Source organism: Carica papaya, chromosome 2 (genome assembly GCF_054855325.1).
Source record: "Carica papaya isolate Zhongbai chromosome 2, ASM5485532v1, whole genome shotgun sequence".
Classification (NCBI taxonomy): Eukaryota; Viridiplantae; Streptophyta; class Magnoliopsida; order Brassicales; family Caricaceae; genus Carica; species Carica papaya.
Genome location: NC_142310.1, coordinates 36,065,628 through 36,137,716, shown reverse-complemented (window position 1 = coordinate 36,137,716; position 72,089 = coordinate 36,065,628). Strand labels below are relative to the sequence as shown.

The 72,089-nt window shown below is 32.5% G+C and overlaps 5 protein-coding genes across 10 annotated transcripts in view; all 5 read left to right on the top strand.

Annotated features, from left to right (window-relative positions):
• The window catches only part of CNGC15 (cyclic nucleotide-gated channel 15), a 4,556-nt gene extending 4,121 nt beyond the window's left edge, over positions 1–435 (top strand). For all 3 annotated transcript variants that reach the window (XM_022040500.2, XM_088214481.1, XM_088214483.1), the window contains one exon: positions 1–435. This exon is cut by the window's left edge and continues 385 nt beyond it. In XM_022040500.2, coding sequence (XP_021896192.1) covers positions 1–323 — 323 coding nt within the window. In that variant the 3' untranslated portion in view covers positions 324–435.
• Positions 436–34,292: 33,857 nt separating this feature from the next.
• Positions 34,293–39,112, top strand: LOG1 (Putative lysine decarboxylase family protein). Its single transcript, XM_088214480.1, has 7 exons — positions 34,293–34,628; positions 35,392–35,489; positions 35,641–35,671; positions 36,594–36,693; positions 38,036–38,106; positions 38,292–38,435; positions 38,844–39,112. The coding sequence occupies exons 1-7, from the start codon at positions 34,509–34,511 to the stop codon at positions 38,895–38,897; spliced, it is 618 nt and encodes a 205-aa protein (XP_088070606.1). The 5' UTR covers positions 34,293–34,508; the 3' UTR covers positions 38,898–39,112.
• Positions 39,113–44,182: 5,070 nt separating this feature from the next.
• LOC148269017 (glycosyltransferase family protein 2) lies at positions 44,183–49,875 on the top strand. 3 transcript variants are annotated; one of them, XM_088214478.1, is made up of 4 exons: positions 44,183–44,403; positions 45,327–46,473; positions 47,857–48,527; positions 48,683–49,875. In XM_088214478.1, the coding sequence occupies exons 2-4, from the start codon at positions 45,362–45,364 to the stop codon at positions 49,702–49,704; spliced, it is 2,805 nt and encodes a 934-aa protein (XP_088070604.1). In that variant the 5' UTR covers positions 44,183–44,403; positions 45,327–45,361; the 3' UTR covers positions 49,705–49,875. The 3 variants fall into 3 exon arrangements, with proteins under 3 accessions (XP_088070604.1, XP_088070605.1, XP_088070603.1); XM_088214479.1 differs by lacking the exon at positions 44,183–44,403 and adding an exon at positions 44,710–44,855; XM_088214477.1 differs by lacking the exon at positions 44,183–44,403 and adding an exon at positions 44,937–45,212.
• A 1,218-nt stretch (positions 49,876–51,093) lies between these two features.
• On the top strand, positions 51,094–64,119 carry LOC110826117 (uncharacterized). Its single transcript, XM_088214476.1, has 15 exons — positions 51,094–51,179; positions 52,769–52,921; positions 53,106–53,217; positions 53,300–53,407; positions 53,975–54,079; positions 55,453–55,536; positions 55,622–55,737; positions 55,910–56,011; positions 56,093–56,206; positions 56,298–56,354; positions 59,040–59,106; positions 60,970–61,026; positions 61,773–61,847; positions 62,980–63,015; positions 63,690–64,119. The coding sequence occupies exons 2-15, from the start codon at positions 52,890–52,892 to the stop codon at positions 63,786–63,788; spliced, it is 1,164 nt and encodes a 387-aa protein (XP_088070602.1). The 5' UTR covers positions 51,094–51,179; positions 52,769–52,889; the 3' UTR covers positions 63,789–64,119.
• Positions 64,120–66,009: 1,890 nt separating this feature from the next.
• On the top strand, positions 66,010–68,656 carry LOC110826115 (Nucleotide/sugar transporter family protein). 2 transcript variants are annotated; one of them, XM_022056712.2, is made up of 8 exons: positions 66,010–66,228; positions 66,573–66,711; positions 66,848–67,032; positions 67,344–67,411; positions 67,510–67,642; positions 67,769–67,930; positions 68,056–68,325; positions 68,444–68,656. In XM_022056712.2, the coding sequence occupies exons 2-8, from the start codon at positions 66,591–66,593 to the stop codon at positions 68,531–68,533; spliced, it is 1,029 nt and encodes a 342-aa protein (XP_021912404.1). In that variant the 5' UTR covers positions 66,010–66,228; positions 66,573–66,590; the 3' UTR covers positions 68,534–68,656. The 2 variants fall into 2 exon arrangements, with proteins under 2 accessions (XP_021912404.1, XP_021912405.1); XM_022056713.2 differs by having other exon boundaries at positions 66,021–66,155.
• Positions 68,657–72,089: the final 3,433 nt, after the last annotated feature.

Here is a 72,089-nt window from a genome sequence, read left to right as displayed (position 1 = left end):
ACAAGTTTAGATTCTATTCTCATCAATGGCGGACATGGGCTGCTTGTTTTATTCAAGCAGCTTGGAGGAGGTACAAGAAGAGGAAGGAGTTGGCTGAGCTGAGAGCTAAAGAGAAGCCCATGGATGATAATTATGATGATGGTGATCATGATGATCATCATCGTAATGGCGACGATGATGATCATGAGAAAGAGTCAAAGTCAAACTTAGCTGTGTATGCAGCGAGAGTTGCAGCCAGCAGAAGAAGAAGTATTGATTCTGGTGTTGCTGTTAGCTCAGTACAGAAGCCTGAAGAGCTTGATTTTTCTGTATATGAGGAATGACTTCCTAAATTTAATTACCCTATAAATAATCCACGTCTTGTCTCATATTTTTTATCTTAGTGTTTCAGAGATCTATATATACATATATATATATATATATATATTCAGTGTCTGGGTGATTAGTAAAAGTTGACCTGATAAATATAGAATTTTGGGATATTTGTATTTTACTAATTAATTATTATTCATTTATTATTTATTTATGTTGTTAATAATTTATATAATCATCTAATTAAATTAAATATTAATTTGTTAATAAATGTTAGGCAAATTATATATTTATTCTAAAAATAATATTAAAAAAAAAACTTAAATAAATTCAAAGCCCAATCCACTCTCTGTTTTGGGCCAGAACTTAATTTTCTCAAAAGCCCATTTTCTGATAATATAATAAAATTGATTTTATTTTTCGCTAATTGATAAAATAATTAAAATTAATTTAATGGATTTTTTAATTGTTAATCTCAAATTACAGGCCCATTTACTAATAACAAAATAATCAAAGAAGTTTTATTTTTATTTGGGCCGGGATTTATTTGGTCATTTGGTGTCAGAGAAATATTATATGTCTGTATTTTAAACCAATTTTTTTTTCCAAATTATTAATTTTAAATTATTATTATTACTATTGTTTGTAACAGTCCGAAATTAGAAAGAAAATAAATTATAAATTAAATGCAAAAGCGAAATAATAGCATTAGCATTAGCATTTACATTTCTTACACAATAATTCAGAATACCCAATAGGATTACGGGAATGACTATTCTAAAAAAACAACGAAAAATCAAAAAAATAAATAGAAAGTAAACAACCGCACATCCTATTCGTAACTATTTTCTGGATCAGGATCTGAATTTTGATTTTCTTGATATGAAATGGTTAATGAAAAAGTGAACTACATTAACCCAGTAAGAATATTACGCTATTTACCAATATAGAGATGAAAGTTGGTAAAAATCATAAAAATAACTAATGGAGCTCTTAATTTAAGTAAATTCATTTATCATAAATAAAATTATTTATTGTACACTTACCGTAGTGAAATTTCCAAAACTTACCTATAGAGTCAATAACACGACAATATTATAATTTCATATTCAATTAAGTAAGAATAACAACTTTCGCTTTTTATATGCCTACTGGTATCCGTTAAGATCTATAGGGATGTTTCCACTACGCGTGAACCTTTATTCAATATTTTTAACTAACTGGCTGTCCACATATCTCGTCCAGTATGAGTGCAAAAAATATCATCCCTCAATACCCCGTTCGGTATAAAGGTAAAATGGGTCGTCCTCATACCCCGTCTGGTATGAGCACCAAAATATCAATTCTCGATACCCCGTCCAGTATGAGACAACGTTCAAGGCAAGGTTCCTTATGCACTCGGTCCATCCACCATCTCTTAGGAAATCTAGAAAAACTATCATTCATTCAATCACTTAATCAAATAACTCTCCATTTACATTTAATTTTCAGTTTCACAATTTAACTGTAAATCACACAAAACAAGTAATACATACATCAAGGAAGCACAACTGAATCATCATATTAACTCCAGTGTAATATTATACATTTGAAACAGTAAAATCAATCAAACAGGATCAACAGTGAATAATAACTGGTTCTGGCTCCATTAATAACCTGTGATTAATTATCGAGATTTTCTAAATTGTACAAAATATTACATTATTTATAATTAAACTTCAATTTCATAACAGGAAATAAGGTCAGAGATTCTTACTCTAAATGGTGTCTGAAATGCTAAACTCTCAGCCGCGCCTACTGGCGATCTCCGGGTTCCTTGAATTTTTATTTGGAGATTAAAATACACTTCAAGTACCTAGAAATACCCCCAAAAATCCAAAATCAATGTCAAAATCCTTTTTCGACCAATTTTAAAATTCTAACACGGTGGAACCGCCGTGCTCTGGCGACAGCACCAACGTCCACGACGGTAGTTTACCTCGGACTGGCTGTTTTCGATCAGTTTTGGCCGATTTTAGCCGGTTTTATATTCATCTCTGCGAGAAAACACGTTAAGGGATCTCGGTTGGCCGAAAAAAGTCAAAAAATGGAAGCTTATCGGCAGCGGAATTTTCGAGTGCGGCGGCTCCACCGGCTCACCTTCGCGGTTGAGCGTTTTTCTTCGATCAACCTGTGGGAAACAGAATGGTGAATACAACAGTGAAAAAATCGCACGAAATGGGAATCGGAAAGAGCCTCATCGGAGGCGGTTTTTTATTTTTTATGTGGCAGCACCGCCGGACTTTACCCCCGATTTTCGGCTCATCACTGGTCCTTTTGTTCTGATTTGGCCATGGAGTGTTCAAAATCGAATTTCGAGTGAATAAAATTTTTTTTACATCTTTTGGTGGTCAGAGTGACTCTGGCACGGCGGTCAGCTCTCTCTCCTAGCAACTGGTTCTTCTCCGGCGGGGGGCTGGCATATGGGGTTAGGATTCAGTGTGAAGTGAGGTATTTATATCCGTTTTTTGTTAATTTGGACCGTCCATCGCGTTTGATCTCGACTGTCCGATTGCGTTTAAATAGAAAATAATGTAGACCGTTCATCGCGATTTGATCTCGACTGTCCGATCACGTTTAAATTGAAAATGAATTTGGAATGTCTATCGCGATTTGATCTGGACCGTACGATCGCGCCTGAACAGGGAACGGATATGAACCATCCACGTGCGTGGGAACAATTCCGGACTGTCCGATCGCGGGTATGCAGATTGCCAGCGTGGCCTCTGTAAGGACTAGAAAGTAGAAAGAATAGAAAGAAAAAAAAATAAATAATAATAATAATAAAAACGACGTCGTTTTAGAGAGGGGAAAAACGACGTCGTTTTGAAAGAAAGAAAAACGACGTCGTTTTGGGATGTAGGAAAACGACGTCGTTTTGGGGTAGGCTGGCAGAGTATAAAAGGAGGTCGGGAAAGGGAGAAGGAAAAAAAGGAGAAAAGAAAAAAAAAAGAAAAGGAAAAAGAGAAAAAGAAAAAAAAGAGGGAAGGAGGACAACGGAGACGAAGAAGAAGAGGAAAGTTCCAGAAGGAGAGAGGAGAGAGTCGGGGCGGAGGGGAGCGAGAAGGGAGAGGGAAGGAGGCCGTGGACGGACGACGCGACCGGCAGGAAGAAGGAAGATGGAAACGGGAGGTACGGTGAAAATTTGAGTTGTTTGGTGTGGTGTGTGTGTGTAGAGAATTTTGTTGCAGGTTGCGGCGTCGGCAATGGCGCGACGGAGTGGAGTAGTGAAGGTAGGCCGTAAGCATGGGGTTGTCCCGCGCGCTCACGGAGGTGATCGGGGAAGGAAGGGAAAGTATGGCGGTGTTGGAGGCGTGTGGGAAGCCGTGGGGAAGGATGGGGGTGGTACGGGTAGAACAGAGTGAGGAGGATGTGAGAGAACAATCTAGGGGGCGCGGGTGGGATAAAAACTCGAGAGGACAGAAGAGGTGTGTGTGTGGTGTGTGCGTGGGTGGGGATGTGGAGGGAGCCGCTAATAGGCGGTGATGTGTTTCCCCGAAATGCACGGTGGTGAGGGCGTGTATGTGGCGTGAAACGGTGCAAGCTGAGAGGTTAATCGCCCTAGGTAGGCAAAAGTGTATAGAAACCGGGAGGAGGCAGGAGGATGGGGGAGGTAGCGGGTAGGGGGCAGTGGGAGAGGGAAGGGAGCTGGAAGGTACGGCAGAGGGGACTAGGAAACAGGATTTGAGGGGGATTGGATGGGAGAAGAGGAGTAATGTGGTCAGTAGGAGTTAGCAAGTTAGAATGCTTGGGACTAGCATGGTATAAGGGGAGATGGGAGCATGCGGTTTGGGAGGGGAGATTTGGAGGCCGTTGGTAGGGGCGGGTTGAGTTGCCAATGTTGGTGGAGCAGGGAGGGGATATGTATGTGAGTGTGGCCTAGCAAGGCCGAGAGGGGTAGAAGGGTGCATGAGTCACGGATGGTGGTGACGGGAGGTGGAAATGTTTGTGTGTGTGCGTGGCCCAACGAGGTCGAGAGATGGAGGAGTGAGTATGAGCCGCCGATGTTGGTGACGCGAGACGATGGTATTTGTGTGTGTGTGTGGCCTCTTTAGGTCGAGAGGTGGAGGAGTGAGTATGAGTCGCCGATGTTGGTGACGCGAGACGATGGTATTTGTGTGTGTGTGTGGCCTCTTTAGGTCGAGAGGTGGAGGAGTGAGTGTGAGTCGCCGATGTTGGTGACGCGGAATAATGGTGTGTGGGTGTGTGCGTGGCCTATTAGGTCGAGAGGTGGAGATATGGGTATGAGTCGCCGATATTGGTGACGTGGAATGAAGGTGGTTGGGTGTGTGTGTGTGTGGCCTCGTGAGGTCGGGAGATGGGGGAAGAGTGTATGAGTCGCCGATGTTGGTGACGGGAGTTAATGGATGATTGTTGGGTGGGTGGGGTTGTTTGGCCGTGCTATTTCCTTGGAATAGGACCTTGATAATTAGTGTTGGGGGAGGGTTATGAGTTGTTTGGGGTTGGGTAGGATAAATGCATATAGACATTTCTGGAAATTCTTGTCACTGCATATTACACTTACAACTTGCTTTTTATCGTATTGAGTTATGTGAACTCACTTCTCATCATTCACAGGTGGAGTAAGGACGGAATTGGGATCCGAGCGGCTGGTAACGGAGCCCCGTCGGTAGTGCCATAGGGCACAAGTTTTGTTTGTGATTTAAAGTAGTTTGAAAGGATAGTTTAGTCTGGATATTGAATATCTAGGAATGTTTGATATTGTATTACTATGTGTTGTAGAGGTGGAGATGTATGTACAATTGATTTAGAACATGGAAGGTGGATAAATTTCTCTTGTGCATGGTTGGAATAATATAGATTTCGGTATTGTGTTGTATGGGTGCTTTATCGTACACCGTTAAGAAAAAAAAAACGGGGTGTTACAGCCTCCCTCGTGGCACCGAATTAGCGTACCTTGCTATGCAGCGCACTTCGGTTCGTCGGAATTGCTGACTAGGCAGTCCTACATAACACATTTTTTCTAAATTATGTTTTGACTCTCAATTTTCGATTTTTCTTTCAAAAATACCCATAAAACCCAAATTTTTATCACATTTTTTCAAAATTATTTTTAATTTCATCTTTCACTTATTTTTTCTAATTTTTTATATTAAATAAAATTCGTAAATTAAAAAATTATATTTTATACATTAATTTTAAAATTTTAAAATTAATTACAGATATTACATTATTATACTTTTAGAGCCCATATTTTTTGACTGCATGCAACTCGTGGTCTTGGGTTAATTCTTTTAGCTTTCGGCTTTTCCTCTTTTGTCTCTTTCGTGTCATTTTCGTTCGACGCAGCAATTTCTTTTCCAAGTAATTAGGGCGTCTAATTTATATTACTTTCCATTTTTTAATTTAATTCTTAATTTTAATGATCATAGTAACACATTTAATATATAATTAAATCAATTCTATTTATACTTTAATTTTATAATATTATATTTATATTTTATATAAGACCTCCATGTACTACTAATTTAATAATTTTTTTTTAGATTTAAATTATTATTTTTAAAATATCAAATTGGTAAAATATAGCTTAAATTTTTATTGGAGTTCGTCAATCATCTATTTTTTTTGGTATGTAATACAAATATTTTTATATTGAAACAATACCCTTTACATATATAGTTATGGAAATAATTTAAATATTTTAAAGGAAAATAATAATAATAATAATAATAATAAATAAAGGGTTGGAAAATGGATTCTTGGTGTTATCAACAAATATCATTATTGATTGGTTAAGGCTGTTGGGTGCATAATTATGTTGCATTTCATCATTGTCAATTGGTCACTTGTTGAAAAAAGAAACTTCTTGTTTCCTGAAAATAATAATAAATATAATAATATACAATATATAATAAATATAATAATTTCTTGAAATTTTAGCTTATGGGTATTGGTCAATGATAAATTATAAGTATAAAATATATTATATTTCATGTAACATTACTATTAAAGGATAAGATGGTTATAATTAGTTGCTTGATTGCACCATGCACCATCGGGTTTAAGTGCATCATCATTCCCCATCAATGCAATTAATTAAACAATTATCCAACATATTCAACATATATATGGTAAAATATATATACCAATGTATTTATTTGAAAATACTCTCATCATTAAAATCTAAACAAAATTAAGTAAGGTGTAATAGCTTAGTAGAGTCAAAGGGGAGAGAGCCAAATAATTGAGTGGTGGGGATTAAAGGGTAGGAATGGATTGGTAGGATTTGATGGGAGGAGGATATATAAAAGGGAGTTGGAAGAAGAAAAATAAAAGAAAAATAGAACGAGGGGAGAAGAGAGAGAGTCGGTCGATAGGAAGGAAGAAAAGGGAAAAGGGAAAAGTGAAATCAGTGATAGTGAGTCGAAGAAACGTACCGGTGGAGAGGCTTTTACTTAGCTAAGAGGAAATGGAAGTTGTAGGTAAGATAAATTCCTATACTAAGATATTATTATGGTGATATAGGGATTGAATTTCGGTATAGATTACTAATATGGAGGAATTTCAAACGGGAGGAGGAAGGGAGATGAGAAATGGATAGGGAGCTAAGTGTAAGAGAGGTAGAGGGAGAGGATCGACCGAAATGTAGTTAGGACAAGGTATGATGAGGTTTGGGAGAAGTTTTGCTGGTGATGTGCCAATAATTGGGACTGGAGAGGAGGAGGGTTACTGCAATGGTAGAGTAAGAAGTGGTGTCGGCTTAAGCGTTTATTCATTGCTGAGTATGTGGTGTGTATATTATGAGTAATGTGTGTGTGTGTGTGTGGCAATGTACAGTCAGATGAGATGTGTGTGCGTGCGTGGTTGTAGACTGTTGTTGGGGATGTGTGTGGCCGGGAACGGTCAGTGTGTGCATGAGTGGCAGGATACTCCCGATGTGTGTGGCCGAGAACAGTTGTTGGGCGTATGCATGGTAGTGTAGTCGACGTGATGATGGAGGGCCTGATATGTGTGTGAGTGGCTGTATATTGCTGTTATGGGTGCCTGTGTGGCCAAGGAAAGGTTGGTGTGGGTGTGTGGCTGAATGAAGCCGATGTGATGGGAATAGAGTGTGTGTGTGGCCAGCAGGCCGGGATGCATATGTGGCTAGATTGAGGCTGATGAGTGGCCTGTGTGGCTGAACTAAGATATAGTGTTTGGTGTTTAAGGGTAAACTAGGACTGTAGTAGGGTGAAAGAAAGAGAGGGTACGATGAAAGAAATAGGGGGATGGGGAATGGAGTAGTACTAGAATGGATGTCCAAATGTATTTTCATATTATATTTGAGTTTTGAATTTATTTTATTGGACTTGATTATGCTTATTATATGTCCTTTGCAGATGCGATAAGACTGGAGAGCAACATGGGAGATCCCTCCTAGGGAAAACAAGAAATTAGAGAGATAAATATGTGACAGACCGTATAGGACGCTTGTCCATTGATACTCAAGCGTTACTGAGAACGTTTTATGAGTTCTTTACGTTGATTTTTCCTTGTTATAGTGGAATTGAAATCTAAAAGATGAATAAATACATTATTCACTAATCTCGATGATTTTAATTACATAGATGTAGTTGATTTGAAGGATTTTATTGGTGATGTGTTTGGATATGAGGTGTGAGTCAAAGGACATCTTAAATGTCACAGTTGGTATCAAAGTACGTACCAAGGGTGGGAATACATAATAGACTATAGTGACATTATAGCCTAGTAACTACCAAGAATTCTAATGATGCAGGTAGATAAGGAGAGGGGATGAAGAAGGGCAGAGGCCGGTTTCAAAGGGAACCTACTCCAACCCTTCAAGCCCCACCGATAGCACCATAGGGGTTCCTTCCTTCCACTAGGTGTCCCTCTCTGTTTTGCAAGTGCCCTCCACTGCCCAACAAAGACCCTATTCCACTCCACCATCACCACAAGTAGGGTAGGCCGCTGGGCATCTAGGTGATTTCAACCGGTTATGTAAGGTGGTCGAAAGCTTAGCAATGATGATTAGAAAGAATGAGTCTAGATCGGAGACAACATATACTCAATAGCATAACACTGGTCATGGTGGAGTAGACACGAGTAATATTGAAAAGTACCAAAGACTCAATCCACTGGCTTTCAGCTGGGGCTCTGACCCACTGGTGGCTAAAGACTAGATAAGAGAAACCGAGAAGTTATTTGATGTGTTAGAAGTTACTCCTGAACAGAAGGTACAACTAGCTACTTTTATGTTGAAAGGTCCAACAGAAAGGTGGTAGGGCCTAAAGAAGGGAGCCTTAATCCCGCCTGTGACTTAGAAAGTCTTTCTTGAAGCTTTCAATGCAGAGTACTTCCTAGACTTTATCAGACAACAGAAAGAGAATGAGTTTGCAGAACTCTGACAAAAGAAATTATCAGTAGCAGAATATGCTAAAAAGTATATAAATTTGGGATGATTTGCTCCAGAGGTCATGATGAATGAGTGGAAGAAGGTCAAGAGGTTTGAGAAGGGGTTAAGGTCAAAGCTATATCATCAGGTAGCTATATTCGCTCTCCCTACCTATCATGTGGTGTTAGAAAAGGCACAATTAGTAGAGACTTTACAGAGAGAATGGATTGAGTATGGTAGAGGGTTTCCTGGTTACAAGCAAACACCACCATAGTTTAACTAAATAGAGAAGAGATAAAGGATGGTACAAAACTTAACCCTAGGTCACCAAATACTCCCGAAGAATACTGATTGCTCGTGCTGTGGCAAGAGTCATGGAGATCGCCCGTGTGCTAATGGTAATCATGGATGTTATCGTTGTTGTAGTACCCAACATTGATAAAAGATTGTCCCCTGCCTAGAGAACCCAGTAAACCGTTAGTGCAAGGTCGATCGCATTGACAACTCAGGATGTAGAGGCAACCCCAGAAGTGATATAAGATACATTTTATGTTTCAGGTTCTCTTGGTAGGGTTTTGATTGACCCTGGAGCCATACATTCATTCACTTCATACATGTTTGCATCTAGGTTGGAAGTAGAATCGGTAATGTTAGACTACATGTTAATAGTGTCTACACCCACTAGCGGAACTCTATGTACTAATGTGATATATATTGCATTTGGGCTAGAGATAGCCGGGAGGAAATTAGAAGTAAACCTGATATTACTAGCCATTAAAGATTTTGATGTAATCTTAGGTATGGATTAGCTCACTGCATACCATGCACAAATAGATTTTTTTAGTAAAGTAGTGTTTAAGCTTCCACACGAAGAGCCCTTCACTATCTCCATCGAACGAAAAATGGATCGCACTGTATAAAAAAAAAATTGTTACCAAAATGTAATAATAATTAATTGTTGATATTTCTGGTTGCATGAGACATTAATAGTATTATGACAGTGGTTTAAATGTATATTGGACAGTGATGTTTTTACCAGTATATTTGGTCGGTCATGAGAGTAAGAGACCCACGCTGTAAGAGATACCAGTGGTACGAAATTTTCCTAATGTGTTTTCAGAGGATCTTCCGGGCTTACCACCAAACCAGGAGGTGGAGTTCACCATAGAGTTACAACTGGGAACACAACCCATTTCAAAGGTGCCATATCGGATAGAGAGATCAGAATTATTATAACTGAGTAAACAATTGTAGGTAACACCAGTATTGTTTGTCAAGAAGAATGAATGGACTATACAGATGTATATAGATTACAGGGACCTGAATCAAATAACCATTAAGAACAAATACCCACTCCCCATAATAGATAATCTCTTTGATTAGTTACGGGGTGACAGAGTATTTTTAAAAATAGACTTACGATCTGGATATCATCAATTGAGAGTGCGGGCTAAAAAAATAGCAAATACGACATTTCATATCAGGTATTGACACTATGAATTTTTTGTTATGCCTTTTGGACTAACGAATGCACCTGCAATGTTCATGGACCTGATTAATCAAGTGTTCAGATCTCTGTTAGACCATTATATGATTATGTTTATAGATGATATTTTGATATACTCCAGAGACTTAGCATAACACGCCCAACACCTATCTAGGGCGTTGGAGATTCTTTGGAAGATCAAGTTGTATACAAAATTTAGTAAGTGTGAATTCTGACTAGAACAGATATCGTTTCTAGGTCATATTGTGTCTACAGATGGAGTATTTGTGGACCCTACGAAGGTAGAAGCAATAGTAAAATGGGAAAGGCCAAAGAATGTAACAAAAGTCAATAATTTTTTGGGTTTAGCCAGATATTATTGCAGGTTTGTTAGAGGTTTCTCGAGTATCGCAACTCTGCTGACTCAGTTAACTAAGAAGAATAAAAAATTTCAGTGGAATGAGAGTTGCGAAGCTAGCTTCAATGAACTTAAGTAGAAACTCATTACAACGCCGGTATTGACCATTCCGACAGGTGAGGGGGGTTATACAATGTATAGTGATGTGTCACGTGTGGGGTTGGGTTGTGTACTGAAGCAACAAGGAAAAATGATTGCATATGGCTTAAGGTAGTTGAAAGTACATGAGATGAATTACCCAATACATGATTTGAAGTTGGTTGCAGTGATTTATGCACTAAAATTGTGGTGACATTACTTGTATTAGGAGATATTTGAGATATATACTGATCATAAGAGTTTACAGTACTTGTTCATACAGAGAGAGCTGAATATGCGACAGAGATGATGGATGGATTTATTAAAAGACTTTGATTGTAAAATTCGGTATTATCCAGGATAAAGGAATATGGTGGTCGATACCCTTAGTAAGAATAGTACAGGGATATTGACGGATCTAATGGTGTAAGAATGGGACCTACGGAAAGCTATGTAGTGGGTAGAGATTCAGGAACAGTTTAGAAGGAAGTATGTTGTTAGTTTGAAGTCTCAGTCGACTATGATTTAGAGGATTAAGGCGGGTCAGTTGAAGGATACCAAGCTACAGGCAATAAGAGAAAGGGTCAAACAAGGAGTAACAACGGAGTATAGTATACATAGTGATGAGATACTCAGGCTTGGGACTCGATGTGTGTTCTAGATGATGCAGAGTTACGAAAAGAGATTCTTAGAGAAGCTCATAATACCATATTTATCATACACCCAGGGAGTATCAAGATGTACAGAGACTTACAGAAGTATTATTAGTGGAAAAGAATGAAACAAGATGTCGTAGAGTTTGTGTCAAGATGTTTGACGTGCCAACAAGTGAAAGTATAACATCAAAAGTTTGGGAGTTTATTACAACCGTTGCCTATACCATAGTGGAAATAGGAACACATTTTTATGGATTTTGTGACTAGATTTTCGAGAACTCGTAAGAATCATGACAGTATTTTGGGTAGTGGTGGATTGTCTAACCAAGTCTTCGCACTTCTTACCGATGAAGGTGTCATACTCAATTGATCAATTGGCTAGATTATTTATTAAGAAAGTAGTCCGGTTATATGGAATTCTAGTTTCTATTGTGTCGGATAGAGACCCCAGATTTACTTCTAAATTTTGGAGGAGTCTACAGCAGACAGTAGGTACTAACTTAAATTTCAATACGACTTTCTACCCACAGACGGACTGACAAACAAAGATAACCATACAAGTACTTGAGGATATGTTGAGAGCGTGTATCATTGAGGTTGGGGGAAGTTGGGAAGAGATGCTACCTCTGATAGAATTTGCATACAACAATAGTTATCATGCTAGTATTAGAATGGCTCTTTATGAAGCCCTTTATGGTACACCATGCAGGTCACCCATTTGTTGGTATGAGGTTGGAAAAATATAGCTAGTGGGCCCATAATTGGTAAAAAAGACTCCTGAAAAGGTGGCAGTGATACGACAGAACTTATGAGCGGCTCATAGTAGGCAAAAAGGGCATGCAAACAACCAAAAGAGAGACTTGACTTTTGAGGTAGGAGGTCACGTATTCTTAAAGGTATCCCTAATGAAGGGTTTGCTGATATTTGGGAATAAGGAAAAATTGAGTCTCTGGTTTATAGGTCATTTTGAGATTCTTGAAAGGGTGGGGACAGTTGCTTATAGAATAACACTTCCTCTGAGGTATGTGGGAGTTCATAATGTATTTCATGTATCGATGTTGCGAAGGTATCAACCCAACCCGACACATATTATACCAGTTGAGTCACTTCCACTGGAGAGGGATTTGACCTATGAGGAAAAACCAATCGGTATCCTAGAAAGACAAGAAAGAAAATTGAAAAGCCAAGTAACACCTATGGTGAAAGTGTTGTGGCAACATCACAATAACGAAGAGGCAACATAGGAATGGGAGGATGAAATGAGGACTACCTATCCGCAATTATTCTAGGTAATGTATCGAAATTTGAGAATCCAAATTTCTTTTTAAGGTGGGAGTATTATAATAGCTTAGTAGAGTCAAATGGGAGAGAGTCAAATAAATGAGTGGTGGGGATTAGAGGGTAAAAATGGATGGGTATGATTTGATTGGAGGAGGATACATAAAATGGAGTGGGAAGAAGAAAAAAAAATAAAAAGTAAGGAGAAGAAAGGGAGTCGGTCGACAGGAAGGAAGAAGAGGGACGAGGAGAAAGTAAAATGAGTGACAGTGAGTCAAAGAAATGTACCGGTGGCGAGGATTTTACTGAGCTAGGAGGAGATGAAAGCTAGAGGTAAGATAAATTTCTATACTCAGATATTATTATGGTGATATAAGGATTAGATTTTGGTACATATTATTAAAATAAAGGAATTCCAAATGGGATGAGGAAGGGAGATGAGAAATGGATAGGGAGCTGAGTGTAAGAGAGGTAGAGGGAAGAGGATCAGTCGAAATGTAGTTAGGATAAGGTATAGTGAGGTTTGGGAGCAGTTTCGCTAGTGATGTGCTGATAATTGGGACTGGAGAGGAAGAGGGTTACCAACAATAGTGGAGTAGGAAGTGGTGTTGGCTTAAAATTTTATTCATTGCCGAGTATATGGTGTGTATATTGTGAGTTATGTGTGTGTGTGTGGCAGTGTATAGTCGGATGGGATGTGTGCGTGTGTGGCTATAGACTGTTGTTGGGGATGTATGTGGTCAGGAACGGTCAGTGTGTGCATGAGTTGTAAGATATTGTCGATATGCGTGGCCGAGAACAGTCGTTGGGTATGTGCATGGGATTGTACAATTAGTGTGATGATGGAGGGCCTGATGTGTGTGTGAGTGGCTGTATATTGCTGTTGTGGGTGCCTGTGTGACCAAGGAAAGGTTGGTGTGGGTGTCTGGCTAAATGAAGCCAATGGTAGAGTGATGGGAATGGAGTGTGTGTGTGGCCAGAAATAGGGGGATGAGGAGTGGAGTAGTACTAGAGTTGATGTCTAAATGTATTTCTGTATTATATTTGAGTTTTGAATTTATTTTACTAGTTAAATTATGCTTATTATATATCCTTTAGAAATGCAGTAAGATTGGAGAGCAACATGGGAGATCCCTCCTAAGGGAAATAAGAAATTAGAGAGATAAACGTGTGATCAAGGATGCTTATCCTGTGATACTCAAGCAGTTACTGGGAACATTTCATGAGTTCTTTATGTTGATTTTTCCTTGTTATAGTGGAATTAAAATATGAAGGATGAATACATTATTCACTAATCTCGATGATTTAATTACATAAAATGTAGTTGATTTGAAGGATTTTATTGGTGATGTGTTTGGATATGAGGTGTGGGTCAAGGGACATAAGATAGAGTAAATTTAAGTGTAAAATCAAGTAAGATTAACAAAGAACATAACATAGAGTATAGCAATATAAATTGGATGAAATTGTAATTATCTTTTACAAACAAAATAACTCGAAATAATCAAGTGGAATAAAAAAAAAAATTATCTACCGTAGACTATATTTTTCTGATATGATTACAAAAAAGATATATTATAAATTTAACAAGTTGAGTCATTCTAAAATATAGGTTATTCCATTCTTTGTGAAGAAAAGTAAGTATTTTTAATTATATATTTATGTATATATATATTCATATATATTTTTAAGTATACGAATTTGAAGATTAATCAGTTTAAAATATTTGATTCAATAAGATTAAGAAGTTAATTTATTTATGTGATGTTAATGTAATGATTAAGTTATATTAAGTTTCAACAAATTTATTATATTTATGGAAGAAAAAAGTATTTTACGTTTTTAATTGAAATAATGAGAATATGTCAAAAATTAGGATTATTCGTTTCTTTTATATATATATATATATATAAAAAGTATATAAAAGGAGTTAGTTATATATAATTTTGAATAGAAGAGGGTTTGTGGGTAGACACATTGATAAGTTGAAACATAAATTTACTTGTGAAAGAGGGACAATAACATGACCAAAAAGAGGTTAGGAAACAATTGGGTCCCTTAAAAACTCACATTCCATATTTCTAAGACACTTTATGGGTCCATTGCTCTTATCCATACCTTTTGGTGTGAGCTTAGTCATTACTCTTTGGACCCACTTTGACTACTTACTTTCCACTTGGATTTTAACCCAACCAACCTCTATATATATATATATATATATATATATTGTAACTTTAGTTATTTAAGGTACCCATATCTCATAAATATGCAATTTTAATTATTATTTTGCTATTTTCTTGGCCACCAATTATTAATAACCAATCAAAGTAGTGTGAAAAATATAAAAGAAAATATATTAACTAAAATAATAATAAATCTCTATCAGGATGAAATACCCATTGGGTTATTGTATTTTTATCGAGGGTGATAAGTTTGAATATCATTAAATATATAAAGTTAATAACTTTATAGCTATATTAATAATAATTAATTTATAATATTTGATTCAGTACTATTAATAATTTTATTTATTAGTATATTAATTAAACTATATTGAATAAATTTATTAAGTACTATTTTTATAAGAATGATAGACTTTAAATAGGTATATTTTTTTGATAATCCCTTTTTTAAGTGAAATTTCAAAGTCTTAATTAAAGCTTAAGGATCCCAATGAAATAAAGTAAGTTGAACACAATCATTTAGAAAAAAAAAAAAAAAAAAGTTAAGTGTGATGCTTACTTGATTATATGTGTGTGTGTGTGTATACACACATTCATAAATACATATATATATATATATATATATATATATATATATATATACACACACACAATCAAGTTTGAGATATTAAAGCCTTATTTATTGGAACAACCCTCCAATTATGCCATTGACCATTGACAATTGGTTTTCCCCACAAAGAGGGGAAGTATTTATTAGAGAATAATTATAATTAATTAATTAATTAAAGAGGATTTGATGACCTAATCAACCTCCTTAATCAATAAATTATTATTTATTAAGTTTAATTTAGTGGAACATCTTTTTGAATTATTTACGACTGAAATTTGTGTGCTTGATTTCAATTTTAATTATTATTTTTTTACTTAAGAAGTTATTATTTATTATTTAAGATAGTATCAAATAATCAATTAATCAAATTCTCATTTATTTGTTTATAATAAAGTTGTATCCGAATTTTTGCAATGGTAGCATCAATATATTATTTGAGGTGAGAATATTATATTACCTATACATATTATATATATATATATATATATATAATTAGATAATGTCATAGCCACTTATCTAACGTAGTGATCCAACATTATAGCAATCTCATTTTATTTTTTTCTCTTCTTTGTTCATCTTAATATATATATATATATATATTATAAGTTTGTGTGTGTGTGGGGGGGTGTATACATATATATATATATATTTGTGATGGGTGATAGGACAAAGACATGGTGAAGTGGGTGAATGATGAAGAAAAATTGGAGATAAATTTGGGCACCATGGGATTGTGATGCAACCATTTTAGGTTACAACTTTATAACACACGAATTCTTAATGGAATCCACACAATGGTTCGTGACCCACTTGACCGATTGACATGAATTGTGAACATCCATTAAAAACAAAAATTGCACTACATGATTGGACTGCACCTCCTCTTATTTATAACACACGCTCATATATCTAGCCATACATATATAAATATATATTATTATATACCTTTATTTGATTTTTCTCCATTGAAGAGATCTTTGTAGCTCAAGCTGGTCTACAAAACAATCAAGAAAAAGGTTAAGTTGTTTGGCATGCAATTTTGGCATGACAAATAAATTAATTTTTTAAAAACCAAAAAAGCAATTGAAAGTGCAATTGCAGAAAAGGGTGCTACCATGGTGTGCTTAAATTTTTTTAAAAAAATATATATACACACACACACATATATATATATATATATATATATGAATGTTTGAATCAAAAAGAAGAAAAAGTGATGTATAATTAGACCAATTAAAGGGTACGATAGTGCCCAATGACTGATGTATACATATATATATATATATATAGACACAAGCATATATATTGCTCGTAATGGACATTATGATTGGAGTGTGGTTATGATTAGCAGACTTTTGTATATATACACCACTAGGATTAAGACGACTTCATTTAGAGAATTTTTTGGGAGGTTGCTAATTAATTAATGGGATTAGGTAAGATTTTATAGATGTCCAAACACGGCCTTATCTTATAAAAGTTTGGTCTTAATAAACACAAAGCATGTGGGCTATGAAATGATGTGGAAATTTCGTTGTCATTTCACGTGCATGTAAAATGTAATAGAATCAACAGAAAATAAAATTTATATTACAAGATTCTTTTGCTAATAACTATAATTCATCAATATATATATATATACATACATATACATACATATTATATGATAATAGTTGTTGTCGATGATAATTGGAATTGGGTATTTGTATATGTAAAATAATTATTAATAAAGTTGGGTTACCGACAGATTTTTGTATGTATGTGTGTGTGTATATACATATATAGCTTCTACTTCACATTTTCATTCCAACTTTCAGAGGTAAATTTAGGAAGTTGGCATTTGTAAAATATATAAATTTTAAGAATAAAATAATAGTGTAGTAATAATATATTTTTTAAAAAATATATATATTAATAAAATAAATTATAATTTAATTAAAAAATAGTTCACGGGCTGACCCATTTAATAATAATGGGTCAGGCCCAACTCTCCGTATGTCGGGTCGGACTATTTTTTTTAATTTTTTTGATCATTTTTTATGCTTGTAAAATTAATTTAATTTCACAATAGTCTAAAAAATAAAATACATGTTGACATGTTCAATTTTATTTTTAATCATTTTTTTTTTCAAATTTTAAAGATAACTAAAAAAATGTTTGTATAAAATTATTGAATTTTGTATTTTAATTTATGTTATTTTGTGGTCCTTTAATTTATTATAAGATAAAGTACCTTAAATCATGGTGACAAAATCGTAGAAGACAAGTTTTTTTCTAGTTTTAGAGGAACATGACTTACATCAATTGTACCTCTTTGAGTGTCATTGTCTCTTATTCAATTATTTTTCAATATATCAATATATATATATATAATTATTATTAATTTACTAAATTAATTAAAAAAATAAAATTATTTTTTAAAATATTTAAACAAAATTAATTATTTTAATTTTTTATTTAAAAATTTAAACATTTAAAATAAATAAAAATACTCATAAACCAAATTATAATATAAACTTCAAAATTTTATTTGGTAATTTATTTTAAGCTTAATGTTTACATTTAAATCACTTAATTCCCATATGTATCTTTTATTCACCCATTTGGGTCATCGTTAATGTAGAATTTGTTCAACCTGCTAACTAGTCATATGGTGTGTGTGTGTGTGTGTATGTATATATAGATATACTTATTATGTCATATTTCTCCTAAAGAGATAATGGGTAACTCTTTTTTATGCACGTTTCACACGCATATACATATACATGTGTGTGTGTGTGTGTATACATGTAATTTGAATTCAATCAAGTGTAAAAACTGGCTTTCGTGCATGGAACAGCATGCATATACGGCATGAAGAAGACCCCATAAATCATGGATTCTCAACGCTAAATCAACTCGGTCAACATTTCGGTTGATATTATATATATATATATATATATATGATATGATTTCATGTTATATAATATTATAAAAAATTCTCATAAAGTACGACCAAAGAAAATCATGAACCAAGTTTGAATATTAATTAATTGTCAACTTTATTGAACGTACTCGTAATTCATACATCTTTATATAAGTTGGCAACATTTCATAAATCATGCAAAAACATATAATATAATATAAAATAAAATAAAAATTTTATATTACAATATAAATATAAAACTAATAGTGAGTATATTTTGTCTTAATGCACGAATTAAATTAATTGATTAAAATTTTAATTCGTGAAGTTTGAATTCATTTCCAACGAACAAGTTAATATAAAGTAGAGTCAACATTTCTACAAATTAACGTGGCATGGGTTTGACTTTTTTATTCCTGTCACTAAAATTAGCATTACGAACATAACATAATCATTATCTTTGAATTTTGCTACTTTCATCTTCCTTTTTTTTTTTTAAATTAATTGTGTTTTAATTTTATTTTATCACACGGCATGACATGTTTTATTTAGGTGATAAATAACGAGATATACGACGTATCGTATTGATTCAGCGTAGATTAAAAATTTAATTTACTAATGTATTAGTTATTTATGTAAATTATATATCAAAACATCATGTTTAAAGTATAAATAATAAATTCGAAAAAACAAAAATCACACGAGATGTTTTTAATTTGAATTTTAAAGAAAATTTGGGAAAGCCATTTTGCTTTTTTAAAATTCAATTTCATTTTTTTCTACACTTTTTGATGTTGATTGTTGAAGCTTTTTAATTTTCTCCATGTCCAAACAGAAGAAATTGACTAAATGGAAAATAACGTGACCTTCTACTTCATTGGACAAATTAGAAGTCGGTGGTCACTTTTTATGATCTTTACATATATATATATATATATAATATTGTTTTAAATTAAAAAATTGTGCTTAGATTAAATGAACTTATGGTTTGTCAAAAGCTGAAAATTCCTAGACTTCTTTAGGCTTTTATTTATATTAATACTTGAATTTAAATATATTTTTTAAAACAAAACTTGTTGATTTTTTGGCGGGTGTATTATAAATTTATGTTTTATTAATGACGTAAAAATTTACGATTTTTTATAAGTATATTCAAACATTATTAACAATATAGAGTTCACCATTTTATGAATGTATTATAAATTAATTATTCTCAGTAATCGACTTATAATATTTGACTTGATAATAAATTTATAATATTAAATTTGAAAATCATAATTCAATTGGATAAATTATTTAATAATTTAAATTAATTAAACAACTAATTAATTAATGATTAACTAATTCTATTTTATAAGTAAATTTAATAACGGGATTATTAAAACACGATTGATGTTCGTTTATGACTAATATTTTGGAAGAGGAAAAAAAAAAATTCAAGAAGGTCAAGAAAGCAACAAGAGATTCCAAATTACTTTTGAATGGCGGTGAGAGAAAAGGGATCGGGAATTGCTTTTGCCAAAATTGTGTTCATATATATATATATATATACACGTATGTATATACGTATGTATATACGTATATATATACATGTGTTATATAGGCGGTAAGCATTATTCATGAGCATCAATAAAGCAATTATAAGATAAAATTAATGGGAATATTCCAAATGAACATTTAATTGCTTTTATGACTAAAAAAATACAATACTTACATGTTATACAAATAATTAAGCTTTAGCGGTCAATTTCACATTTAACCTATATATACACACACACACTTATATATATATATATATAACAGATTATCTAAAATTTTAAAACTTAATTATTTGCACCCAAAAAATCATTGGACCAACATTATTTGGGGTCCGGGACTTTATTAAATATTATATCCATTACATGTAAACATAATTGTATATATTATATGTAAGTAGACCATATTACAAATTCAATGTATCAAAATTTTCCACACGGGCACCTTTATAATTATTAGAAAATGTTAATTTGATTTCTACTACTAAATTTACTATTACGTGTGATATTTTTTTTAAATAAACCATTAGATCAATACATATATATATATATATACATACATAATATAAGTTATATAATAATAATAATATTGTCAAAAGAGATGTCTACCTTATCCAAAAAGGTGATCGTTAATTATCAACAAAACCTCTTTTGTTTTATACCTTGACAAGTAACGGAGTTAAGGGAAAGTTGACTTTTTTATTTTCTTTCTTACCTTATATTATTATTTTCATATACGAAATTCTAAACCCTAATTTCTATTAAAAAAATTAAAGAGAACTGCACGTTTGAATGTAACGAATAATCGTAAGAAAATAAATTATAACGAAAAAAATATTAGAAACTAAATTGTGATAATTATTAAACTTTATGAACTAGTTTGATAATATATTATAATTTAATTATTTGAAATATTTTGTTAATCACTGAATTAATATTGTCAATTAAATAATAATTTTCATAATTTGCCCATATGTATACATATATGTATGTATGTGTCTGTTTGTGTTCCACAACTCAGAGTTCTTAAATCAAATATATACACTAAAGGTCAAAAGGGAGACATAATACATGAATCTTGTTTCTGAGAAGAAATTAAAACATGTAAAGTTAATAAAATAATAAAAAAAAAACAATTTAACAAGAGAATCAATAATAATAATAATAATAATAATAATAATAATAAGACTTTACTCAAAAGGGAAAAACGTGAATCAAGTGAAAATGATCAGAAGCAGAAAAGGGTGTTTATATATATATATATATATATATATATATATTTATATATAATGTATAAATATATCTATATATATATAAATATATGTTTGTATATATTTGTGATATTGTTTGAAGGGAGATGTTTCTGTGAGTAGGGAGAAGACAGGAAATGATTAAACACAAAATTGGGTTAGTAGATATATGATGTTGTGGTGGAAAATAATTATAAAAAATAATTAATGCCCAATAATAATACTAATTATTATTATATATATATATATATTTATAATAATTATGAAGCTATTATCATACAATTGGATAGTGGGGAGGTGTCAGAGTGAGAGATAGAGAAGTGGATGATCAATTACCTCTCTGAGTAGGAATTCCACCATCTACATATATATATATATATATATATATATATACACACACACATACATACATACATACATACATATATAAATATGTTAAAGTTCTACATTGTGATTAAATTACTCAATAATTAAGAGGACATTTGTCAATATTGAAATAATTATTTGGAGAGTTAGAAGTAGTAACACTCAAATTAATACATAATTTTAAATGAATGTTTTTAAATAATAAATTAAATTTAAACTTATAACCATAAATATAATTTATTTATATGTGAAAATTATATATATATATATTTTGAAAATTATAATTATAATTTATTTATATAAAAGTAAACTATGTTTGACTAAATTTATTAGCTTTGACCACCTAGCTCTTTAGTGATTTCAATTACTTCCTCCTTGTACTTTTCCACATATTTAATAAATATGTTTTGTATATAAAGAAGAATCATTACATCATTACAGTATACTATTTATTATACCATATTTACACGAGCAGCCTTATATGTTGTCATGCTAATCTTACTTTCATAATTGATGTCCGTCACCATTTATTTATTATAGTGCAATATCTATATCTTATATTTAAAAATAAATTTTATATAATAATGTCAAATATTATTATAAAATAATATATAATTTAATAATTTAGATTCAAAAAAAAATAAATAAAAAATAACGGACAGACGATATTCGAACTTAAACTATTATACACAATGTCATAACATGTACGTAATGTTAATCTTGTTTTAAATAAATTTAACAAACACGTAACTTTTATCGTACGGTAGAAAAATAAATGATTGATTCGTGAGAAATAACGGTTTAAGTCTAAATAATTATTAAATGGGTGATTTATTATTTTAAAATATTTTATAAATTAATATTCATTTTCTAATTGAAATTACCATTTGGAACCAAATTCTCAACACAAATTTTTATTTACAACAAATAGCTAAAAATTCAGCACAATATCAAATCGTATACGAATTTTTTTAGACCATCAATTTCGAAATTGGAGGGGAAAAAAAGTTGAAAGAACAAAAAAAAAAAAAAAACATTGGTGAAATGATACATAGCATTATACCCACAACAAACCAAAGAGTGACACATAAACATACCATAGTGGTGTAGTAAAAAGCTAAGAATAATTAACTCTATGTACATACATATATATATATATATATATATAGTAGATATACCCATTTTTGGTAAAGAGTACCTTTCTTCATTGTTGTTATTTTAGGGCAAGACAAAGGCCTCCCCCCCACCCCTACAAATGAAATTAAGGGAATTACCCTATGATACATTCCATCAAGATTAAAAAACTTTTTACTTTTATTTTCTTTTTAAGAATTAATTTAATAAAATTGTATAATATTTTTTTTTAAAAAAAATATATAATAAATTTACTAAAAAAATTAATATAATTTAGTGGATCACATTCTTATTAATAAGATAATAAATTAAATTTTTAATTTTAATAAATCAAGTAATGTAGGCGAGAGGGTGCAATTCCTTCCGAAAGTAATTGTACTAAAAACACCCTTTTGACTTATAAGTTGATATTTAGGGCTATATGTATAGGTCATGTGTCACCAAGTGTTTGGTTTTGCAGGCTTTTAATCTTGTAGTGTTTGTGGAAGGAGAAGAAGAAGAGACTTGTGGTAGACCCAATTTATAATAATTTCAGAGCTCGGAAGAAGTCAATTTGACCAATTGATTTTACAATTGGGAAGATGTGTGTCGTGTGATGGTTGGTTGATTTTGTGAAATAATAAATACATATTCCCAATATATTTTGTACAAAGTTGAGAATTATAATGATTTTTTTTTTGGTAGTGCAACTACTACCCTAGATGTCCTTCACCTACTTACGAGACGAGTACACGTGTCGATCAAGGGAGGCCTTCCCTCTTTTATATATATATATATATATATATATATAATTCTATGAAATTAATTTATAATTTTATAATATAAGAATATAAATGGGTTATTTAATTCATCTTATTTAACAAATGAAGATTTGGGTATTACACCCCTCTTCATTTCTCTTCCTCCCTTAATGTCTCTAACCCAATATCTTATTAATTCAAACAAAAGACAAAAGAAATTGAAGACCAATTTTCTTTTGAAATTTTCCAACCCTTTCCCTCCATCCAAACACACTTTTTTTAACATAAAAAAATATCCTATTTTTCACTTTTATATCAAAAATTTAAAAAAAAAAATTCAAAGAATTTTATTTTAGTCATTTACTCATTTGAGAATTTGATTGGATCCTATAAAAAGCCAACACCTAGCAATAGCATGCATGTTGAATCATAATCCGAATGCAATTGTTAAAAAAGCAAAATCATTGTTGTTGGGAAAGTTGCTATAGCTATATAGGCAGCCAAACAAATTTGATTTGAATATACCATCACCGAATATAATTATATACTTTTGAAATAATTTCAGTTCATTCAAACAACCAGCGAACATAAAAATACTTGTTAAATCGATATCATATAGAACTAAAGATTTAATAAAAACGAGTTTTGTATCGAATAATATGTTAAAATACCCATAATCTTTTTTTTTTTTCTGTATGTTTAATTTTTTTAATTATTTAAAAATAAATATTTTTATAATATAGTTCTTATAACAAGGAATTAAGTGTGTGTATATATATATATATATACAAAAAATTATATATGAATTTATTAAGAGGAGGAATGGGATTGGAGACAAGAAGGCTTGGTGCAAGCAAAGAGTGTAGCTGTGAGGAGATGGAGTAAATTTGTTTGCTTTTACAATTGAAAAATAAAATGTTCCCTTTGAAAACTACAAGCATGTCTTGTTATGAAGGTGGTTGAGCCTACAATATTTCAAAAGGGTTATGTAAACATTTGTATATATATAATATAATAATAAATATATATATGATATAACCATTAAATAATTAATTTTTAAAATTTGAGGAGGTAATTAGAGTTATAATCAAACCTTTAAGATCTTTCGTATACTTATTAAACCTTAAATATATGTTTCAGAAAGTATATAATAAAAATTAAAGTAACTTAATATAGACCGATTTATATCAAAGTAAATTAATATAGACCGAATGTTAAGTTAATATAAATATTTAATTATTATATAATTTAATTCTAACCTATCCATTGAGTTTTGGATTTCAAGTTCTATTAATATAAGTATTTAAATATTATATAATATATTTATCAAATAATAAATTTGAAAATTTTAATAAAATTTAAAAAATTAATTTTTAAATAAAACACAAAAATATATAAACGACATATCTCTTTCTAACTTTGTAAATGCCACGGAGGAAAACAGAAGAAAGAGATAAAAATGAATGCAGTACACTGAACTTGTACGGCTGTGAGAGTGACAAATGAGAGTATATGCTTATAATTGTAGATTCCATTTGTACCCAATACATACATATACACACAAACATATATATAATAAAAATCTGGGTTAAAAATTAAAATGGGTTTTCCTTTTTATTTATTTTTTACCAAAGAGAAAAGAGGAAGATATTGTTGTATAAAAAAATTTGAAAAAATTATTTATAGAATATATCTAAAATTTGTTTTAAATATAAATAGCTTTAGATAATGATAATTAATATTTTAAATGATTTAAATTAATAATAAAAAAATATATATTTTTTTTGTAAATACGCAAAACTTTAAAAAAAAATAAAATCATAAATTAAATGCGAAACCGAAATAATAGAGTTTAAGGTTTACATTCATTACACAATAATTTAGAATGCCAAATAGAACTACAAAAATGTCTATTCTAAAAAAAAATTACGAAAATCAATAACTGAGCATTATAGGATAACATTCATTAGCTTTTCAAAGTAAGTCCGTGTGGTGAACTTATTCACAACCCTCTTATTGATCGAAATCTGAATATTGGTCATCTTGATCTAAAATAATTAATAAAATGGTGAGATACACTACCTTAGTAAGAATATCATACTACTCATCAATATAGAAACTGAAGATTGGTAGAAATCATAAAAATAACCAACAGAACTATTAATTTAAGTAAATTAATATATCATAAGGAAAAATCATTTATTGTATATATTTAAAGTTGCGAGATTTTCAAAATTGACCTATAGATATACAATAATTCAAATAACATTCAGGTCTCATTTTCACGTGAGTAATAACAACCACTTGCCATTTTTATTTGCCTATTGGTATCTCTGAGGACCTGTAAGGATATCCCACTACACGTGAACCAATATTCATAAGAAATTTGTATTCAACCCTCATAATGAAAAGTTATTTACAAATTAATAAAATTTTTAAATATTATTCTCTCATGATAATTTTTCTATTATAAAGTGGTTTAACTCGACTGTTTTCTCTAATTAGGCAAACTTAAGAAAGAAATTTGTATTCAATAGTTCGAGACTTTTCGAATGTGTTTCTTGATGAACTGCCCAAACTGCCAGTGGACAGAAAAGTCGAATTCACTATAGATTTTCAGCCAGACACCCAACCTATCTTGGTTGCCCCTTACCGCATGAGTCGTGTTGAGATAGAATAACTGAGAAAACATATTAATGAATTGCAGGATAGTGGGTTCATACGACATAATGTGTTCTCTTGGGGTGCTGGAGTCACATTTTTAAGGAAGGGGGATGAGATGTTAAGGTTATGTATTGACTACAGGGGACTGAACAGGTCACGATCAAGAACAAGTACCCCCTCCCCAGGATTGATGACCTTTTTGATCAGTTGCAAAGTGCCTATATCTTCTCCAAAATAGACTTACGTTCAGGTTACCATCAGGTAAAGATTAGGGCAGAAGACATTCTCAAAACAGATTTTCAAATCATATACAAACACTATGAGTTCTTGGTCATGCCATTTAGACTAACCAACGCACCAACCATCTTTATAGATTAGATGAATATAGTTTTCAGACAATTCCTGAATCAATTCGTCATTGTATTTATTAATAATATCCTGGTCTATTCAAAAAGTAGAGAGCAACACGCTCACCATCTGATTCAGGTTTTGTAGGTTCTCAAAGAAAAGAAGTTGTATGCAAAGTTGAGTTAGTGTGGGTTTAGGCTCGAGCAGACTACCTTTCTAGGACATATTATATCAAGAGATGGAGTGTTAGTGAACCCCAAAAAAAGTTATGACAGTGCTTGGTTAGGAGAAATTGACATCGATCAAAGAGATTCGTAGCTTTATGGGAATGACATGTTATTACCGCAGGTTTGTGGAATGATTTTTTTAGCCTAACTGTTCATTTGACTTGGCTCACAAAGAATAACATCAAGTTTGAGTGGAATAAGAACTGTTAAATGAGTTTTTCAGAACTAAAGAAGCGGTTGACTACTGCAACCATATTGGTCTTGTCGAGCGGAACATGTGGATATATAGTTTATAGTGATGCCTCCTACCTAGAGTTGAACTATGTTTTGATGTAGCACGAGAATATCATACTTTATGAGTCCAGATAGTTGAAGAGTCATGAGAAAAACTACCCCACCTATGACTTAGAACTTGTCGCGATTATCCACGCATTGAAAACTTGACGCCATTACTTGTATGAAGAGACTTTTTATATCTATACCAACCATAAGAGCTTGAAACACATATTCATAAGAAACTTGTCTTTTTTATTTATCTACTGGTATCATTGGGGGTCCATAAGAATGTTTCACTACACATGAACCAATATTTACAAGAAACTTATATTCAACCCTCCTAATAAAGTGTCATTTATAAACTAATAAAATTTTTAAACACCCTCACGATAATTTTTCTATTACAAAGTGGTTTAACTCGGCTGTTTTCTCTAACTAGGCAAACCTAAGAAAGAAATTTCCATTCGAGAGATTTCAGTAGTCCGAGACTTCCCGAATATGTTTTCTAATGAACTACTCAGACTGTTAATGGATAGTGAAGTCGAATTTACTATAAATCTTCAGCCAGACACCCAGGCTATCTCGGTTGTCTCTTACCGTATGAGTCATGTTGAGATGGAAGAACTGAGAAAACAGATTAATGAATTACATGATAGTGAGTTCATCCGACATAGTGTGTCCCCTTGGGGTACTGGGGTCATATTTGCAAGGAATGAGGATGAGACGTTGAGATTTTGTATTAACCATAGAGTATTGAATATGGTCAAGATCAAGAACAAATACCTCTTCCCTAAGATCGATAAATTTTTTATCAGTTATAGGGTGCCCACGTCTTCTCTAAAATAGACCTACGTTTAGGTTACCATCAGGTAAAGATCAGGGTAGAAGACATTCTCAAAACAACTTTTTAAATTAGGTACGGACACTATGAGTTTCTGGTCATGCCATTTAGATTAACCAACGCATCAGTCATCTTTATGGATTTGATGAACATAGTTTTCAGATAATTCCTGAATCAGTTTGTTATTATATTTATTGATGATATCCTGATCTATTCAAGAAGTAGAGAGGAACACTCACTATCTGACTCAAGTTTTGCAGGTTCTTAGAGAAAAGAAGTTGTATGCAAAGTTGAATAAGTGTGAGTTTAGTCTTGAGCATACTACCTTCTTAGGGCATATTATATCAAGGGATGAAGTGTTAGTAAATCCTGAAAAAATTGAGGCAATACTTGGTTATGAGAAATTTACCTTAGTCAAGGAAATTCATAGCTTTCTGGGAATGGTAGGTTATTACTGTAGGTTTGTAGAAAGATTTTCTAGCCTAACTACTCCTTTAACTTGGCTCACAAAGAAGAACGTCAAGTTTGACTAGAACGAGAATTGTGAACGAAGGTTTTCAGAATTAAAGAAATGATTGACTATTGCACCCGTGTTGGCCTTGCCGAGTGAGACGTGTAGATATAAAGTTTATAGTGATGTCTCATATCTGGGGTTGGGTTATGTTCTGATGCAACATGAGAATGTCGTAACCTATGAGTTTAGATAGTTGAAGAGTCATGAGAAAAACAACCCCACCCACGACTTAGAACTTGTCGCGATTATCCACACCATGAAGACTTGGTGCCATTACTTGTATGGAGAGACTTTTCAGATCTATACCGACCATAGAGCTTGAAACACATTCACTCAAAAGGATCTCAATATATGTTAGAGATAATATATAGAACTTTTCAAGAACTACGATTGCAATATTTTGTATCACCTAGGTAAAGACAACGTGGTAGCTGACGCACTTTGCAGAAAAAGTGCAGGTATGTTAGCTCACATAATGGCTTCAGAATGCAGAGTAATAAGGGTTGCACAACAGATACGACTTCAGGTCTAGAAGAGAGTTACATGTTTGGCCTAGCTAACTATTCAACCTGAGTTGATCCAGAGAATAAAGGAAGCTCAATCCGCCGATTTCACCTTTGCAGCTCTTAGAAAAGATGCAGAATAGGGAATAAATTTAAAATTTTAAGTCTCTGCTGGTGGATTGCTCAGATTTTAGGGTAGGGTGTGTGTTCTATATGACAATGAACTGAAAAGGGACATCATGACAGAGGCTCATACCTCAAAATTTGTCATGCATCCTGTAAGTACTAAAATATATCAAAGTATATGACCCCAGCTTTGGTGGAACGTGATGAAAAATGAGGTGGTTGAATTTATTTATAAGTGTATAATGTATCAGCAGGTCAAGGCAGAGTATCAACGCCCAGATTGGCTACTTCAGCCATTACCGATTTTGGAGTGGAAGTGGGAACATATCACAATAGATTTCGTGACAAGATTACGTAGGGCACGTTTAGGACATAATACCATTTGGGGACTGATATATCGGCTTACCAAGTCTTCTCACTTCTTGGTTATCAAGATGACCGACCCATTGGACAAGTTAGTAAGAATGTATATCGGGGAGATAGTCGGGTTACTTGGAGTGCAAGTGACAGTAATATCCGATAGGGACCCCAAGTTCACTTCTCAGTTTTGGTCTAGTTTTCAGCAAGTCATGGGAACTAAATTGTCTCTTAGTACCGCATTCTACCCTCAGACCGATTGACAATCAGAAAGGATGATCTGTACATTGGAGGATATGCTCCAAGCTTGTGTTCTTGACTTTGGGGGCCATTGGGATTATCATTTATCTTTAGTAGAATTTGCCTATAATAACAGCTACTGAGTAAGTATCAACATGGCTCCGTACAAGGTGTTGTATGACCGCCCTTGCAAATCATCGTTCTGTTGGGAAGAGGTGGGTGATAAGAAATTGTTCGGTTTAGATCTTGTGGAGGAGACTACAACTAAAATAGTTAAGATTAGGAAGAACATCCAGATGGCTCATAGCAAATAGAAAAGTTATGTGGACACCTAAAGAAGGGATTTGAAATTTGAGAAAGGTAATCGAGTGTACCTCAAGGTCACCCTTTTTACGGGAATCAATAGGTTTGACAAGAGAGGAAAACTAAATCCTTAGTTTATTGAGCTATTTGAGATCTTAGACAAAATTGTTACCGCCACCTACAAATTCACACTACTTCTAAAGTTATCCAGGGTCCATAATGTGTTTTATGTGTCCATGCTACGTAAGTATAATTCATACCCCTCTCACATCTTGGCCCACGAGCCCCTTTCACTAAAAGAGGATCTATTCTATAAAGAGATACCAGCGGACATTGTAGACTGAAAGAACAGAGTACCTCGCAACAGAAAAATTCCATTCGTTAAGGTACTATGGCAGAATCACACACAGAGACCACATATGAGGTAGAATCAGACTTCAAAACCTAGTATCCCCAACTGTTTGATTAAATGAGAGGGAGACAAGTTTTAGGGACCAAATTTCTCTTAGGGGGGAGGGGAGAGTTGAATTACCTGGACCCATAATTTGGCACGGGATTAATTTTAACATTTTAAATATACAAAAAATTTATTTTTAAATTAATTCATTTTAATTTTTGTTAAATTTATGAAAAAAATAAGTTATGGATGAAATTAAAAATAATTTTGAGAAAAATTGTAAAAATTTGATTTTTGAGAGTATTTTTAAAAGAAAAATCAGAAATTAAGAATCAGAGTGCAAATAAAAAAAAATTTACCACGTATGATTGCCCAGTCAGCAACCCCGACAAACCAGAGCACACCGCGTGGCAAGGCACGCTGACATCAGTGCCATGTAGGCTATTCGTGTGTCTAGCAATCGAACGGCCTAGAATCGATCCCGCGCGCATAAACGGCTTGAATTTGTTCTCCATTTAAATATGATCGGATGGTCGAGATCAAATCGTAATGAACAATCTAGATTCATTTCCTTCTTAAATGCCATCAGATGGTCGAGATCAAACGTTATGAATGGTTTAGATTTGTTTCCTCCTTAGGCACGATCGAACGGTCGAGATCAAATGCAATAAATGGTCCAGATTAACACGAGATGGTTATAAATATTTTATATCACACTGAACTTGAGCCCTAATCGCAAGCCTCTTGCCGAAGAAGAAGAACTAATCGCCGGAGAAGGGAGTCGACCACCGACCGCCGCCGCACCAGAGCCACCTCTGACTGCCAGAAAAGGTAAAAATTCTCCTACCTGCTCGAAATTCAATTCCGAGCACTCCTATGGCCATATCGGAGCAAAACGAATGGCAAGTGAGCCAGAAACTGCGGGCAAAACTTGTAACCTCCTCTGGTGAGCTCCTTCTTATTTTTTGTTTTGTGCAATTTTTCCACCGTCTTTTCTGTGCATGTTGACTGAAGAAAGAATCTCAGTTACGAAGGAGAATCGGTGGAGTCGCCGCACCCAGAGGTCCCCTCCACTGGTGAGTTCGATTTTTTACGATTTTTCAGTCAATCGAGACCCCTAATATATTTTTTTTTGCAGGGATACGACCAAAAACATATTAGGGGTCTCAGTTGACTAAAAAATATGTGACTAGTATTTTGGATTCTGTAAGGATAATTCAGGAAATCCAGTTCCTATTAAAAAGCGTAGTAGACAGATCGGTGTTCCGAAATACCGATACGTGTAAAGATCTCTCACCAGTTTCTCCATTACGGCAATTGAGGCTTAATAATTAATAATTGTGTGTTTTTATGAAAAGTTAGAGAATTTTAAAAATAATTACAGGTCACTAGTGGAGTTAGAATCGGTTAGTTCATAATCGTTTTTATTTTCTATTTATTTTCTTGTATTGCCTATATTTAGGTACTATTATACTATTCGTAACTCAATTGATAAATTTTATGATCTTTTTGGTTATTTGGTTATTTGTTTTTCCTGCATTGTGTACCGATATTTCGGTTATTAGTTAATTGGCTGTGTTAAACTATACTATTGTTTAAGTGAATGGTGATTATAAAATGAGATATGGAACCCTACCGTGAACGTTACTTCAGTCGGACGGGGCTAAAAAGTTCCTTACCAGACTTACTAGTAAGGTTTGAGAGACATGATTCACTTTCATACTGGATGGGGTATCGAGGTGGTAGAATATTTGGCTCCCATCACAAATGGTGTATGGGGATGGCCGGATAATTATTTAATTAGATATTGAGTTTATGAGTAAGAGGACATCCATATGGATTCCTAGGGGTGCCGGTAAGTGGATAAAAATATAAAATGATCGTTTCTTGTTATATTCGATATGATAAATAATAGTACATGAATATGAGTTTTCATAAGTTATTATTGGGAAAGACTTGTTACACAAATATAGAATAAATAACTTTTTTTTATAGTAAATGAATTTATATTAAATTGAAGGCTCAATTGGTTATTTTTTTTATTTTTACCAATCTTCAATTTTCCGTATATGTGATTAGTGTGATTTTCTCACTTTACTAGTGTAGCTCACCACTTCATTAATTATTTAAGATCAAGAGGATCAAGATCCATATCCCGATCAACAAGCGAGTTGTGAATAATTTACCACCCGGACTCCTTTCAAAAGGTAGTGAAAGTCGTTTTAGGATTGTTAAGTTATTTGTCTTTTATTTATTTCTTTGATTTTCATTTGTTCTTTTAGAAAAAAATATTTTCGTATCTCTATTGAGTATCCTAAAGTATTTTGTAAGGAATGTAAATTCTAACTTTTTTATTTTACTTATACAGTTAATTTATGACTTTATTTTACCTAAGGTTCCGGACCTTTACACCTATACTTGTATCTTTAGCTACATAAGATGAATTTATGTTTATATTTTTTAATGAATAAACCATCATAACATCTAATTCGAAATGTAGATGAAATTAGTTTAGAAGTTGAATATTATTTTTATATATTTTATATTCATATTCTAATTTTATAAAATTAAAATTTAATTCAAACTCAATCTAAAGTAATTTCAGATATAACTGAAATAATATATTATAAACTTCATCAAGATTATATCATTTTCTTACATTCCTTGATAAATTTATCTATTATGTATTAATTAAATTAACTATATATTTTTAATAAATTCTATAAAAATAAATTTATTTGTTGCAAATATAGTCTCCACTATGAATTGAGTTATGCCATAATCATGATCAAGTTCCATTTTCTTAATCTAAAAAAAAAATTTGATCAATGCACTAGAAAGAAAGATATTGGTTAGCCTTAAAAAATTTACCCATTTTGGTAAGCATATTTAGAAAAGCTATGGTTTGGTTTTGTCAAATTCATCAAGAGAGGAATGTTTATATATATATATATATAGGAAGAGTATTATTTTTTAAAATTTATTAATATGTTTATAAAATTACAGCGATCAAATTGAATTAAATATTTTTATATTTTAATATGTTTATATAAAATAGCGAATTATATATTTTCAGTGATGTTTAAATTCCTAATTTTTTTAAAAAAATATAAATATCTTAACTATTACATCATCATGCGTCGTTTCAGTACGTACTTAAATAATTATATATATTTTTTAAAAAAGGTTATGATATAAAAAAAAACATCATCATAGGAATATAAAAGCATATTCTTCTTGTAAGAATTTTTGGCATACCATGTGGTTCACATACAAAAGTGAATGTGAATCTCTCACCCATGCTCCAAACTAAAAAATTATATTTGTTCATACAAAAATTCAACTCATTCATGTATGGTACATGTATACATATATGTATATGAAAGGGTTCATATTCAAACTATAAATAATATTACAAATTAAAAAAAAAAATCTCATTGGCTTACTATGCAATCATCAAAATTTTAATATAATTTTTTGAAATAATGAATATGGATATACCCTAAAATTTGGCCTTTCAAAACTATGAGAAAAAAAAGAATTAAAATTTTGATAATTCTCATTAATATGTTATAAAATATGTTTGAATTTGGGATTTAAATAAATACATAATGATTTTTTAAGGTTTAATTAAAATTTGTTTTTATATCATATTAAATTTTAGTAATTTATTACTACAATTTTTATGTTCATAATTAAATTAAAATTGTATGTATAATAAATTTAGAAAATTTATTAGCAAACATAAACTTAATTTAAGTAAAAATTCATCCAAAAAAATTTAAAAAATGAAATATTGAAATTTAAAATTTATGGTACCATAAAAATTTGCAGATTACAAAATAATACGATATTGCATGTATATATATATATATATTATATAATTTTTAAAGTCTCAATACCTCCAAAAAGAAAATAATAGAAACATATTTATCAAACACGTGACAAATAAATCAAGAGTGATTTTAGAAATTTTTTTTTATTATTATTTAAATAAATTAAAATAAATTTAAATTGTGAAGAAAACATTTGATTGGTTGGTGGCGTACCTTGAAACACCCGCAGGTGACGTTATTATATTATCTGGCGTCCGTAAACCAATGTAAGCCATTTGAGGACGTTCTACGCGTGCCAGTGTACGGCTCAGTGCTACCGTTATATATGCAAGCACGCACGCACGCACACTTCTAACAGCAACATAAAACCAATTCCGCCATTTTTGTTCTGTCAAAACTCTGCTAAGGTAATATTGAAGAAGACCGCAGGAGAAGCTTTTTGCAGTGTCCATTCAACCTTCTTCTTCTTCTTATTCTTCTCCTTCTTCGCTTTCCTCAGAGAGAGAGAGAGATACAGAGAGAGAGATATGGAGAGAGAGAAGGAAATAAAACAATCGAAGTTCAAGAGGATTTGTGTGTTTTGTGGGAGTAGTCCAGGAAAGAAGAGTAGTTATAAAGATGCTGCTATTGAACTTGGTAGAGAATTGGTAAATGCATCTCTCTCTCTCTCTCTCTCTCTCTCTCTCTTTCTATTCTTCCCCTCTGTTTTGTTTTGTTCTCTTTTTTTTTTTTTCATTTTTCTTCTTCGTTTCTCTTCTTCTTTCTCGGATTTTAGGTCTTATTTTCGAATGGGTTTCTTCTGATTTTTTTTGGGTGTTCTTGGAAAACACTTGGGTGTCTCTTCAATCTCTTTATTTGCTCTGTTTCGGTTTGAAGATGGGCTTGCTCTGTTTTGAATTTTCTGAGCTGTTTATTGTTCACAATCTTTTGTATTTACTTCTCTTTTTGTTTTCATTTGATTTCAGTTTGAGATACGTAAGTCTTTTCTATCTCGATTTTTTCAAAAAAATTTCGAAGATCAAACTTAATTACAGTATAGACCTGAAACCCTTTGGTGCTATTTGTCTTTTAGGACATTTTCAGAAATGACATTAATGATTTCTTGTTATGAACTGTAATCATCTCATAGAACTATTGGGTTACTCTATCTTGATCAAATTTTATCCTAGTATCATTTGAGTAATGTACTTTGATAAGAACATAATGGACTAGATTTTCTTTACTTATTTGTCTAATTAATTGCGGTTAAACCCAAATTATATGTTAAAAGTAAAAGCTAATAGTTTTGTAAAAGGAGAAATTTGGAGTTTCATTCTTACATAACTTTATCCACTAAAGTCAATTTGTCTTTCTTGAGCTAACATTATCTCTTTCCCCATTTTCTGTTTTTTTATTATTATTTTTTGGAAGGTATCAAGAAATATTGATCTTGTTTATGGTGGAGGAAGTATTGGCTTGATGGGTCTGGTCTCTCAGGCTGTTTATAATGGTGGCCGTCATGTCATTGGGTTAGTATGCTTATCATCATTCTCTTCTTTTCTTTTTTCGGTTAAGAAGAAAGAAAATGGGAAATTAAATCAATTGAAAATAAGAAAAATGAGTTTAATATTTGGCTTGGTTATCATACTGAACTGATTTTTGTCATGTTATTGTCTGTAGAGTGATTCCCAAGACACTCATGCCTAGAGAGGTATGTATAATTTTCTTTCTACTCTTTCACTACAATATGTTTGTAACTTTAAAGCATTTCATTGTGTTGCATCATGAAAGAACTTGACCAACAATGTGGAAAAAGCCAAGGTTTATTTGGTGCTTAAATTTTATGAACACTTCTTCGTATAAGATTCTGAAAAATCAGTCACATTTATAAAGTATTTCAACTTATTTATACTTTCAGTGCACCTAATAATTTTTCTTGAGGGTAGAGAGTGAGTGAGACCATTATCTAGTTCTTTTTTTTTTGTTATTTTATAATATTTGGTGAAATTATTTTTGTTTCTCTTAAATGGGTATGTTATTATTATTTTTTTTTTGGGTTCTCCTGTGGTAGGAGCCTTGACATGAATTTCTACCTCACCTTTGTTATCTTTAAAAATGGATTTCACATTTGTCTCTTTTAGGGTTCATGCAGATTCCAAGTGGGGCTGTTTTTGATTGGTTCAAAAATTTTCCTTAACCTTCATGATTTTTTTTTTTCCCCAAAATTTGATGATAGAATTTGCCATTAAATCTACCTGGGAGAGGGAGGGGGTGCATCTGGGTCTTCTTCCCCAGTCTGTCTCCCTCTCCAATAGTTCTTGGCACCCACTTGTAAAAGATTCTTTGATGATATTTCCCAAACAACCAATTTTCATCAGGTTTTCTTTTCTTTTCTTTTCACACCCACTTTTCTTTTTCCCTTTCTATATTCTTGATATCATTTTCATATGGTGTTTTTTTTTTTTTTTACTGTTTTCTCTATTTTCTTTTTTAAAAATTCGCTACTGCTCTTTTCATATAGAAACGGAAACCCATCCGAAATCTCGCTGTCTCCCTGCCTTGAAACAAATATGGTGTCTTCTTATTGTATGAATTGTCAGGCATTGAGTTGGTTTACTGCAATATTTTTGTAGATAACTGGAGAGACGGTAGGGGAAGTGAAGGCAGTAGCAGACATGCATCAAAGGAAGGCAGAGATGGCTAGACATTCTGATGCCTTTATTGCCTTACCTGGTTGGTGTCTCATAAACCCATCTCTAATATCTTTAATACCAAACAACCCACTCTTCTTCTCCCATGTTTGGTGATGTGTTAAAACAAGAATCAACCCTTACCGTGTTTCATATGACCCTGAATTCACCAGAGCTCTGTCAACTCAAAATAAGTTATTGTCTTGTCTGCATTTTGTCATTGTTCTAAAAAGAGAATTCTTCTCCTAAATGCAATAATATTTACTTAAAATCAAGTATTATTTTCTGGGTAACATAATAAAAGTTGGAAAAAATAAAGGGTTCAAACTTGAAAATATTTCAGAAATTTGTGTGATATTAATTGGGTTGATAGATCAGGAAAGTGACAAACTTTTTCTTCTGCAGAAAATTCAGGACATAGATGATCACCTTACACACTCATTCACTTGTCCTATTGTCCTATTTGAGCAATAATACCCAGAGCTTTAGCTTCCTTTCAAATTTGGATTCCCGGAAGCAGCTCTTTTTTCTTGGGAACTGTTCAGGCAAAAACTATAGAACTACTATGGAAACCCTATATATATATATATGTACATGTAACAGTGAAAGTAACCATATATCTCTACTAGAGTTCTTATTGTCTGATTTCATTATCAGCCTTCAAAACCCTAGCATTTGATTTCATTATCATGATTCTATCAGCTTCTGACACTGAAAATAAGGTGCCTACTGCCTAGTGAGCCAAAATTTCTGTGGTTAACATGCATCATCAGATTCTATACTATTTTAAAGTCTGTTTGACAGTGATATTATTAAACCTGCACTATCAAATTCTGCATTCATCCCTTCTACAAAATCAGAAAAAAAAAAAAAGAATTGTTGACTCTTTCTTTCTTCTTCAATTGTTCCTATACTATACTACTTGGCAGTTAAGACTCCCTACAGTGCAAAATACCATGTAGATTTTTGGGCTATAAATTTACGTAGCCCTGTAACTGGGTCTAAACAATTTAAGCTTCAATTAATATAAAGTTCTGGACTTGTTGGGTCTAACAGTGATGAGGGTATATATAATATGTGACCAAGAGATCATTTAAGTTCCAAGCTCAAGATCCAGAAAAGAAAGAAATTTAGGGTTGAGATAAAATTTTTGGTAAGTAATAGTTCGATCCCTAGTGATTTGATTCTTATTCCAATTTAAACTCCATTTGTTTTCTGAAACCTAGATTTATATTTTTATAAATTTTATATGGACTTATTAATTTACTAAATATATGTATAATGTTAAAAAAAACACGCATTAATTTTTTATTTCCGGGTTTTTCCTTCTTCGGATTAGTAATGTAGTAGTATACTATTGATGATTCTTATGGTGCTTAACATAGGTGGTTATGGAACTCTTGAAGAACTACTTGAAGTTATAACTTGGGCTCAACTTGGCATCCATGACAAACCAGTAAGAACTCAGTATCTTCTTTCTTTATTCGCTGGAATGTTTTGATACACACCATAGATGTACAGTATTCATGTATTTATGCCTGTACGTGTATACAGTAAGTGCATGTATCCATATGGGTATGTGTATTTATGTATGGTGCTGCATTAAATTGTGTCCTGAGACAATGAGAACAATTTTGGCAGGTAGGACTGCTGAATGTTGATGGGTACTACAACTCTTTACTTTCATTTATTGATAAAGCAGTAGAAGAAGGGTTCATCAGCCCAAATGCCCGCCATATCATTGTCTCTGCCCCTAATGCCAAAGAGCTTGTCAAGAAAATGGAGGTCACTTTTTTAACCCCACATACATTCATACCTACACACACATATATACACACACACACACATAAAAGACAAAATACAATTTTACCCATGTTTCTTTTGTTTTATTGTCATTAATTTTTCTCATTCTTTCTCACTTACGAACTTTTATCGATATAAAATTTTATCATTTCGAGCACTTTTATTAAATATATTTAAATTGATGATAATTAATTTATAATATTTGATTCATTAAATTTATAATTTAACTGTGATTTTTTAAATATAATTAAATTGATGGTAACTAATTTATAATGATTATTCAGTAATTACATGAATTTTTTAGAATCTATGTTTTGTATGTATATAATTAATTTTATACTGTTTAAATTAGGGTTTGTTTTTGTTTTTTTTTGTTGTTGGTGGTGATAGGAGTATTTTCCACGGCACGAGAGCGTAGCCTCAAAGCAAAGTTGGGAGATTTGAGGATACCCCTGCGTCACAACAATGTGATATGTCAAAGGCAAGAGTTGTTACTGCCAAGGAGGGGGGGGGAAGGAACTAATTTAATTTTAGTTTGACCAAAATGTTCTTCATGAATTTGGATCTTTTAATTTTAGTTGCCTTAATGTAAACTACAAAATTTGACCTCATAATTTGAAGTTGACCACTTTTTTAATAGAAATTTAATTTTCTAGTGACTCATTTTTTCAAAAATTATTGAATTAATGACGCTTGAATTCGAAATATTTTACTTATTGAATTTAATTTTAAAAAAATAAAAAAAATGAATAAAAATTTATAATCGAGAATAGGAGAATAATACAAATTTAAGGGTATGAAACTTAAAGAAAAATAAATTTATAAATTTAATGCAGAAACAATTAATAGAGTTAGTGTTTATATTTCTTACGTAATAATTTTGAATGCCCAATAGGATTACGAGAATATGCATTTAAAAAAAAAACGAAAATTAAAGAAATAAAACGAAAAACGAAAAACTAGACATCCTAAGACCGTTTGTTCCGCACTTACCGTAACGAGTTTTCTAAAAACAACCTATGAAGACTCATATCTATATCACTTTTTACTTTCACTCATAAGAGAACGATAAATAATAATTTTTATTTTTTACCTCCTTATTGGTATCCTTACGGGTCCATATGGGTGTCCTTCCTACTCGTGAACCCAATATCAAATTTTAACAATTAACCGGCCGTCCAGATATCTCGTCTAGTAATGAGCGCCAAATATTTGATTGTCTCGATATTCCGTTCGATATGAGGATGAACCATATCTTCCAAACATTCTCGGTAAAGGATTTCTTAGCCCTGTCTGACTAAGGTAACGTTATTGGTAGGGTTCCCTATATACCTAACTCTTCTATCCTTTTTCTGGGTACCCAGTAAGTCTTTCACATAAAGATTCTTATAGCAAACAACCAACAAACTCATACCAATATCTCATATCATATTCACAGATTAATTAAACTATATTTATGTTGATGTTATATAAACAAAATAACCAGATAAGTTGATAAGACTATTGAATTATAAATTAAGAATATGTGTTATACGAAAATCAAGCAAGTAACAGAAAAATAGACAAGAATCAAGATAATTGTGAACTAACTGGTTCTGACTCTACTAGTAACATGTAATTATTTTTAGGATTTTCTAATTTTTCATAAAAATACAAATTTATACATTATTAAACCTCAATTTATCATAACGGAGAATAGCGTGAAAGATTTATCGTAACGGAGAATATGGCGAAAGATCCTTACCCGGATTAGTATTTTGAGATATCGAGCTGTCTGCTGCACCTCCTAATGAGTTAATATTCCCTGAATTTTTTTCGTAAAATTTAAAATACTCGTCACATACCTAAAAATATATGAAAAAATTTAAAATCGGTGTCCAAAACTCATTCCGGCCAAATTTGGGGTTTCGTCATGGCGGCGTTCTGGTGCCGGCTCTGTCGCCCACGACGGCGGTTAGCCTCGCCCTGGCTAATTTTAGCTGGTTTTGGCCGTATTCCTGCAAAAAAATACGTAAAGGGCCTCGGTTTGTCAAAAAATTACCAAAATCGAACTTGTTGGTGGGGATACCTCCGAGTGCGGTGGCTCCGCCAGTCCTCCTTCGTGACTGAGGTTCTTTCTTCGGCTACACTGCACAGAAAAAGACGGTGAACACAATGATCGAAAAATTATGTAAAACAGAAATCGAAAAGTGGCTCATTAGAGGAGTTTTAGAATTTTAGCTGCCGCGGCTCCGCCGAGTTTTGTCCATAGTTTTCAGCTCACCCACTGTTCCTCTTACTTCGATTTAGGCAAAAGGGTACTCAGAATCGAATTCCGAGGGGGTATGAATTTTTTTTACCTTTTTTAGTAGTCAGTGGTGGCTCCAGCGTGGCGATGATTGGCAGTCGGCTTTCTTCTCCAGCGTATGGTTCTTCTTCTCTAGTGGAGGCTGACGGTTAAGATTTAGGTTTCCGTGTGATGCAAAGTATTTATAACAATCCCGCGTTAATTTGGACCGTCCATCGCAATCGATCTCGTTCATCCGATCGCGCTTAAGGAGAAAATGAATTTGAACCGTTCATTACAATTAATTTTGACCATCCGATCATGCCTAAGGGAGAAACAGATCCAGGCCGTGCACGCACACAGGATCGATCCTGGGCCGTCCAATCGCAAGGCACGCGGATCGCCAGCGTGGTCTCTTGTGTGGCATCGGTGTCTGCGCGTCTTGCCATGCGGTGTGTTCCGGTTCATCGAAACTGCTGATTGGACGGTTCTACATGACTAATTTTCTCTATTTGTACTTTGACCCCTTATTTCTAATTGTTCTTTCAAAAACACATTCAGAACCTAAATTTTCACTATTTTTTAAAAAAATTATTTTTAATTTTGTCCCTAATTTATTTATTTTTTCAAAATTTCACTTAAATAAAAATAAAATAAATTAATCGATTATTTTAAATTAATAATTAAAAAATAAAAAATTTATTTCAAATCATTTTTTGAGTTCGGATATTACAACAAATGTATATATATAACATATGTACATGTATAGCTCAACCAATGTCATATCCTAAAACTTAATTAGTATCCCTATGACCCAAGATTGAATTGAATTTTTCCTTGATTCGATCAAGGTCCATTTGCTCCTCCATTAACAACACAACATTGCCAAATAAAATTTAATCTGTTACCCATTTTTTAGTACCTACTTTTATATTTTTTGTAATACGTGAATCTGAATTCCGAGTTATGAACTATACGTATTCGGTATATTCTTATTAAAATATTATTTTACATGCATCATTTTAAAATGTTATTTTATTATTAAAATACAAATGTCACATAATTAATTAAATATATAATAAAAAAATTGAATCTCACCAATAGTTTAAGATTAAAAGTCCACAATTAGTCTCACCATAGCTAGCTTATTAACCTTAATTTCTTTTAATTAATAATTGAAGAATAACTAATCCAAACGTGGACCATCAAGGGAGATAAATTCACGATACATGTTTTGACAAATATTTATTGATACAAAATTCATATTTATCTAACTTTACTTGAAAATTTAAGCATTACACTATTCAAATTTTAAATTATATTATTATTATTGTTAATTATATATATATATATATAATTACCCAATTTTTCATGAACCGGACATGATTAGTATACCAAATATGACCCAATTTTTCTCATGTGTATGTAAATATCTTTTATGATTTTTTTTCCAAAAAAGACAAGCTTAAATTCAAGAAAGATCATGTGAAATGACCTTAAGAAAATTCAATATTATTAGGTAAAAATCCACTTATAAACAAAAAAATAAAATTAATTTAGACAGAAAATCTACCTTTATCATACAACATGCATACACTTATATTATATATATATATTATTTTTGTGATCATTATTGTTATGTATATACGTACATGTGTAACCTGTGTCACAAGAAAACAAATTGAAATGAAACTTTTATCATCAAAGATGAGAAACATATGTATAAATATGTATACATGTGAATGTGTATGCGTATTTGCATATGTAAGTATATGTTTGCTTATGTGGTATCCACTTAGATGAGTGGGTGAGTCAATGCCAGACATGAGATAGTCAAACTCGGCCACCTGGATGGAGTCAAAGGGTCTAACTGGGCTTGATCTTGAAGAAGCTTGCCACGGTTGAAAAGGTTGACTTTTCGTGGTGTTTAGGGTTTTGACTATGTTAATTATATATATATATGGTTAATGAAAAGTAATTAACGTCGACTTTTTCAAGGTTTATATAACTAATCAATCATTGATCCATGTAATGATTCCACTAATCACACTAATCTTAACTTGCCCATGCACGTGCTTATGTGAGATATTTCTTGGTTAATGCCCCCCATCTCACGTGACGCATACATATATGTCTATATGTATATATGTGGAGAAAGAATAGGTTAAGAAAAATTATAATAAACCACCACAATCATAATAATAATAATAATAATAATAATATAGTTAGAAAACTTATAGGGTAATTTCAGAACTATAAAAAAATTAAAATAACATTGTAATTAAATAGTCTATTTTTAATGATTATTTAATAACCCTTTTGTAAATTACCCTTTTTTTTTTTTTTTTTTACAATTTATCGTTGCCAATTTGGTACTAATGACTTAAATTTGACAACAACCATAAGAACAAAATAATAATTATAATATATATATATATATATTTATACATATATATATAATTGAACATTAACACTTACAAGCAAATTTTTATTTAATAAAAAACTTTGGGCTAATTAATTAAGTATAATGTTTAATTAAGAACTAAAAAAAAAAAGGTTAAGATCCATGCAATAAATTATCACCCACAATATGGTAGATAATTATAATTAATTAATTAATGTAGTCTATAAATTATTTACTTAGGTGTTATTTAAGGTAGTTTATCACTACATTTAATTTCAAGTTAAGTAGTTGACTATATAGAAAATAATTTCTTAGCAAGCATAAAAAAATAATATTTTTAAAAAATATTTCAAAATTTGTCTTTGTTTCCGCTATCATTTTATTTATTATTTACTAATTTATATAATCTTGTTAAAATACATTAAATTTAAAAATTAAAAAAAAATATTTGTTATGTATTAAACAAAGTTCTTAATCTTATAGGAAATTTTTTTATATATTATTTTATTTTATAATGAATATTTTCAAACAAGAGATCATACAACTTAATGTACATTATAGACCCATCAAAAGTAAATTTTTTTTTTTAAAAAATAAATAAATATGATAGTCTACTATAGATATTAAAGTACCATATTAAATTGATAATAAAAAAAATTCAAATATATATTTTCTAACTTTATATATTGGAAACCCACCTATAAATTATTGAAATTAAATATTAAAATAAATATTTTTCAAATTTCAATATTTTAGTTTCCTTATTGTTCTAATCTTTTAATTGCAAAAAATGACCAAACAAATATTGAATCTTGAGGAGCTCTTCGAGCAAATTCAGCCATTTTTCTTTCCCTTGCAAATTCAACTTGCTTAAGTTTGGCATAAATCCATATACCCATTAATATATAATAATAATAAGAGAGTTGGCTTCAATGTTCATTCACGTATCCACACAATTACATGCAAAGTCAACACTGACCCATATATATTATAAACATATGTATATGATTGTTTACATATAAATAAATCTACCATTTCATTGTTGATACTTGATAATCCCTTTAAAACTCAATCTTTTCATGCTCTTCCCTTCCAGGCATCTCTACGCGGCCTCCTGCCAGCCGTTCACAATTGTTTGAAGTTTAAATTTTTACCCACAGATGTATATATATATATATATATATATGAACACACGCCCTTTTGCTTCATAAATTTGCTGAAGAAGAAAAGGTTTCTTCTTTATTTCTCTCATTGATTCAATAATTTCCTTTGTTACCAAGGTATCAATCAATCTCTATATCTTTTCTTTTTTCTTTTTGGTTACATAATGTTAGTATTACGTTTATATTTAAGAGTATAAGTATGTTCTTTTTGTGCATGGCTATCATGCATTGAACTTATTTAGACAGAAACTCTTGATTTAAGGAAGTGGGTTTGACATTAAGTTTTCATATATACTGGTTTACTTTTTAAGATCTCTTGATTTGGGTTTCATTTTCAAGAAACTTCTGTTCATATATACATATAAAATATATATTATATAATACATATAAGAAAACAGAGCATATGAGATCATGTGTAACAGAAACGTAGTATTATTAGCTTCTCAAGAAAAGGGGAGGGCAGGGCAGTGCCAAAAACGCAGGGTGGCCCTTTTCTTCGCCATTAAACCCGGCTTTATAGTGGAGCCTTAACGTTGTGAAGTAGTCCATTATGTGTATTAGAGAAGTTGGTAAAGCCTTTTTAACGCGTAGTGTAGGAGTCTTTTTAAACTATATATTTTTTTTATAGCTTTATAAACGTTTTTTAGCCCATGTGAACTTTGATTCATTTCTCATGGACTGCTTCACTTACACTTTTTTATTCCTTTTCTCTTATATATATACCCTCACAAATGTTGCTCATTTGATTCCAATCAATTTACTTTCTTCTTGGTGATCAAACAAGTTTTATGAACTGATTGAATTCTTCATACCCATTTCAATTTATTGGTTTTTGGGGGCTTGGTGAACTTTTTCATCCTTTGGGTCATCAAAGGTTGATATAAACAGTTTGTTGATTGATTTGGGAGTTGGGTTTTGGGTTTTGGGTAAGTATGCTTTGTGGGTTGGAAATGCTTAAGAACTTGCACATGATGTGTTTGATTTTTTGTGTCAACGAAGTTTAGTGTGTGTATAAACATTGATATTGTTATGTTCTGCAGGTGTTTGAAGATCTTGGTCTGGTAGAGTTCATGAAATGGGTCTAATTCGGAGTCAGAACATGAGAAATGGTGAGTACCTAGAGGGCATGCTTAGCGATTACTATGTTGGAGGCGGTAAGGCTAAGTTGAAGACCTCGAAGAGTGGTTCTTCACGGCTTGTCACAGCTCTAACTTGTCTTCAATTTGCATTTGCTGTTTATGCAACATTCTTGCTGTACTACATGAGTCCTGCTGTTGATTTGAGGACAAAACCAGACTTTGCTTGGGCTACAAGAATTGCCAGGAACATGAAACAGTTCATAATCCCACCACATGTCCTAAGACGGTACCAGGAATCTGCCTCTCTCGTTGCATCCGAAATCCCTGCTTTGGTTACCCCATCAAATGTCTGTGAGCATGAGAAGATTGATTTTATGCAGAAGAAGTCTAATGATGCTCAAATGATCAAGTTAAAGAGGGAACTATATGATGAAGTTCTCGAGTTCCAAAACAAGTCTTTTGGCACGGAAAGTTTATCCCAGTTAATGGTGATGAAATCTAAGTGGGATCTGAAAGGTCCCAACAGGCCAAAAATCACTGTGCTTTTGAACCATTTCAAGAGAAAAACACTTTGTGCTCAGCTTGATTCCTTGCTTCAACAAACCCTTCCTTTCCACCATGTTTGGGTCCTCTCATTTGGAAGTCCAAATGAGATGTCTTTGAAGAGGATCGTGGATAGTTATAACGATTCAAGAATCAGTTTCATTAGCTCAAGCTATGATTTCAAGTACTATGGCAGATTCCAGATGGCACTGCAAACAGAAGCTGATCTTGTTTACATCCTTGACGATGACATGATTCCAGGAAGAAAAATGTTGCAGATTTTATCTCATGTTGCAGGAACTGAGAAGTACAAGAACTCGGTTCTTGGCAGCATAGGCAGGATTTTGCCTTTTAGGCAAAAGGACTTTACCTTCCCTAGCTATCGAAAGTTCCGATCTAAGGAAGCAGGTCTTTATTTGCCTGATCCTGCATATGATATCACTGTTGACAAGATTGTGCAGGTTGATTTTCTTTCTAGTTCATGGTTCTTATCTGCAGAGCTTGTCAAGACACTTTTCATCGAAACACCTTTCACGTTCATGACTGGAGAAGATCTGCACCTTAGGTACGTTTTTGGTGACCCAAATCTTTGTGTTTTCTAAATTATCTTCATTTCGATGAAGAAAAATCATTTAAAATAAAATTTTTGAATGAGATTGATAAGATGAAGGATACTCCAATTGACAGTAATATTATCATGAATAATAGTTTAGGAGTAATATTTTGAGTGTATCAAGTCGATTAGAATAACGCATTCATAAGATTTTCGGAAAAAAAATTTAGTAATATCTTAGATGTTCTACAATAAAAAACAACTTAAACATGTATTAGTAGAGATTAAACTAAGGTACCTAACCATATATTAAGTCATTAACGCCTAAGCAAGTTTCTTTCTTTGACTCTGCCACTTCCTTTGACCCTTGATCATTAAGTTTCCTTAATTTACTGATCAATTAATATTGGGATTAGCAATGCTAATAGTTTACACATCCCAATTTCTGGTCCAATTAAACATTCCTTTAGTTTAAAGAAAACAAGAAAGAAAGAATTTTTTATTGGGTTTAACCATCTGTCTACTGTCTAGTAGTACACATACAACATAAACATGATTTTGAAGCTGTGATAATGGAAATCAGAATATGCCGGCATCAAGCACTTATTTAATTTTAGCTTAATTAAGAGTAGGAAAAGATAATATCTGAATCTAATTATATGCTTAAGGAATAAAACATTAGAAATACAAAAATGAAAGGACATTATATCTTTTATTGAAGAGTCAGCTAGCATAATCCTAGTGCAGAAGAATTTGAAAATAGACCGGGTATGTATTGAAAGCACTAAACTTTAAATTTAATCAGATTTCAGTTTATGCTGTGTGTTGTTTATCATATGAAGATTCTAGAAATAATTTAAATAATCAAAATAGATACTTTAATGGTTTGGAGTTTTAAGTAAAGTACTTTTTTCAGTGCAGGAGGGTAATTCTTTTATGCACATCTTGCTTTTTATTGATTTCTGGGTACTCAGTAATCTGTCTGCTGAATTGTTTAATACTTCATTAAAAATTATCTTCCTTTTTCGAGATTCCCTTTTCGAGAATTTGGAAATAAACCTTCTCTTTTTGAGATTCCCAATAGCACTAACTCTAAACTGCGCATCATTGATGCTATTTTGGTTAGAAAATTTGTGGTGGATTCAAGACTATCTCCACCATCGTAGATGAATGTAGCAAAAAAGAAACACATTAAGACCTTTTCACCAATTAATCAAACAGATCCTTTTCATATGAAGGCAAGCATTTTTAGTTAGTAATCATGAATTTTTACAGTTTCCAAAAGGTTTAATGTGAAAACTTTTATTGATTTTTGTCTCATGAACATGTTTCTTTTTATCTTTCTTTTCTGCTTTTCTAAACTTCTAATGATTGTACGTACTTGAAAATATGCAGCTATCAGCTTCAGAAGTATAGGAATGCTGGTTCATTTGTTCTTCCAGTTGACCCTAATGACAAGGAAACTTGGGGTGACAGTGAACATAGACTGGCCTATCTGTCCGAAACTACTGTAATCTTCAAAGACATTGTCCAAGTCCGAGATGATCAATGGTGGAAAGCACTGTCTACTGGTTATATAACTCAGTGGGCTGCAATGAACCCTCAAAAGATTGATGCCCTCTTTTATGTTCATTCTGTTGATGAAGTTAAGGCACTTGCACCACTTCTGGAAAAATTCCGGTCTACTGTTGGCAAGAAGGCCTACGTTGTAGTGTCTGGAGGCAGTTTCTGCACTTGTGAAGATGCTGCAGCAGCTTTGAATTGGCCTAAGTTGGTCTGCAAGGAGAGGAGATTCAAGATGTTTGATTTGGCAATCGGAGCAATTTCAGGAGTATCGAATTCTGAGGTGCCTGTTCTGCAAGCAGTGTATTCTAGTATGAAAGGGCTGATCAAAATTCACAATCCCAGTGTGGTGATCACAGTGGCTGATGTTGATCCTAATGTGAAGAAAGCATTGAAGATGGCATCCGAGACAAATCCAAATGGCACGACACTTGTTCTTCTCCCGAGGCCTTCAGTGTCTAAAGTTCTATGGATGCCTGATCTTAGATCAACAGCATTGCCAAGTAACAGATCTAACTTTTCTGTTAACACTTATATTTTATCACTGCTAATTGAAACTCTAAAAGTGGTTAATCTAGTTAATCTCTAATTAAAGTTATTAGTAAAAACTAATCAGATTATGTGGAATTTTCTAACTCAAAAAATTTACCATTTGCAGATTGGAACAAGATGAGAGTTTCCATCAACATCATCACCCAAAACCGTGCTCATTCCTTAATGAGGCTCCTTGATTCTCTGAGCAATGCATATTACCTCGGAGATGAGATTCCTCTTACCTTCAACATGGACAGTAAAGTGGATGAGGAAACTATTAAACTTGTAAGTTCATTTGAGTGGCCTCATGGCCCCAAAACCCTGAGGAGGAGAATCATTCAGGGAGGCCTTATTCGAGCAGTTAGCGAGAGCTGGTACCCGTCTTCTGACAATGATTTTGGTCTCCTACTTGAGGATGATATTGAAGTTTCCCCTTACTACTATCTCTGGATCAAATATGCTCTTTTAGCTTACCACTATGACCCTCAAGTTTCCTTACCAGAAATCTCCTCAATCTCTCTTTACACTCCAAGATTGGTTGAAGTAGTGAAAGAAAGGCCTAAATGGAATGCAACAGATTTTTTCAAGAGAATTCATCCGAACACGCCTTATCTCCACCAATTACCTTGTAGTTGGGGTGCTGTCTTCTTCCCTAAGCAATGGCGAGAATTCTATGTTTACATGAACATGAGGTTCACCGAGGATGCTAAAACGAACCCAGTTCAAATTCCCAAGTCTAGAACAAATGGCTGGCAAGCTTCCTGGAAAAAATTCCTCATTGACATGATGTACCTTAGAGGCTACGTAAGCCTGTACCCTAATTTCCCGAACCAGGCAAGCTTCTCAACAAACCATATGGAGCCAGGAGCTCATATCAGTGCTAAAGACAATGTTGTGAGGCATGACAAGACTGATTTTGAGGTTCCATTATTAAAACAAGACTTCAGAGACCTGTTACCTAATGGAAAAATGCCTTCAGCTTCAAAATTGCCATCGCTTAATCTGTTTAATCAGCCGGTTTCTCTGAGAGGATTGAAAGCAGCTGGGGCTAAATTAGGCCAAGATGTGCTGAGATGTGATAATATGACTGAGATTGTGACTGTTGATCATCAAACAGGTTTGCCAGTTAGCTGCTTCAAATTCTGATATTGTTTGATTTATGTTTATTAATTCTTTACTTCGTTCAAATGGAGGAAATAGTGAGAAAGTTTATGCACCGATTATTTTCCCATCCTAAATTGAAAGGGGGAAGAAGAATTGTATCATTGTGTAATCATGTATAATGAAAAAAAAAAATTTATCCAATTGCAGCCAAAATTCGGCTCTTTATTTCTTTTCGATAATGTGAACATTTAAAAAAATATTTTTATAATTAAATAAATAAAAATAATGTAATTAATAAAAATATACAGTATGATTTAAATTTATATGTTTATTATAAAATTATTTAATTAAGATATATATCACAAGTAAAATAATTATTAAGTTATATTATATTGTTATTCAACAAAGAATATATATTATTTCTATATGTTATATGTATTGAAAGAAAATATTTAACTTAAACAATATAAACAATGTGTCACATATATAAACAATGTGTCACATACTCAACAAGTAGATAATTATTATCCTCTGTTTTGTAGCACATGGTGGCAGCCAACATGCCCTAATTAACTATAAGAGATTTGAACTCACTCTATATATATATATATACACACACACACACATATATAAAATATATATGATATGTATATATTATATGTGGTTCAAAGCAGTTAATTTGGGTAATTTCTTGTCAGTTTTCTGCTTTTTTATTTTTTTTTTTTTGGGAGGGACAAATCTTCTGCAGGAATTTTTTATTTTCAAATATTTAATATTTATCATATCAACTTCCAAAATTTGAAAAGATATTTAAAGAGTCTCAATCTTACTCGTACTTAGAAGTACGATTAGAATATACTTTTTAATATAGACATAGACGATTTATTTATGTGGTCCAATTTTAAATGCCCATTAATATAGGACCCAATTGATTATATAATATAATATTCTTTAAAATTACAATAAAAAAAATATTTTTTTAAAATTATTATATAATGATTATTGCTAATTTAAAATTTAAAAAAAAAATACGTAACTCATAAAATCTTATATATTATGTTTTTTATATAATAAATAATTAAAATTTAATAATAAAATATAGATACAACATATAAAAATATATATATATATATATTGGGAAATCAAAAATTATTTTTACCGTATCAATAATTTTAACCAGAAAATGTGGGGGAAAAAAAAAAGAAAGAAATTTAAGGTGATAATAATTGTGTATTATAACTTATTCAGTAAAACAAAACACCGAATTCTGACGTGGCACAAGTTGGGCCTCTGGGGGAAAATTCACGAACGACTGAAATAATAAGGTGCAATTTTGAAAAGATATCGGGGCAAAATTGTAAATAAGTAAAATACGTGTATAGAATCCTTTTTTTTTATTATTATTATTTTAAATTCATGCACGATAACCAGGTGTTTGTTTCCTTCTCTCCCTCAAATCTGTTCCCCCTCCCCTCCCCTCCCCTCCCCTCCCCTTCCTCTCTCGATCAACAAATTGTGTAAGTTTTTTGAACCCTAACTTCTTTGATGTTTCTGTTCATCAATGGCGATTTTGCTTCGAGTTCTTGTTTCTTTTTAATTTTCTCTCAACACTTCTTTCCCGTTGAATGATCGAGCACATTGTCCTCTTCGTTGTTGTTGTTATTGTTTTTCTTCTCAAATTGTAGGATGTAATTTGTTTACGTGATTTTAGGTTTCAGCTTCGTTCTTCTTCATTTTTTTTTATTTGATTTGAGTGTTTCGTCCGGTTTTACGACTTCTATTTGCTATTGAGATTATGTAAACTAACTGTTACAAGTGCTTTTTCCTTTTTGTTTGTTGTTTATTTCCATAAGGCAGATCGAGAATGTTGAGTCTGTATGTTAACTTTCTCTGGATATGAGAGCATTGCGATTTTTTTAAAGTGTGAAAGGTTTTTAATTTTTCAGTTTAAGAATAACATAGCTTTTGTTCACTACGCTTTGCTAGCCGTTGATTTCGATTATTTTACTAAAATGTGAATTTGAATGCATCGGAGTTTGTCCTGTTATTTTCAGTTAATTTAACCGTGCAGTAAGGTGCCACGTTCCGTCTATTTAATAAAAATATAGTAGAATCATCAATTGGATGAACAAATTCTGTTTATAGTTTCATCCGTCTGAAAAGCTTAGTGGGCGATCGTGCTAGAAAGGAAAGTACTGTTGATTGCTTTTGTCCCTTGTATCTTTAATGTTAGTCTTCACATTAATTTTCTCTTTTGTTCATACATGGACGGATGTTGAATTACTAACCATAAGCATATATTTCTCTTTTCTTCATTTTTAATCTGAGTGTTGTTGCTAATTGAGAAACCCAACCCAATTCAATAAATGCATTTTTCAATCTGCTTGAATAGTGCCTCTTACAGATAGTAAGAATTGTTATTTTGCATTGCTAGTCCAACTTTTGCCATGCCACAATGTTGAACAACCGTTTCACAACCACAAAAAGATGAATAGTGATCTTTGTAATATTAGCATAGAATAGATGCCGTAAACTTAATATTGAAGTGAGTAACATGCAAAGTACTCTTGCTGTAGTGGGCATTCTGTGGACGCTTGTCAATTCTAGTTCTTTTTGGTACTAGGCACCTACAAGCAGTGGACAAGAGTAGCTGGAATGGTACCCTAGTCAAAACATCTCTCAGTTCCCTGCATCATTGAAGTAACCATGAGGAATATATAATGAATAGGTGGTTAGGTCCTTAGAACACATTGTCATCACTTCTTGAAATCATTTTAAAGGCTGCTTCATTGGTGTTATTTAAAATCGATTATAAGCTTCTCGTCTATATAGAAACTAAAAAAATTAATCCCTGAAATTTAATCTTTTCTTTCCACATCCTTGCTTTTTCTCAGTTGTGAGCAGTCACATTTGTGCTATGTAATTAGTTAAGAAATATGAGTATAATTCCATTTCTTTTCTGTCCCATTTGCTAACAGTTCTTTATACAACTATCGAGAATCCTTTCTTTACACTGAAATGATTGCCAAAATAATTTGTAATTGATGAAACTTTATGTACCTTCTTTTTCTTGCTCATTTGAAGTGTGGATTTTTCGTATTTTCAGGACTCTTGGTTTGTTGGAAACCAATATTTTCATGAAATAGAATAATGTCATATTTGCCTCAAAAGATACTTAAGAAAGAGATGTTTTTGTCAGTGTCTGATTTCTAGAGCTGAGTTCAGAGATGATACAAAAGATGGGGACCATCCACCGCAGGTTGGAATTGCTAACTATCTTAGTCATTTAGAAAGTAGTTGTAGATAGGAATTCCTCTTTCTTGCATTTCTTTGCACTATATTTCTGAAAATTTCTACACTATACCATCCGGCCCAACTGGAATACTAAAGTTGGAGCCTACCCTGCAGAAATTGACTTGAAAAATCTGTTTCTTAATTCCCAGTGGGTTTTCCAGAAGAGTAAATGATGGTCCCAGAATTATCATTACCACAATTCTGGGTATGGTCTTTGGATTTTTTGTTGGCATTGCATTACCATCAGTTTCACTTACAAAGGTAAGCCTTCAGTAGTGTGATTTAATTTTGTTTAGATGCCTGATCTTGTCTATCTGTTTAATTTTTTTTTTAAATCTTGCAGATTCATTTACCTTCAAGCATTGTATCATCTTTTGATGAAGCCATGTTTGATGGAAGAAGATTTTCTAGAAGCAGATCAATTGAAGCTGTTTCAAAGGAATTTCCTAAGGTATCTATAGTATTTAGTCTATATATGAAATATTTTTTTTTTTGTGATATTCCTTTCAAGGTATATACCACTGTGTCAGTTGATTTAAGGCCCATTCTTGTCTTTTTCACCATTTATAAAGTTGCAATTCAATTTTGAAAATTCTGATAATAGTATTGTTGCCAATAACCTTGTGGACTAATGGCATCTCCTCTACCTAATGTAGCAGAGTCCAAGATTCTTTTCTTTTTTTTTTCTTTTTTTTGGTTCCACGAAAGTGTGTGCGCTTCACATGCTCAAGCTGGAGGGTCTGAATCCAACTCTTTTCTGTCATCTTCTTCCAATATTCTTGTGTTATTTTCAAGGTTAATGATACACTTTTGAAAGTAGCATGTTGTTGTAGATTTTCTTTCTATGTCTAACCCTTCAAGCAAAGAACTAATAAGATTCTTGGGAAGAAAGCAATTTTTTGTATCAAAATTCAGGTCAATATAGTTGACCAGATTATTTTCCTTCCTTCAAATTAAACATAACACATGACTGGAATTCGGTATCATAATTTGCTTCTTGATGGTTTGTTTACTCCAGATATATGTTCCGACAAATCCTCGCGGTGCAGAGTTATTACCTCCAGGAATAGTTGTTTCAGAGTCTGATTTTTACTTACGCAGATTATGGGGTGAACCTAGTGAGGTATGATATTGAACTCTGAGAGACTAGTAGTGTTTTACTTGGAGCTTATAATTACATACATTGTTTTGCTAATCAGTGATATTAACACAATAGCAATAACTTCATTAGAACAGCTATCAGCAGGAAAAAACTTTGAGTTTCTGATGACTCTTTTAATGCAGGTCAAAAAGGCAGTTTTTCTTCTAGTATTTTACGTAGTAATATTTTCACTTTACAATATATGCCTGCAGTTTAGAAGCTATACCTTCTGAATTGCAGGACCTTGGCAAATGCATTTTCTGGAACTTATCCAGATCTCTTGTAAGAGTCCCATGCAGAGATCACCCAGAATTTAGGACCTTGCAGAAGAGTAGAAATTGTGTAGAACATTTTTTTCTTTTTGAAATAATAGACAATTTGTAGAGCAATCTTCCTTTTTGGTTTAAATTTTCTTGCATTATAAAGTTCATTTAGCCACTATTTTGTCTGGCAGAAAATAAATTTCTGGAGCCAAGTATTTCATTTAAATATTTTCTTTTCAGAGGAAATGTTCTCTGTTTTCGGGAGAACACTGCCAAAAAGGTTTTCTATTGTTTGGATAACACTGCAGAAAATATTTTCTATTGATTGGCATTTATTGGAAAAATCATCACCTTTTTAGAAAGAATATTCTATCAAAATATGAATCACATCACATGTAACTTTTTGATAGACTTTTACTTCAAAAATTTCTATAATTACAAACATTTTTGAAATAAACATGGCTAGAGTCATATTCGTAAACAAAAGAATTAAAGAAGCTTATTGAAAAAAAAAGAGTGAAACGAAATAAAAGAGTTTCAAGCTCAAAGAAAAAATTAGAGCAGTGAAGATGAAAAGAAAATGATAGTGATAGTGATAGTGTGAAGGCACTTCATGGAGGAGGAACATAATGATAAAGGAGCCCGTTTGATATAGGGAAATGGTAGGGGCAATATTGATGAAATATTGGAGTTTGTGAAGCCAAAGGAGAACAGCTTCTCGTTTTCTAAAAAGGAAGTAGTCTGGAAAAGAATTTCTAGTTGACTCCTCTTTTTCTCCAATCAAACACAGGAAAATGGGAAAAATAATTTTTGGAAAGTCATTATCCACGAATTAAACAGAGCTTTAATATGGTCAAATTTGGGATAAAGCTTACCTGGGATTAATATCTAACTTAAAATATAAAGCTTACATATTAGTTCACTTTTTAAATCCCAAAATTGTAGGACCATATTGAATGTTTTTGGTATAGCGTGAGCTGAGTGCATTAAGATGTCTAAGAGGCTGACAATTCACTGATGCCTAATTCTCCATATGATTTTACCGTCGAAGTTGTGAGATCAGTCTCATTTTGGATTTGTTGAAATGTCCAGGATCTCAAGAAGAAGCCAAAGTACCTTGTGACATTTACAGTTGGGTTCGAACAGCGCAATAATATTGATGCAGCTGTTAAAAAGGTCAGTCAATGGATGCGAGTACATAATTCCTATTCACTGACTTCGATTTCCAGGATACTGATGTTTGCGTTCTTTTTTGTTAAAGTTTTCTGAGGATTTCCAGATTTTGCTTTTTCATTATGATGGTCGGACAACTGAATGGGACCAATTTGAGTGGTCCAAGAATGCAATCCATGTCAGTGTAAAGAAACAAACAAAATGGTAAGATTTTGAGGTTAAATTTATCGTACTCCCACTTACATAGATCATCTACTTAAAATGTATGTCAAACTTCCTTAGTTTTTTCTGTAGAATTGAACATTAAATTTGGATTAACTAGCATGTTTTGTCATGCATTCACTTCTTAAGCTCGTGCCTGTATACACTTTTGCAGGTGGTATGCAAAGAGGTTTTTGCATCCCGATGTCATTGCACCTTATGAATTTATCTTTATCTGGGATGAAGATCTTGGAGTGGAACACTTCAATGCAGAGAAGTATATTCGTTTTCACCAGTAATGTTTTTCAAATTTCAATGTTAATATTTTCTTTTTAATTTACTCCATATGAATAATCAGGTATATTGAATTAGTTAAGAAACATAAGCTGGAGATTTCCCAACCAGGCCTTGAGCCTAACAATGGACTGACATGGGAGATGACAAAGCGGAGAGGTGACAGCGAAGTTCACAAGTAGGATTTGCAGTTCTTTCTCTGTCTCTCTAGCTTATATGTTTGTATTGCTCTTTTGTTCATAGTATTTTCTGCCTGGATTGATGAACAGGAATGCAGAAGAAAAACCAGGCTGGTGCACTGGTCCCCATGTGCCTCCATGTGCTGCGTATGCTCTTTCTCCCTCTCTCTCTCTCAGTTTCACTGTTTGGATCCTTCTTCACATGCATGCAATAAAGAGAATATACTGTCCTCTATCAATGTGTTATATGAACTCCTTAAACATCTGCTATATCTTAGCTTTGATGTGGACAGCTATTCCTTGGCATCCTCATAGTCATAGTAAAAGAAAATATTTTTTTTTTTGAAAAATTTGTTTTAGTAACCGGCACTAAGGGGGTGGCAATCCAATTTCATCATATGTACATAAAAGAAAATATTTTTTAGCCTAAGTTCCATCCACTTATGGCCCCTGAATTTCGTTGGATGTTCAAATTGGTCTCTCAAGTTTCAATTGTTTCAGTTTATTCTTAGAGGCTTTATTAGTGCAATCAAGTACACTCTTGGTGAAATTCATCTAATACTGTAACTGCATTCTAATATCAGCTGCCACTTGGCTAATTGGGGGTTCTACATTATCAAGTGCCATATGTTTTGACTTTGATCCATGTAAACAATATTGAATAAGAGCACATGTGCATGCTATTCCAAGATTTTCTTTTAAGAATTTATAAAATTTCTCGTTGAAATTACTTGGATAATACCAAGCTTGATTAGACTAGGGTAAAAGAGATTAGCTTGAATAAAACCCAATATGAAGCCTAAAAATTGGCAGGTGACTATTGATTTTAGAAGTAGAGTAATTTTGAAATTTAAAGAGACACAAAATCTTTTGTATGTTGAGAAGGGGCATACAAATAAGATTCCCTAACCAATATCCTATATTTTTAAGAAGATTAATTTTTTAATATCAAGACATAAGATTGAGAGATTTTCCTATGCTCCTCAAGATGTTGAATATGCATGTTTCATTCACAACTTGCAGATAAGTATTTGGAACGTTGCACTACTTCGTCCTTATGTTGGTATATCCGCAAGTTGACCATTACTTGAGATGCATGGAGTACAAATTAAGCCTCTGTCCAACTTTTCCTTTATGAAGCATTTATCTACTTCAATGTGCTTCATTTTGTCACGTTGCACAAGATTGTGAGTAATGATAATGGCAGACTTGTTATCACTAAATAATTTCATTGGCTCTTCCCATTTGATTTTTAGATCTTTCAAAATTATCTGCAGTCACAATAATTTATATACTTCAGGTGCCACTTTCTCGAACTTTACCTTTGCACTTGATCTAGTGATCATATTTTGCTTTTTACTCCTTCAAACCATAAGATTGCCTCCAAGAAAGGTATAATAACCCATAATAGACCGCCTATCAAATGGTGAACAGGCAGAATCTGCATTGATGAATGCCTCCAGGACATTCATCTTCTTTTTTGAATATAATTCATTTGCCAGGGTTAACTTTATAGATTGCATGAAGGTGAACCTCCCTCATGCTATGTATAAATTGGCTAACCATGTTCATGGCACATGCAGTGTCTTGCCTCGTATGAGGAAGATATATAATTTTCCTACTAGTCTCTAGTACATCTTTTTTGCTAATGGTGTTGAAAGATGATGTCAACTTTGCTGTGTTTGACATCTTCTCGAGAATGGTGTCAGATTTTCTCCTACGAAGATTAGGTAAAAAAAATGGTATGGAAAGGACCCTGACGATTAAGGCTGCAACAAAGGATTCAAGTCTAGTGAGAGAGCCGGACATAAGATTGGTGTCTACTATGTGGCGATAAAGGCTGCGAAAAGAAAAACAAAGAGAGCAGAGAAGATAATGTGTTGGGGTCGGCTTTGGCATGCATGGGTTCCCACAGAGAGAACAAACATTCACTAGGATGGATGTGTTTTGAAGCGGCTTCAGGGGATGAATGCATGAGCGGAGTAACTTGTCGACAACTAGAACGAAGCTGAGATAACGGACTAGCCTGCAAATTTTCTTGGTTGTTTTCTCTTAACGAAAAAACAAGGCTGTAAATGGCAGTGAAGGCCAAAATAAATCCAGCAAAGAGCCTAGGACTTTGATACCATGTCAAATTTAGAGAAAAACTTAGAGAGAAGCTGAATTTAAAAAAAAAATAGATTGAAAAGAATTATTGACAAATGAGCATATAAATGGGTACATACAGCAGTTACAAAGAGAAAAAAATAAAAAATTAATTACAGCAAATCAAATCAAATCTCTATATCAATAGGAGTCTCTAACCAGTATTTTATTTTTTTAGTAAGACTAATGTCTTAATATTGAGATATGGATTGAGGGATTTTCCAACAGTAATGATGTTAACAGGATCTTAATGGTAGGGAATTAGTCACATCTAATCAAGAGTGTGTGGATAAACTGAAACTTGGGGAACCAATTTAAACATCAGATCAACCTCTGATTTTCAAATTGGTTTTGGATCATGCTTTATTTTCTCCTGTGCCTTAATATTGTGATCTAGTCAATGTACTATAGAACTCTGCAGAGCAAATCCTGCGGAGTAAATCAACAGAAGCAATAAATTTTACAAGTAAATTTATAGCATTTGTTTCAGAGAGTGTTATTCGTCATTTTCTTATAAACTGGTTGCAGTCTTGCCCAACGAAGTTATAATTGAGCAAAAAATCATTTTATTACCCAGGAGAACTGAATATCTGATTATAGACCTTTTTTTTAAAGCCGGTCAGTATAGCGCTTACTATTTTCAATTTCTCTGTTGAAACTTATTTTCTTGCGTTTGGTTTCTTTCAGCTTTGTGGAAATTATGGCTCCCGTCTTCTCTAAGGAAGCTTGGCGGTGTGTCTGGCACATGATTCAGGTTTGTCTTATTTTAGGATCATCTGGTTTAGGTTATTTATAGTTGTGCACTTGCCTTCAAAATTCATGGATTTCACAACCTTACTTCCCTATAGTTTCACATACTTACAAAATTTGAGGGTTTTTGCTGTGATTATCACACATCGGGATATTTTGGACTGTTGGCAAAATTTTATGGAATGTGAAGTATTTGATAACTTGCACCAAACTGAAAGAATTTGAAAGTTACTGGCATTTGCTTTAACTGGGGAAAAAAAAAAGATAGACTGTTTCTAGCTATAAAACCTGTTCTGCAGTGCTTGCATCAGTGAAAGAATGTCTGAAATGGCATTAAGTCACAAGTTCACTTGAGAGGAAATTCACTCATATTGACTTGATTTATTAAGGACGAGTCACCTTGAATTACTGGCTGGCCTCAGCCTGGGGTACGGGATGAAAGAATATGGAAACTGAGCAAAGATGGGATTTTTCCTGTGTCCTCTTACTACAAGCAGTTAACTGGTCAGGGGACCGGGGAGGTTGGCTGTTTTCTGCATAAACAAATCTGGAAATCGAATGCCCCACCTAGAGTGGCTTTTTTTGCGTGGAAAGCTGACAGGGAGTGTATTTTAACTGTTGATATGCTTAGAAGGAGGGGGAATATTCTGATTAATAGATGCATGCTTCTTGTGCAAAAAAGAGAAGACTTGTAACATATCTTGCTGTGGTGCCCTGCTGCCTATGACATTTGGTCAATGGTTTACAAATTATTGGGTTTAAACAGAGTTGTGGCTAGGAGTGTGAGGGAGAGGAGTTGTGGGCTTGGGATGAGGTGTTTAAAAAGAACAAATTATTACGGTTAATTCCACTTTCTATTTTTTGGGCGGTTTGGAAGGAAAGAAACTTGAGAGCTTTTGAGTGCATTGAGAAAGATTTTACTGTTATTAGAGATACTTGGATTCACTCTTTTGATTCTATGCTTTTGGGTCATGATGTTAGAGAGCTCGAGGATTTTGGAGCTGTTTTTTATTTTTTGATTGACTTGTAATTACTTGTATATGGGTGTACCCACTTGGTACTTTGTTAATAATATTGTCTTACTTTTATTTGAAAAAAAAAAAGAAGAGTCATCCTGAAATTTTCTTAATTCATGAGTTGCACCAGAGTGAGGCTTGTATAATCATTAGCTTTACACCATTAGTTTCTGAATAAAAGGTTTGACTGTCTAATAAGTACACTGACTTGGGAGAAATGGGATAGGCTCCAATTAAATTTGCCAGAAGACTAGTGTATTGACACTACCTCGCTGGTTTATGGTGAGGCTTATCAAATAGAACCTCCAAACTTTGTGGAAGCACTATGTTTTAGGATAAACAACTGTTAATGTTATTTATAATAGTTTGTTTACAGAGAAGTTAATTGGGTTATATTTGTATTACAACTCCAAGATTTACAGACGTGATGTTATTCCAATATCTAATTTGAATCAAAATGCCAACTCCTAATTGGTTTCTAGGGAATCCCTAACCAACTGCATTCTCCAACTGGGAAGCATCCTTCCCTTCGCTGCCACTGCCATGTGTCCCACACAACTAACTACAGGATTTATAGACTTGGTTCCCAGTTCCTAATTTATATCTCAATGCCAGGTCCTAAGATGGTTCCTAAAGAACCTGACTCCCTAACTAACTGCAGTCTCCAATTAGGAAGCATCCTTCCCTTTGCTGTTGCTACCATGTGTCACACAAAAATAAGTTTTTCTGATGAACCTGTCTTGTGAAAACAGCTGGGGACTTGCTACTTCTTAGATATAGCATGTATATTCTCGTTTCTTGATCTATTTCATTTTTCTCCTAACAAAATGGTTTAATTATTACTCTTGCAGAACGATTTGGTGCATGGTTGGGGATTGGATTTTGCTCTCAGAAGATGTGTAGCAGAGGTTAGTGCCCCCAACTTCTCCTCCCCCCCCCCCCCCAATAGTGGAATATATCTTAAATCTTGAATTGCTTTCTTGTGAAATCTGGATATTCTACAAGAAGCCAAGTAGCAGGCTGGTAAATTTCCTTTTGTTCCACTTGGGTGGAAAGAAAAGGTTGTTGGGATATGCAAAAAGCTGGCAAACAAAGGAACAATTAGTTCACCTTGGTGTTAAAAATTGTTTACCGAATTATTAGGAACTCAAGGTTTATAACCCTCCAAAAAGTACCCTCACATATTTATGTTAATTCCTAGAGTACTCTTGCTATTATATAATACAAAATATTTAACTTTATTTTAAAGTTCTTGCAAGTCTTGATGTTGATTATATTCGAATTAAGTTGTATATATCACTATTTTTTTTAGAATAATTTATTGATATGAATAGCTTGATATTTGAAAAGAAAAATAATTCCCACCAAATTAAAAATTAGTTCAAAAATCTATACATGAATATCTACATGAGAATCATCCGTATGCCTATCACTCACTAAGATAGTTGTTATTAGTTATTACATCTATGATAATAAGGATCACTTTTTGTGTGTTTAGAGCTGAACAGTTTCCAGCTTTTAAACCATATTGAGCTGAGATCCTGATTATACTGTGCCAATCAGGCTTCAGTCAGCCTATAATTATGACATTGTGTGTGTGAGCTAACACTGTCTCGGTTCTTTCAATCATATTATTATTATTTTTTCCTGACAGCCTGCACATGAAAAAATTGGAGTGGTTGATTCACAGTGGATTGTTCATCAAGTAATTCCTTCTCTTGGGAATCAGGTGAGTCCTCTTGACCTTTATTTTACTTTTATATAGTATTATAATACTGAGTACACTATGCATGAGATATATTCACTTATTTTTCTTTTTAAAAAAATATTCATTTGTTTTTGCATGAAATGCAATCAATATTTGTGAACATATGAAAATAGATGAACCAAGGGAGTCCAATTGTAGTGAGTCTTAGGTGGAAAATTATCATGAAGGAAACCAAATAATCCAGGCTGCCTGGTTTATTGACCTGGATGTAGCACATGGTTAAACTACAATCAACGAAGAAAATGATGTATAAAGCATTTATATTTAAAAGCAAGATCTAAGAATGTTCTTTCATCAATTCAAAGGAAAAAAAGTTGTTCTTTTAAACCTCCTACTTTGAAAGGTTAAATATGATGGGATGAAGTTTGGTATTATTAGTCTCTTCTTTTCTAAATATAATTTCTGGATCTGGTAAAATATTCTCTCAGACATCTGATTAAAAAAATATGTACATATCTAAAGTTGCGGTAGGATCTAACTATTGTAAGACAGAAGTTTGTTTGATGGATTCCTGCATCAACTGCAATATAAACGTGGTAAGAGACTGGGAGTAAATATGGTGAATGACTGGGAATTTTGAATTCACAGCAGATCAAAAATTTAACTGGGAGCCCAGTTACTTGCACCCTTCATCTGAATGCTTCTGGGGGGCTGGGGGAGGCAGGTTGTGACTTGGTCGTTTGAAGAGTACAGATGGAGTAATTGTCCCACATGGACAGCACTGTACCAAAAGTCTGAAAATAGTTGGCGATTGTAACCCTTTGTTACTTTGGTCTTATGTGAACATGAATTGCTTTCTACTGAATGGGGCATGGAGCCGTCAACATGAATTTAATTTCCTGCACAATCTACTTGTTCAATTTTATAAATCTAATATTTTTTCTTCAAGTTGTAGTCTGGTGCCTCCAACACTGAACTTCCTTATTTGGAGGAAAATGATAAAGATAAAGATCTTTTAAATCGTGACATTATTTCATTTTGCTTTTTTTTCTTGGTGTTGTTTCTATGTTCTGAATTTGGAGTTTTCTTTATTTATATTTTCTTTCTTATTTTTCCAATGTGGCTGCATACACTAAGCTCTACTTATTTTCAGGGCGTCGCAAAGGATGGGAAAGCTCCATGGGAAGGGGTATGTGTATTTATGGTACTTGATTGATTTGAGATGTTCTGCTTCTCTCTTTGTGGCTTTCTTTTCTGGAAGCCCAGAGAAAGAGAAGTTTCGGTTACATGAATATTAAGTTAACCTATATATCTGTTCCTCGAAAAGGAAGGTAGAAAAATGAAAAGACATGAAACTAGCTGATGTAGTCTTTACTCAGTACATTAAAGCATTTTCTAATTTTCATTTCTTAAATTTATATATATTTATACACCTAAAAACAGAGTATAGATAAAATTGAAATTGATATTCAAGAAATGATAATTAAAATGAAGATGGAGCTTGAAAAGAAAAAATTAGTGTTTCTTTTAAGCTTTTAATATTTGCACTTGATTACTCTGCAAACCAACCACCCATATACGATTCTATGAATAACCACATACAAACATATAAAATTAAGAAATAAAAACTGGAAAATATTTTCAAGTACAAAAGAGATTTACATTTCTAAATCATTTTTGCCCCTTGGACTTAGGTACTGATGTTCGTAGGGCTATCTATCTGTGCATTAGATTTTTTTCTCTGTGAGCTTCTTTGTTGATTCTGAAAGATCCAAGAGGATGCATGTCTAACAATATAAAATGAAGAGTTCAAGTTCCATTGGTCCAAACTACATTATCCATTTCTTATTTTTCCAATTACAGGTGAGAGAAAGGTGCAGACTGGAGTGGTCTTTATTTCAGGACCGTTTTGCTGATGCAGACCGGGAATACCTTGCACAGAATGGGAAAAGGATAAATTAACTACCGGTACCCCTGCATATTCTTCATCCACCCCTTTCCATTGTACAGTACAATGCTAGCTTTGAGAGTGCATGTCAAATTTATTTTGTTAGAAGGCGGTGAACTCTCTTCTACGAACCACGTTTTTCTGTTGCCTTACAGATACTCAGTCATATATAAGGGAAGAGCATATTTTTTCTTTTCTTCTGATATTTTCCTTTGCTTATTCACAATTCTTGTATTCAACTCAATTTCCTAAATAGACTCATTTCCGACCCTATTTTGCACTGCCGTGCCTTGTAGATAACAATCTCGGGACAAATCAGTTTTAGTAATAGAGTATTTTACCTCATATTATCTTTTGTATTTCTATTTTTTGTTTATTTGGGAATATTATCTTTCCTTTCCTGATTGCTAAAAGAATTGGAATTGCAATTTTCTTCTTAGGTTTCAAATTAGATACAGCTGGATTCTTTTTGGGTAAATTGCAGCTTCACTCCTTTTTGTTTGCAGTTGTTACGACTCAGTTCATGTTGGCTTTTTCTGACAATTTGGTCACTCTTGATTTTTTTTTTTTTTTTCATTTTACAAAAAATTGTTAGTTTCTTTGGGCTATTATCTTATAATATTTTTCTTAATTTTTTATTTGTTTAACCTTTTGGGTGTTTGTGTTTAAATTGTAGAAACTCTGATACATGTAAATTGTCTATTACTACTGTAGTTTTACATTAAATGACAAAAGAATTGTGACTTTTCAAAAATCACAAGAACTGAAGTTATTTTGAGAGAAATTATTTGTTTGAATGATAAGTAACCAAGTGATCCAGCCAGGTATCTGATCTCTGTCATTAGACATGAACATCATTGTAATATTTGAATTGTTGATGTTATTGAGCAGCCGGAATTGATCAGATATGGTAAATCTACTGCCTGTTGAAATTTTGACTTGAACTAAACCAATCTAAGAGTTATTCTTTTTCAAAACTAGAAGAAATTTAACAAGGGTGAACTGGTCTGATATGTCTTTCTACTTGGGGATGAAATGGAATTAAGTTACTTACCTCCATTCCATTTTATATGCTATTTTTGATCTTGTTTTGAAGCCTTCATTGGTTTAGAACTAAATTGATTTGAATATGCAAAATCAGTTACTACTGAAACCAGTATATATACATATTCTCTCCAATGATGACTATTAGAATAATACTTTCATGTGATTTTCTTGGTTGGTGATAGAGATGTTCGAAAGAGGTCGAGGATTTTGTTTATTATTATTTTCATGTGTTGGAGTAAAATTGAAGGGAATTTATTCACCAAACTATGATTGAGTTCGAGGATGGCAAACTCTCTTGCTTGCAATTGCAGATTTTATATATACACACTCCCACATGTGTGTGTGTATATATATGTATATATGATCTCTTACCTTCCTCTTGGCTTGTCTCTTAAGAATCACCTAAAAGCAATTCAATATCTTAGATTAGATCAGGAGCTACTCTTATTTCTGATTTCACTGCTACACTAAGATGATTTTTAACATTTAAAAAAGAAAAAAGAATCGATTAGATTAATCAAGCTAAATAATAAAAACTGAGAAAAACTAATCGTGAAAAAGATGTAAAACATGTTAATTCGTTTAGATATATGAGACTGTGTATGTATATATATATATATATATGAAATGTTTAAATTAAATCCTAATTAATCAACTTTTAGTGGGAAATTAATATGTTTTCATCAATTATTTCACAATTGATTAAAAAGGGTAGATGTCATATAAACTCCCATACATCATTTTTGAGGCCTTGAGAAGATTGGTATCAAAATTTAAAGGTTTTATTGTCAAAGAAAATTTTTAAATTTTTTCATAATTATAAATTATAACCTTAAAAAGTAAAAATTTATAAAACAAAAAAAATAAGAACAAAAGTTTACAAAAATAATAAGTTTTTTTTCTTAAATTATCTGTTTTAATATATTTCAAAATATTCAGAATCTTTGATATATTTTTTAAAAATTATTTATTTTATTATATTTAAAATATATTTCATAATAATTAAATCTTTAATATATATATATTTTTTTTTGTAAATTTACCTTTATATATATATATATGTAAATAAATATATAGTTTCAAAATATTTAGATACATACCAAAAACAACAAAAATAAAAAGGAAAAATGTTGGTTAGGCACCAACCTCCCTTTGCTAATCAAAAATAAAAAGCCCTTCCCTCTCAATATCTCCATGACCTTCACTCTCTCTCTCTCCCTCTCCCTCTCCCTCTCGTCAGTCTGAGTTAACTCAGTTTGAGATTAACCCTTAACAACTTATTTCCTACCTCTGAGTCGTCGTCTCGCTGCTCACTGAGTCAAGGCGATTAATAGGTATGGAGGTGTAGGCTCCATTTTTCTGTTCTTAATCTCCCTTTCTCCAACATCGAGTCACTATCATTTGCAGGTTCTCTCTCTCAATTCTCCTTCTTCTTCTTCTTGATTTTGATTTCTCTGATTCAATTCAATATAAATATTTCTTTAGCTTCTCTTATCTAATTCAATATAAATATCTGCACAATGGAGCATTCTCAATTTCATTATTATTTTGAAGTCTTCTCTTTTGAATTTTGGTAATTACTGTAACTAGCTGAACGAGTGCTAATTAAGCATCTTATTAATTCATTACAACTTCAATTTTTATGTTAAAATAAATATTTTTAATTAGATCGAAGTTCATTTGATCCACAGGTGTGTTGTTAAGGAATTTTTATGAATGATTTTAAAAAGAATTAGTTCGATTAATTTCAGGTGAGGGAGAAATTGAGAATGGGAGAAATGTCAAGCTTCCAGTTAGGTGTGATCGGTGCCCTGTTTCTTTCAGTGGCATCATCTGTTTCCATTGTTATTTGTAACAAAGCTTTGATGAGCAATCTTGGCTTCCCTTTTGGTAATTTCACTTTCCCGTACCTACATACATGCATATATACATATATATATATATGCGTATATAAATACATACATATAATTCAAATAATCAAAAATACATAAGCTAACTGAATTTAATTTTCCAATTTTCTGGGCAGCTACAACATTGACCAGTTGGCATTTGATGGTAACATTTTGCACCCTTCATGCTGCACATAGATTCAATTTATTTGAGAACAAATCAATTGACTTGAAGACTGTCGTGCTCTTTGGCATCCTTAATGGTGTCTCTATTGGACTTCTCAACTTGAGTCTTGGTTTCAACTCCATTGGATTCTACCAGGTTCAAATATAATTACTCTCTCTCTATATATATATACACACACGCACACACACACATATATATATATATATGCATGTGTAATATCTTAATTACCCAGGAATGTGATTAATTAAGCTCTAATTCACATTAGTCCAAACACAAAGTTTCAATAAAAAGCAACTTCTTTTTATCCTTTGCATTATCTTTCTTTACTTGAACTTTCTGTTTTATTTTTTAAAATTTTCCCAAGTTTTCTTTGGATCCAAACAGAAGATAGTGGGAAAAGAACAGAAAAAAGATTTCAATGTTATTGATGTATTGTAATTTTGCAGATGACTAAACTTGCAATCATACCATTCACTGTCTTGTTAGAAACCATCTTCCTCAATAAGCAATTCAGGTGACTTGATTAATATGAATTATATGTTCTACAAATTAACTAATTTCTTTATTTGTTTTAGTAGTAATTATTTATTTCATATATATATATAATTGCAGCCAGAAGATAAAATTGTCTCTGTTCCTTTTACTTGTTGGAGTGGGCATTGCTTCTGTAACAGATCTCCAGCTCAACTTTCTTGGAACTGTGCTCTCCCTACTGGCCATTATCACAACTTGTGTTGGTCAAATTGTATCCCTTTTGCACTCATTATTCTTTTTAATTTTTTATAAATCATCTAATTTTAATCATAACGTAAAATTATATTTTATATGTATAATATATTTAATTTTTTCCTTAACTATATAATTAACTAAGCTGACAAATACAATTCAAAAGAAGCTGAATGTATCATCTACCCAGTTGCTGTATCAATCAGCTCCATTTCAAGCTGCTATTCTCTTTGTCTCTGGCCCTTTTGTGGATAAATTACTTACCAAGCAAAATGTTTTTGCCTATAAATATTCTCCTATAGTCTTGGTATGTCTGCATTCTCTCTTCTTACTCCTAAACCAACTATACGAATTTGTACCTGTCATTTTAAGTATTGAAATATGCAAAGTTTTACTCCGAATAAATAATAATTTTGGACATTAATTCTGCAGGCGTTCATAATTCTTTCATGTGTAATAGCAGTGTCTGTGAACTTCAGTACATTTTTGGTAATAGGGAAGACATCTCCAGTTACATACCAAGTGCTAGGGCACCTCAAGACTTGTCTTGTTCTTGCATTTGGCTACACATTACTACATGATCCTTTTACACCCAGAAACATAATTGGCATCCTAGTTGCTGTCTTTGGAATGGGATTGTATTCTTATTTCTGTAACTTGGACAACAAGAAGAAAAACTCCGGCGCCGATTCCGGTTCTCAGGTTTTTTCTTTTTCTTTTTTGTTTTATTTTTCTGCAATTCATGATTAATTGGGAATTAGTGAAAATTGGTGGGTGTTTCTCCTTTTTTTTTTTTTTACTTTTTTGGTTAATATTGCAGATGAAAGACAAGGATGAAACACTACTTCTTCTGGCTCAAGACAAGGAAAATCAGGATGCTAATAAAGCAAACAAGGATTCTCTTGTCTAAAATGTTTTTTCATAAACATTCATCATGTATTAAGGTGGTGTTCTTTATTTTTGTTTTCTTAAACCCCATTTTGTTTGAGTGTAAATCAGTTAATTCTTTAAATAAATTACCCATTTTCAGTAATCTTCTCTCAATTCAGATATCCTTTTTTAATACACAAATTTATTTGAACAATTTTTAAAAATTATTATTATTGGTCAAAGATGTTGACTTTTTCAATATATTTGAAAACCCAATGGAGAATCGTTACTTCATTACCAAGGGAATGTTACTGTTAACTTGTAATTGGATCCCTTTTACTATTTTCATGGGTCCAAACCTAGGTCTAACTAGTAGACTTATAATTGGACTAATTTGAAATTTCTTCATGGGTCCAAATCTACACAAAACAAGAAACTGGGTTGAACCCAATTAAGGGACTAATTGGTGGAGTTATAATTGGACCAATTTGGAGTAATCTTCATGGGTTCAAATCAAATACACAAAACTAGAAACTAGGTTGAACCCAATCAGAGGGCCTAATACTTGGACCCAGTTGAAATAATTGGAAACCAGGTTCAACCCAATGAAGGGCCTAATTAGTGGACTTATAATTGGACCAATTTGACAATATTTTCATAGGTCCAAATCTACACGAAACTAGAAACCAGGTTCGACCCAATTAAGGGCCTAAGTAGTGGACTTATAATTGGACCGAGTTGAAATATTTTCATGGGTCCAAATCTACACAAAACTAGAAACCAGGTTGAACCCAACTGAGGTCCTTATTGATGGATTTGTAATTGGGCCAATTTTCACAATGTTTTATGGGCCCAACCCAATTTCCAAAGATTAAGAGGAAATTTGCAAATATAAAATTTGAGTATAGTTACAAAATGACTTGTACTTGGAAGCTACTCTACCAAAAACTTTTTAATAAAGAGAATTAAAAAAAAAAACACTATTGCTAAGGTAGGGTTTTCTTGTATATGAGGAGTCAATTTAGCTTGCTTTCAATGAGTTTAATTAAATTTGTTAGGTTAAGTTAGGTAGTGTATATACATATGCATAAATAAATGTTAATAAGTACAATTTTAGTCATTGTACTATCTATTTTGTTCTACGTGATCTCTAATTTAATTTTATGTTAATTTATTTCATGTAATTTCATACAATGTTTTAAATTTTGTATAATTTTTTTTTTGTTATTGACATCTGACACCATCAACTATAGATGTCATATTTATAATTTATTTTTTGACACAAGATATCTTCTGATAAATTATTAACTCACGTTAGCTGTCACGTAATATTTAATATAATAATAAAAATTCGGTATAAGTTACTTCATATATTTTTTTTTAAAAAAAAAAAGTCATGTTGTAATCGCCCAAACATTTATACTAAATAATAATATTGAAATTTATAAGTTTGCATAAGTAGTTTACTAATTTCAAGGATTACATTCCTTGCAGGTTTAATTAAAATGTCCAATAGGGATACATGAATATTTTTTAAGAAAATTAAAAATGTAAAAAAAAAAAAAAAAAAAAAAAGCAAACTAAAGACCTAATGCGATCAACTTCCGCTGTATAACTGAGAAAAAGCAAGAGACAACCTTTTATTTGCTAACTCTCTTACTACTCAGGATCCGGATCTTGTCGTCATGATATAAAATTGTTAATAATAAGGGAGTGAACTACATTAACTAAGTAAAAATATCAACACTTTACTACCGATACAAAAAATCAAAGGTTGGTAAAATTCGTAAAACAACAATAGAGCTTATTTTTCTTTTTAAGTAAATTCATTTAACTTGAAAATATTTATTTATTACTTACATTTAAGTTCCCAAATACCATTTATGAAGGAGGAAAATAGAATAGCAATGCACATCATCTATTATAAGATACCAACAGTAATCAACGTACCTATTTACTTACTTACCGGTGCCGCTGGAGGTCCATAGGGGTTTCCACTATACGTGGACACAATATCTATTCTATTAATCAACCAGCTGTTCCCATACATCATTGGGTAATAGGTGCCAAACGTACCACTGCCTCAATACCTCATCCGATATGAGCGTGAACAAAACACTTCCCAACTACTTATGGTATGAGACTTCTCAGCTCTGTTCGACTGAGGGTAATGTCCACGGTAGGGTTTGCCCTATGTACGGGGTCCATATACCACTTTTCTATAACACTAGGTAAGCCTTTTAGTTTGATAACGTTAACTAACATATACATGTCCATATCATCATTTAGCCACCAAATACAAACAGTAATCTCATTTCATAATTACAGGTAAATAAAACGATCATTAAATACACAATATAGTTTAATACTTAATAATCAAAGAAAGCACAATCAAGACATTCATTTCCAACCAATTAACTGTTAGGGATAAAACGATTGAATCAATTAATAAACAAGAAAGTAATTAAAATCAATGAATTAAAGTGCATGAAGTAGCGGTAAGTAAACAAAGCAGTATAGTAATAAATAAGCAAAACATATAAGTTGTAAAGAGCTAGAACCTTAAATAGAAATAAATTCATAAATTAAATGTAGAAGTGATTAACAGAGTTAAGGTTTACATTCCTTATACAATAATTTTGAATGCCCAATAGGGCTATAAGAATGTCCCTTCTAAAAGACAAACGGTAATTAAAGAAATAGTCTCCTCCATAAGATATGGCCGAATAATTTTCTATCAAACACCTCTTCCCAACAGATCGGTGATCTGTATAGGCGGTCATACAATGCCTTGTATGGAGCCATGCTTATACTTTTCTAGTAGTTGTTATTGTAGGCAAACTCTATCAAAGGTAGGTGATCATTCCAACGGTCCCCGAACTCTAGAACACAAGGTCGGAGCATATCCTCCAATATGCGAATTGTCCTCTTTGATTGTCCATCAGTTTGAGGGTGGAATGCGATGCTAAGAGACAGTTTTGTTCCCGTGGCTTGCTGAAAACTAGACCAAAATCGAGAAGTGAACTTGGGATCTCTGTTGGATACCACTGACACTGGAACTCTATGTAACTTGACTATCTCTCGGATATACATTCTTGCTAACCTGTCCTAGAGGTCGGTCATTTTGATAGCCGAGAAGTGAGAAGACTTGGTGAGGTGGTCGACAATTACCCAAATGGCATCATGTCTTGAACGTGCCTTAGACAATCTTATCACGAAATTCATTGTGATATGTTCCCACTTCTACTTCAAGATCGGTAATGGCTGAAATAGTATGTCTGGGTATTAATGTTATGTCTTAACCTGTTGACATACTAAACACTTGTAAACAAAATCGACTACCTCTATTTTCATCCCACTCCACCAAAATTGGAGTCGCATACTTTGACACATTTTTGTACTTCCGGGATGTATGGTGAACTTGGAGCTGTGAGCCTCTATCATGATCTCCCTCTTTAGTTCATTGTCATCTGGAACATACACTCTGTCCTGAAACCTAAACAGTCCATCAGCAGAGACTTGAAATTCTAGGTGTACTCCCTGTTATATATCTTTCTTGATGGCGGCTAAGGTTGAATTGATTAATTAGGCTTCTT

What these genes read in the sequence shown, in the direction of transcription:
- LOC148269017 (XM_088214478.1), top strand. Translation starts at nt 45,362, where the DNA reads ATGGGTCTAATTCGGAGTCAGAACATGAGAAATGGTGAGTACCTAGAG. An exon ending in GGAGAAGATCTGCACCTTAG is followed by an intron (nt 46,474 to 47,856) that starts GTACGTTTTTGG and finishes GAAAATATGCAG; the next exon opens with CTATCAGCTTCAGAAGTATA. An exon ending in TAGATCAACAGCATTGCCAA is followed by an intron (nt 48,528 to 48,682) that starts GTAACAGATCTA and finishes TACCATTTGCAG; the next exon opens with ATTGGAACAAGATGAGAGTT.
- LOC110826117 (XM_088214476.1), top strand. Translation starts at nt 52,890, where the DNA reads ATGATACAAAAGATGGGGACCATCCACCGCAG. An exon ending in TTTCAAAGGAATTTCCTAAG is followed by an intron (nt 53,408 to 53,974) that starts GTATCTATAGTA and finishes TGTTTACTCCAG; the next exon opens with ATATATGTTCCGACAAATCC. An exon ending in TATGGGGTGAACCTAGTGAG is followed by an intron (nt 54,080 to 55,452) that starts GTATGATATTGA and finishes TGAAATGTCCAG; the next exon opens with GATCTCAAGAAGAAGCCAAA.
- LOC110826115 (XM_022056712.2), top strand. Translation starts at nt 66,591, where the DNA reads ATGGGAGAAATGTCAAGCTTCCAGTTAGGTGTGATCGGTGCCCTGTTT. An exon ending in TTCCTCAATAAGCAATTCAG is followed by an intron (nt 67,412 to 67,509) that starts GTGACTTGATTA and finishes ATATAATTGCAG; the next exon opens with CCAGAAGATAAAATTGTCTC. An exon ending in AATATTCTCCTATAGTCTTG is followed by an intron (nt 67,931 to 68,055) that starts GTATGTCTGCAT and finishes TTAATTCTGCAG; the next exon opens with GCGTTCATAATTCTTTCATG.
- LOG1 (XM_088214480.1), top strand. Translation starts at nt 34,509, where the DNA reads ATGGAGAGAGAGAAGGAAATAAAACAATCGAAGTTCAAGAGGATTTGT. An exon ending in AGACACTCATGCCTAGAGAG is followed by an intron (nt 35,672 to 36,593) that starts GTATGTATAATT and finishes ATATTTTTGTAG; the next exon opens with ATAACTGGAGAGACGGTAGG. An exon ending in AGCTTGTCAAGAAAATGGAG is followed by an intron (nt 38,436 to 38,843) that starts GTCACTTTTTTA and finishes TGGTGGTGATAG; the next exon opens with GAGTATTTTCCACGGCACGA.